The sequence below is a fragment of the Boleophthalmus pectinirostris genome, unplaced genomic scaffold (assembly GCF_026225935.1).
Source record: "Boleophthalmus pectinirostris isolate CB_2022bp ecotype Guang Dong unplaced genomic scaffold, ASM2622593v1 HiC_scaffold_2, whole genome shotgun sequence".
NCBI classification, from domain to species: domain Eukaryota; kingdom Metazoa; phylum Chordata; class Actinopteri; order Gobiiformes; family Gobiidae; genus Boleophthalmus; species Boleophthalmus pectinirostris.
Window position 1 is genome coordinate 31,794,339 of NW_026571152.1, and position 72,089 is coordinate 31,866,427.

Consider the following 72,089-nt stretch of genomic DNA (forward strand, 5'->3'; position numbering starts at 1 on the left):
CTTCCGTACTTTCCGTAGTTTACCTCCACTGAGTGTTGAGTGAATGAATAATGAACTGTAAAGCTCTTTGGGTGTCTTGAAAGGTGAGATATAAATGCAATGATTAATTAACTAATTAATTAAGTAAAATTATCTACCAATGGAATAAGTGTGTTTTTCTTAATTCAAGCAACATTCAATTTTATTTATTTATTTTTTAAGTGAAAAACGTTGTTGTTTTTCTTATCTTAAGTGCCGCAAGATGTATTTTCATATTTGAAGTACAAAAAGTCTTGTTCCGTTGGCAGATAATTTGACTTGTTGAGTGAAATGAACTCAAATCAGGGTCAAACTGTGTTAATTCAAGTCATCTTAACTTGGCTTGATCTTCGTTTTTGCAATGTGCTCAAAGTGAAAATGCATGTTTTTGTGGTAGCTTTGAGAAATAAAAACACCTTGAATTGAATAAACACAATGTATATTTGTTTACTGCCATACTGTGGAACATCCAAAGCAATAATATAACCATGGAGACAAGCAGATGAAGGACCTTCTGCTAGAAAAGTCACACAGTGCACCTTTAAGTTATAAATGAAGTGAAATGTAAATGTTAAGCTAATTTAATAAATCCCTATGTAAACAAAACAAACAATACATGGGAACAAGAGCTAAAATAAAACAGTAAAATGCCATGGATACTCACACCGTAGATATAGACATAGAGAGCTCTGTCTTGACTATAGACATGTCTTCTTTTGTGCCGTGCTCGTGTAATGGTCTTGAGCTGCGTGCCCTACATACAAATCTCCATGTGCTCACGGAGACTACGAGCTACTGCACCGTGATGGAAAGACAAAATGGAGCCAGGGCATTTCAGCCAAGACAAAACAAACGCGGGAGTGAAATCATCTTATCAGAGCCCGGCCAGTCAAATACCCACAGACTGTCAGAAATGATGGCATCGGTATTCACACTGCGCAGCCCTGTTGTGTCACAGTAAATGCAAACGCAGCCACAGACAGGGAGAGCGTGCTGAGCTGTTTACACTGGATCACTCACGTCTCCCTCGTGTTATCAGGGCGCTTCTCCGGGCTCTTACAGGGACCAATATCAGATTATTTATTATGTAACAAACACAGAATAAACGTGGCATTTTTACGTTATTTAATATGTAGCTGACTCGATTTACTGCTAACAGCTACTGTGTTTAACCTCATTTATACTACTTCACTTCTTAATGTACCAGCAGGAGGAGTCTCGCTTGGAGACAAACATGTGATGCTGTCAAAGCAAGTTACAGGTCAGTTCTGGTTTAGTCCTGGTTTGGTCCTGGTTTAGTGCTGATTTAGACTTTGTTTAGTCCCAGTTTAGTCCTGGTTTAGTCCTGATTTAGACCTTGTTTAGTCCTGTTTCAGTCCTGGTTCAGTCTGTATGCAAAAGTCCGACATCGCAGTTTAAGTCATGGAAACGGGAAACCATTTCCTTTTTTTTCCATTATTCATTTAAACACAAAATCGAAAACTGAAAAATTGAATCATTATCCATTTTTTTTCATTTTGGTTTTGGAGATAAATAATGAGATAAGAAAATAGTTGTTTTTTCATTTCCTTAGTTTTGGTTTTATTTTGAAAAACAAATGAATGAATAATACACTGATTCTAATGCCATAATGCAGATCTTTCCCAGCAAAGCAGTAATATGAGACAAACAAGTAGTGTATCTTGATTACGGATACAAGTAGTCAAAATGAGTTTCCTCTGCAGGGTAGATGGATGCTCCCTTAGAGATAGGGCGAAGAGCTCAGACACACGGGAAGAGTTCGGAGTAGAGCCACTGCTCCTTCACATGGAAAGGAGCAGCTGAGGGTCGGGTGTCTGTTCTGGATTCCTTCTGGACAGGCATCCCACTGGGTAGAGGCCCCGGGAAGACCCAGGACACACTGGAGGGGCCGTGTCTCTCGGCTGGCCTGGGAACGCCTTGGGGTCCTCTTGGAGGAAGTGTCTGGGGTGAGGGAAGTCAGGGAGTCCTAGCTTAGACTGCTGTCCCTGAGACCTGGTCATAGATAAGTGGAAGAAAATGGGTCAGCCCTATGTTCCCACAGCTCTATGTCCTCAAAACCACCAAGTCATTTTTATTTTTATACCACATTTAAAGGGATGATTCAGAGTCATTTCAACATAGGGTCCTTTGCTCCATGACGTCTGCATTACATCTGTAAACTGCTGCTGGAGAATAGGTCGGGTGTAATTGACGACCAAATTGGGAGAAATAGAGATAAAATCTGATGCAAATTGATGATTAAGATAATGTGGGAACATAGGGCCTAATTTTGGAAAACAAACACACAAACAAAAAACTTAGAAATGAGGGAACATAAGGCTGAGGGAACATAAGCACACTTCCGAAGAAAATGGATGACGGTACCGTATCTGGATTGCCTACACCTTTACCATTATAATGTATGATACTACATGCAGAACAAATAATGAACTATGCTTCTACTGTATACTCTTTTTCTGTAGTACCAAAAGCAGAGCTGCCCTGCACTTGGCCTGGTACGCCTGTCAGACGCAGAGACCAGCGTTTCCAGATGACTTGTGATTGCCTACATACACAGCTACACTCCTAACATTAATCACTGACAACGCTCGCTCCCCTTCCCCAAAAACACGCAAAAAAACATCCAAGAGAACAGGTGCGGAGCTGTCCAGAGCAGTCAACACGCAGGCGAGACACAGGGCACTGGAGTAGAGCCGCGAGCAGCCAGCACTTTAAAGAACACTTGATTTGGCCTTGTAGATTTAGTGCACTAGATAGAGGCAGAAGACGGGAGTGTAGTGCTGCAATTTTAATGCAAAGCACAGACTCGGTGCAACCTGTGTGAGGGAGACAGCAGGGACTCTCTCAAGTGGCACAGATCAGGCAGTGCAGAGAAGCCTGTGGATCTGCTGCTCAAATGTGCATCTCTACAGCTACACACTACACGCCACGCTATCTGTACATTAGCATACAACATGTGTTACGTTTACAGCACAGTTATAGGACGTCGTTTATCATGCATGCGAGGTATTCCAGGCTATTGATTGTCTGCTAACTGATAAGACAGTGGAACATGCTTACTGAATATGGATAAAACTGGCATTCAGCAGCAACATGTTTAATTAGTCAAATCATCAGGCAGGTTCTGGAGGAGAGGGAGCAGATGCAGGGAACATATGTAGAAAAAAGACTGGCATTCAATACTTCATGAATGGTGCATGATATTGTACATAACAATACAAAATCAGGAAGAGTGGCATTCAAGTAGATACTGTAAATGATGTTTTCTTCCTCCTGGAACTACACCTGCTATTATTATTATTACCGCACAAAATGTATTCAACTCAAGATCTGCAATTTACATTTTATTTTCAGCTGTACAATCTGCTATATCTATACTGCCTCGTCTATTTTTGTACTTTTACTACTACCACTCCCACTATATAGATGCAAAATACCTATATATTGATATTGACAAATTTAATCAAGTTTTTTTTAAAGGGCCCATATTATGCTATTTTTTGCTATGATGTTGTTTTCTCAGCAAACAAAACAAAAAAACTAAAAAATGTGTTTGTTTTACTCATACATGTTTAATAATGAATATTTAGGCTCTTCTCTTCTTTAGAGTTCTTCTCGATCAGAAAGTACGCCTGCCATGCGATGTCATGTGCTACAGCTTCACTAGAATCATTTGGATAATTTCAATCCTGGAATTGCCAGTCTCTACTAAACTAAAGGTAAAAGGAGCTGTCAACGTGAAAACTACCACTACATGACATCACAAGGTGGCAGAGGTGGAACCAAGTCATTATTTTGCAAGTTTCAAGTAAGTCTCAAGTTTTTGACCTCAAGTCCAAGTCAAGTTCAAGTAAAGTCCAAGTTGTCTGCTTTGAGCTTCAAATAATTTCAAGTCTTTAAACCAAAGTACCAAATATAGCTTATTTTTGCAGTTTATATGAATTTTTAACTAAACTGTACTTTAAAAAAAAAAAAAAATCATGGTATATTTATATATTAGTATTTATATAAGACTTGTAGAAATGCTTTTTTTTTCCTTATTAAATGTCTTGACAAGACCTCACTCTGAATCATTGCGGTCAGAATAGAAAGAATTAAGATTTAAAAGTGCTAAATAATAATAATAATTAATATTTGTCATGAAGGATCATGTTTTCTGTAGTTTCCTCTGTATTATACTATATACTCCTGTAGTACATTTGAGGATGCCATCTCACAGTACGATATTTATTGCTATATTTTGAAGAGGCTAATATCATTGTAGATGGGACACGTTTTGGTTTTAAAATACCTTGACAAGATTTGGTTGTGAATTATTACCATCATAATCCCAAGAATTCAAGTAAAAACATATTTCCTCATGTTGTCTGCACTGAAATGAATCATGGGATATGGAGTTCCCTAAGTTTATAATATGTTGCTTCTATAAAACAATGCATTTAAGCAATAATTCGATATATTGTGACAGCCTACAATAATATTGTGAGACTTTTGACGATACGATATCACAATATGTCGGTTCCTGTTACATCCCTACTAATCATACATGCATTAATCTAAAGTTAGCTGTGAGTAGTAGTACCTTGTTACTTACATCCCAAGTGTAAAAAGACATTGGGAACATTGAAGTGCACGTTCAGTCACTTTCCTTGGTCCGACGCCAACTTTCTCCACCTTTTTGTTCTAATCGACTCCCGTGGCAGCACTGATTTGTAATTAATGGTGGTTTTGTAACTCATCTGTATCCTTGACCCTTGACGAGAGCAATCGATATAGCTCCGCCTGTGGCCCATTCAAAGTCTGTGTGTGTGTGTCTTTGCGTATATGCGTGTGTGTGTGTGTGTGTGTGTGTGTGTGTGCCATCTGAACTACCACAACTCCCATCGCATACCCACACATGTGCTTTTAAACCCAAGTGGCAACCTCAAGGACAGACAACCACACACTCAAATACTCACTCATGCTTTCAAATATCTGCAGAAAATTATGTAAAAATGGAGTGAAAAAGCATTCCTGCATCTATTCTCCGCACAGGAAACATTAGTCATTGTGAATAAGACAAAGGGCTGATCATTGCCAAAACATCTGGTAATGGTTATGAAGCATTACTCATGTAGATGTAAATATACTGCATTGTCTGGAGATAGTGGGCATTAATCATTGGCCTGTGTGAAATAATGACAACAATGTAAACAGGTTGCACACACATGTTGATTATATTTTTAAAAAAAAAAATACCTTAAAGAGCCTGTATTAAACTATTTTCTGGTCTATGTCTTAATGTTGTTTCCTCATCACAAACATACCTGAAGTTGTGTGGTCTTTTTTTTTTCATTCACACACAAATCCTACATTATTAATTAAATGATGTTCTTCTCTCAAACTGAAAACACTGTTCCACCTTGTGATGTCATGTGGTAATACAGGAAGTGCTCCACTGTGTTTGTAAACTCCATACACCTTCACGAGAATCACCAGGAGAAAATCTCTACCGATCTTTACTGAACAAAAGGTAAAAGGTAACTTGAAAATTACTGCTCCATGACATCACAATGTGGAACAGAGTATTTTGAGTTTAGGAGATGTAGATAGATCAGTGTTTACCAAACTTTTTTTCTATTTTAAAAGTCACAAACCTTCACAACCTAAGTCAATAGGCATTATTTGTAAATCACAAAATAAAGTTAGATTTGACCTTTATTGAACATTAAAGAGGATATTTTATTGTTGACTGAGTGATCGTGTCTCTCTGAACAATTAGTATTACTTAAGTTTTAAACAATAAAAAACAGTAATTGAACCAGCAATAAAAGGATACATAAGTCACCTATTTAAACATTAAATGTGGCCCATTTCTTTTTCTTTACAATGTTCAATTGAACCAGCAATATTGGAACAAAATAGTCAATAAAATAATGACTAAAATTATACAAAACATGTCTCAACACTTTAATTTCTAATGAGATAGGTGGACCTGTCTGTGTTCCAATCTGGGGTGCAGGAGAGTGCAGCGACAGAACTGTATATTGCAGACCTACATGCAGATTGTGACAAGACGACCACAAACAATTTTCTTGCGACCCACCTGAGGGTCGTAATCCAGTCTTTGGGAGACAAAGAGATAGATTAATAATAAAGAGTTTCTCAGGTGTGTGAATGTGACAAAACACAACTCCAGGTCTGTTTTTGATGAGGTAACAACATTATATCATGGCTTACAGCTCACAAGAGTCAATTTTGCGTAATATAAAACCTTTAAAATGTTGTATTCTGATTAGCTGAACATTTAGGTTGCACTCACTTTGTCAGACAAGCAAAATGTCAGAAAAGCAGTGAGGAAATGTTGATAGAGTCATCAAGATCTTGAATATTTAGTATTACACAAGTTAAGGATTCTGTTTAAAGATCTAAGACACATTTATTTAGTTAGTCCCCTCATTAAACATAACTGGAGTTGTTCTTTGCTTCATTAATCCTCTTTATGAGAGCCCAGAATCCCTTCTTAATTGTTACGTCACAGATCAGAAACCCAAGCATTCTCAGCGATGATTTTAAGTCCATAGACCATCACTGGATATATTCTGAGCATTTCTGCTGTCAAATTGTGTTCACAACAAATGCATGGCTCAATTAAGATAGCAGTCATTTTCCCGAAAGGCTTCATTTATTTATTTTTCATAGTTCATTCTCACTGCAACAAACATGATGCATGATATCTCCACTAAGTCTGTTCTAATGCTGTGTCCTTCAAAAAACATACCTGGAGTTGCATATACTTTCATCTGTGCATGTTTCTGGAATATTTGGTATTTAGTCACTCTCTCCCAAACTGAAAATGCTCCTCACCAAACAACTTCACCGGACTTCTGATTATCTCAAGACTCAAATAGCCTCTGTAATTGCAGTTTAGTTAATGTATTTTGAGCACTAGTCACACATAGATCTGAATGATTTGGGAAAATATATCAGTATTCTGTTCAAAGTATTAATTTATTTTAAACCCGGCCAGAAAAAATGCTAAAAAGACTCACATTTCAGAACCTTTGTACAGATCTAAACTACAGGATTAGCAGGTTTTAGGCAGATTAAATCAGAATATTTGTTGTTTGTGGAGGAAATTATGGTATTTGCAGCCATTGCAACTGGTTCCAATTCCAGTCCCTTCACATTGTATTAGGATTTGACTGCTAATAATCTCGTATCCGTACTATAGCTGCCATCAGCTTGATACAAACTGCTTCACTTATGAGCTGATACAGATCACCATCTTTCAGATAACATCAAAACTAATAAAATAAAGTAGTTCAAAAAGAATATTGCTTAGTAACCTACGCGATCTATCTACTCGTATGACTGTACGAAACATATATTTCATAGAGGAAGAACGCTACAACATAGATGCTGCTGCCTCAGTTTATTGCATCCAAGCTTCTCTCTCCAGCTTCCTCAATCTTCCAGCTGACTTCCTGCACATCTCCAGCTCAAGTCTTCATTTGATTTTATGTCTCTTTCAGACAAGTGTCTTTCAATCATCCCTTCAGGTCATACCACTGAGTTGTTCACATAAAGCCACGCAGCACAACAAAATTTACGCTTCAATAAAAAAGGCGAGCAGAAAGGTACAAGACAAAATCCAGGGAAAAGATGAGCCAAGATGAAGTTAGTGACAGACAATATTTCTGTGGGAGGTCAATGAGAGATCTGCCCCAACATGAGGCGCTCTGCAGGTGAAGATACTTTTATTATATTATTATTGATGGTTTCAGAAGGAAAAATACTGTATGTAATTGCAACTTTTCTTTGCAACTTTGAGATTGTGATTAGATTTGCAATTTAAGTATTAATGATAGATAGATAGACAGACAGACAGACAGATAGATAGATAGATAGATAGATAGATAGATGGATGGATGGATGGATGGATGGATGGGTGGTTTATCTTGTGGGTTGGGTGGGTTGGTAACCGGGTGGTTTATATTGTTTTCCTACCATAGTGCGTCCGCGAATGCGTCCGCCTCCACGTCGCTGTGCGTGTCTCCCGGTGTCACTGATTAGGGATTAGATCTCTTGAAATTGTCTTGAAATTCTCTTAAATTCTCTCGTAAAGTCTGATTCCATAGTTCCTTCTGTAGTGTAGTTGCTATAGTGTGTAATGATTGACTAGGGTGGTTTGTGCAATAGGGGATAGTGCAATCTAGCAGCACCTTGCACTTTAAAACATCTAAATGCATAATAATGCTAATACATAGGTTTCAGTTCGAATATCATCAAATCAAAATACAAAAGTACATTTCATTAAAAAAAAAAAAAACAAAAAAAACAGTAACACAATGCAATAATCCCACATTTCCAGGGACGTTGCTATATGTTTGTATGTTTGGGTGTCCTAAGCACAAATGGTCTGTGAATCCCGCCACAAGTTTTCACCCTACAACCACTCATGCCCTACGTGCTATACGTAATGTGCTAAGCGACGGATCTGAACCAGACAACCCAGACCATCACATGCACAGTCTCACCCACATGCACGCACTATCGAGCAAACACACATACACTCACATTTTTAAGCGCAAAAATACATAAAACCAAATACAGTAAAACATGAGGCTGAATACAGGCGAACCAGTTTAAACATGCTTAGAAGAATTGGAAAAAAACAAAACTTGAATTGACAAACAACAGCAATCAAATTTCAGAACATGTTTGTACAGATCTACACTACAGGCTTAGCCGTTTTTATGCAGAAGAAGAAGAGGAGAAGAAGAGAGGATATTTTGATATTTGTGGAAGAAATCATGGTGCTTCAAAAATTGCAGCATTTGCGATTTGCTGATTGCGTTCATTCAAATTGTAATTTCGATTTGACCGTGACGAGTCTCGCAGCCCTAATTCAGAAGAAATTATGTTTTATTTTAAATTGTTTATCACTTTGGCATTGATCCTAAATTGTCAAAATTCTGAAACTCATGGAAGCTGTATGTGGTGTATATGAGTTAGCAATTGAGGATTTTTGTAAGAATTTGAGGACTGAATATTGTCATAATATAAACATAATGTAAGGACCACAAAATGACCAAATAACCACCAATCAAAGTCGGCACATGCAAACTAGTCTTAGGATCCAAAGAAGATGAAGGATTTTCTATTTAGTATTGGTTTGTCGGCAGTGTTGGGAAGGTTACTTTTAAAATATATTCCCCTACAGATTACAGATTACATACCCCAAAATGTAGTTTGTAATGTAATCCATTAAATTACTTAAAGTGAGTAACATAATCTGAATACTTTGGATTACTTGATTTGCTGTAGAGAAGCAAAGATGAGGAAATCTTCTGCTAAAAGAAAATAAAAAGCCCAGACTTTACTTAACCGTATTAAAAATATTATTGATAGAAGAGGAGGAGACACGGTCCACACAGCATGGTTTAGTCCTGTTTTAATCCGGTTTTATACCTGGTTTAGTCCTGATTTAGACCTGGTTTAGACATGGTTTAGTCCTGGTTTAGTCCTGGTTTAGACCTGGTTTAGTCCTGGTTTAAGTCCTGGTTTAAGTCCTGGTTTAGACCTGGTTTAGACCTGGTTTAGTCCTGTTTAGACCTGGTTTAGTCCTGGTTTAGTCCTGGTTTAGACCTGGTTTAGACCTGTTTATTCCTGGTTTAGACCTGGTTTGTCCCTGTTTAGACCTGGTTTAGACCTGGTTTAGTTTAGACCTGGTTTAGTCCTGGTTTAGTCCTGGTTTAGACCTGGTTTAGTCCTGGTTTAGTCCTGGTTTAGACCTGGTTTAGTCCCTGGTTTAGACCTGGTTTAGACCTGGTTTAGTCCTGTTTTAGACCTGGTTTAGCACTGATTTAGACCTGGTTTAGTCCTGGTTTAGACCTGGTTTAGTCCTGATTTAGTCCTGGTTTAGACCTGGTTTAGTCCCTGTTTAGACCTGGTTTAGACCTGGTTTAGACCTGGTTTAGTCCTGGTTTAGTCCTGGTTTAGACCTGGTTTAGTCCTGGTTTAGACCTGGTTTAGTCCTGGTTTAAGTCCTGGTTTAGCCCAAAATGTGAAAACAGGAAAATACTGCCCTGTAATCCATTTATTCCAACAAAGTGACTGTATTCTAATTACCACTCACTGAAACAGTAACTGTAATTGAATACAGTTACTCATAATTTGTACTCTGATTACATAACTCCGGTACATGTAATCTGTTACTCCCCAACACTGTTTCTTCTTGGTGTATAAGTCTCTCCCTTCGCAGCAAGGTACTTCTGGATTTGCATGTTTTCCTCACAATTTCGCGATACAACTTATGCATCTTGTATATCTTGTATGTTGTGTAAGATCAAGTAAAGCACTTTGCCCATGACATTGCACTTTGACAATCCACTATAGAAAAGCTCTCATAAAATTTTGCTTGATCATTGTATGCTACTGTTCCCCAACATAATAGCTTCTCATTTAATCTTTCATTTCCTCTATTCTGGCCACTCGTCCCTTTGGCAACGGGAAGAGGCTGACAACAGATCCGTCACGAGCAGAGCCGAACAAAGCTATCTGCAGCAGTATTAATAACAGTCTTATCAGCATCGATGACAAATGAAGCAGGTGCCTGTTCAGCCTCCATCTCCAGCGCGCCACCACATAAACAAGTCCGAGCAGATGACACCCACAAACAGGAACAGACGGGGGTGTGAGCGGAGGGGACATCACTCCACGTTAGGCCCGGAGACGGCGGAGACGTACCCAGTGGTGTCAGCGTTACTGTAATACGCACTGTCCGGGGGAAGCGTCGAGGGAGAGTGAAGACATAGGTGAGGTTTTCTCTCAAAGCGATTTTCTTAAGATGGAAGAAGACGCCGAGCTGAGACAATAGGTGTCACGAGTGGTTTTGTTACCGCCGACAACTGCAGAAAAAATTTCTATCAGGCTCAGAATGTCAAAAAGCAAGGATACTTAAAGGTGCACTATGTAACTTTTCTGGAGGAGGGTTCGCAACTTGCTTGTCTGCATGGAGATGTTTAGATTTTGTATGGATTTTTTCAAGTACGCCATTAAATGTATCCATATTGCATTTATTAATTTACACTTTTATATTTATACACCTGGAAAAACATGGATTCTTACTTTGAGCTGGGTCGCCTCTCCACAGATATGACCTTTAATTTAGCCTGGAGCCTGTCTCCATAGTGATACAGACTTTTAATGACATTGTAGGCCAAGTAATGACATCTCCATGGATACAAGCAGGTGTGAAGTTACATAGTGCGCCTTTAAACATGACCTCAGTTTTATGAGAAAATACTTGGGTCAGATTGGTTTGTATCTTTTTAGATTGATCCAAACTCTAATCTGTATCGACCATAAACTGTATATATAAATGTTAAGGGTGTAACGGTACATGTATTTGTGTCGTTTCAGGTATGGGCTGTTTGGTTTCGGTGCAGGGCTGTGTAGGAGTGAGTTCGCGCAATGTGTGTGTGTTTACATTCCACTCCTACGTGTGCAGCTACACGGAAGGCTCGGCTCTTTAATATTCACAAGGGAACTCGTCCGTGATTGGGGTGGTAGTGTTTCCCACGGCGCTTTATAGTTAGGATGGCAGACAATAGTTGCCCTCCGCCTTGACTACATCCCTTTGAAACACGTGAATCTTCGCAAAACTATGTCCGTTGTGCCCCAGTCCTTACTTTTCGCCCTTTGATCACCCACTTAATCTCTGCAGTTCAAAGTTTTGTTTACTGTTTACAAGGAGTTTTTTTTATTTATTTATTTATTTTTTTATAACATTTCATACATTTGTTGCTTATTTGAGGATATTTTATTTAACTTGTTAGTATTACCAAGCAGTCCATGCCGTAAACGTACTGTAGTGATGGTGTCTTTCCACTGGCTTTAGTCACAAGGTTGTCCCGAGGCAAAGTGTGTGTGTGTGTGTGTGTGTGTTGTAGACATGTCATGTTACAGCCATCTCTCCACGTCTATTAAAGATGCATTGTGTAACTTTTCTGGTGGAGGGTCCGTCAAAGGTTTTTCTCCATGTAGATGTTATTGCTTTGGAACGTTTCACAGTCTGGTATGAAACCTTTATATCATCATGGAGACCAAACCAGACCGAGTTACAGGTCAGATCTGTAAGGAGTAGGGCTGCTTGTTTATGGAAAAAAATAATTATCATGATTACTTTGGCCCATATTGAAATCACGATTGTTCAGATGATTATTTTTTAGTTACACGATGCATTTATTCAGCATTTCTCTCTCAAAAGTGCCCACTTTTTTTATTGATAATTTATGCAAAACTTTCAACTTAAAAATAAATATAGGCTACAAATATGCACGTTAGAGCAGTTTTGCAATGTATAAAACATAAAATGAATAAAATTTACTTTGAACATGAAATAAGGCATAGAAATACATAAATGTAACCAAAAGAAACTATATATCCAGGTGTTCTACAATCTCTATATTTGAAAAAATTAAATATCGATATCCCCCAGTACATTGCAATTTATTTTATTTTCCCGTTTAACGTTAAAAAGTGTTGATGTTAATGTTAAAACAAAGGTTTAATAAACACAGATAAACAACAAGTAAATGGTTTTGCATTTTGTTCCCATACTGTACCGAAAATGAACCAAACCATGACCTCAAAACCGAGGTACATACCAAACTGTGATTTTTATGTTCTGTTACACCCTCAATTTTGTGCATAAATAAAGTCCTATCCCTTTTATGGATCAGCTCAAAATTTGCTCCTATAACCACTATCCTTGTCAGCTCCATTTGACCAAACGCTGTGGGCGACATCACACTTTCTTAGAACACTTCTTTATACAGCTACTACACACAACTATAACAAAAAAGGACAGAGCAGTAGTTGAAGAGTATGAGAATTAGATGGTCACCAGTTCTAAGAAGCCTGACAACATGTACTGTAGCTGCTATCTTCTGGGTTTAGACACTCAAAACAGCATTTGCCCCTTCGAGTCTCACGTAAAAGGAACTGAAAGAGCATCCAAGAAAAAAAATATGAAAATGGGAGCAGCCATATGATGAAAAATAGGACTGCTACTCGAAGACAGTCAGGGATCCATTCAAACTCATTCAACTTGTGTCAGCATTACTGTAATAGGTACAGTTTGGGAAGTGTCTGGGGAGAGTAAGGAGCCGTGTGAGGTTTCTCTAAAAGCAATTTCCTCACGAGGGAAAGCTCTCATCATTCTTGGGAGACAAAGCATCTGGAAAGATTCGACGACAGATGGGTAAAAAATCGTAGATGAAATTCTGCCATGTCCTCATTCACGGCAATAGTGTTTTCAGTAACCTTTTCCGTCTAACTTTCTCCCCCGTCTTTGAGGGACTTTACATTAATCACGCCTGACAAGCAGCAAGGTTCTTGTGTTGGTGCCCATAGCCGTAAAGCTTTGTGCTGGCAATAATGCATGTATCTACTCATCTTCTCCACACGCAGCCTTCCTGATCACTTATCACTGACGAACATATGTTCAAATGCACTACTTTCTCTACAGGATGAGAAGCAAATTCATCTTGTACCATGTTTATGACTCCCACCCTTCGCACTTAATAATCCTGACAAAAGTGGAGCTTATTCTGCGCTACAAAGAAGAAAATATCCAGCCAAGCAAAGGAGCTGCCCAGTCCTATTATGTCCAGACACAGGAACGCTTGACCTGTTCGGGCCGGTTGCGCTGACTGGGAAAAAAGAGTTGTAGCAGGTGCAAAGCTGGAATAAAGCAGGACTAACCTCAGGGCAGCAGTATTTATAATGCCGTTTTGCCTGCTCCTTTCATCGAGACTTTCTTTTCACCGCTAATCTTAACCCTTTGATACATTTTCTTCCCTCTGCTCAAACACAGTGTTTACAACTAACTGTTCCCACTTTGTAGTTGTTAGTATAGCAGACGTACTCAGAACTTCATGAAGTGGGTTTTATTTCACGCTTACCTGTGTAATCTTCTTTCATTTGACTTGAATGTAGCATAACAACATAAATCATACCATTTAAATGCTTATACGTGGCTATGAATATGAACTGATAGATAAAATAAATTAAAACACTCACAATGTGTATTAACGTATAAATTCTATGGACAGATTTACACTGTACACATGAAGATGCCCAAACAACACACCTTAGTGACCTGTAGTGATAGACACATCTGTAACTCTTACAGACATACACAATGCAAATGTTACTGCTGTTCCCATGAGCTCAAAATGTAAAAAAATAAATAAATTTAAAAAAAGTAAATGCCAGTGTAATGTCAATAGCAGCAGTTATTAATCATATGTATTATTATCATGGTACTCAATAAACCTGCTATTATAAAGAGCAGAGCAAAAATGTAAAACTCCCAACACAAAATATTACTTAGTTTTTAAACATTCCAATGTGATACAGATCAAGTCCATTCTGAAACTTTTTTTTTTTAAATGGAAAAGTACAGAAGCATACTAGAGCGTTGTTTCTCAAAGACTGAGTTGTGACCCTCAGGTGGGTCGCAAGAGATTTTTGGGGGGTCTGCTTGGAGATCACAATCTGCATGTAGGTCTGCAATATACTGTTCTGACGCTGCTCTCTCCTCCTGCACGCTGGACTGGAACGCACTACAAAAACGCAGACAGGCCCACCTATCTCATTACAAATGTTTGAAATGTTACAACATGTTAATTATGTATAATTTCTAATCTTTTTGTAATTATTTTATTGACTATTTTTTTTCCAATATTGCTGGTTCAATTGAATGTTGAAAAGAAAAATAAATGGGCCACATTTAATGTCCAAATAGGTGACTTATGAATCCCTTTTATTGCTGGTTCAATTACTGTTTTTTTTTTTTCATTGTTTAAAGGTTGTATGGAGGATTTTTTTTTTTTGTTTCAGATTGTCATTGCAGGTTTAAAATACCATTACAGAGATGCAGCAGACTTGTAATTACGATGACCAAAAAAAAAAAAAAAAGAATGAAAATCTATCTATCTGTGGACGTAGTGAGGCCAGATAAACCTCAGCCAATAGATAACGAGGCTCCCTCTTTATCTATTGGCTGTTAGGTTGTCAATCAACCTCCCTACGTTTCTAGTGTAACTGACTCGCTGGCACGCGGGGTTTACGTGGTTTATGCAGAGGTTCTTGGAGGCTTTTTCAAACTGTCGCTTCTTCGCAATTCGCACAAAGTTTGTTGCGATGGCAGACGAGAATCCATGACCGTAAAAGAAAAAAGTTCGCCCGCAAAAGAAAGTCAGTTTTTGAGGTCGCTGAAAGAAGAAGAGAAGGGGAAAAGGAGAAACAAGGACAAACTGAGGCGATTCTTGGAGATTCCTTCCAGCGATGGCGCGACTGAAGCAGGGTCTAAAAACTGAGGCGTCGGTCGCTAAAATATTTCTAGACAGGTCACTTCAACAGTAATTCTGAACGTGCACTGGATGTAAACAGCGGGAGGAGGTGTTTCTACTGAGGAGCTGTGGAGGAGGAAGGTGGTGTCACACATGCACAACATTTGAAAAAGGACTGTCGCTGTATTTCACTTCTCTTAAAAAAAATCCTCTTTACAACCTTTAAAACTTTAGTAATACTAATTGTTCAGAGAGACACAATCACTCAGTCAACAATAAAACATCCTCATTTATGTTCAGTAATGCTCAAATAATCCTTTATTTTGTGATTAACAAATAATGTCTATTGACTTGGGTTGTGAAGGTTTGTGACTTTTAAAATATGAGTCCCCAGAAAAAAAAAAAAAAAGCACTGCTGTAGAGTATCTAGTTTTGATTCTAGTTTAGTTTAGGGGTTGCAGTAGCCTATAGAGCTGAAGGTTGGTGGTTTGAATCCCGCTCTCAACATAAAAAACATTATTGGTTCAGCTGTCACATCCACTGACCTACAGGATGGCGGTGCAATTCTAGCTTTCACAGATGAATGCTGTTGTTGTGTCCTTAAAACACTTAAAACACCGTGTCCCCAGTGTCTGTGTACACTGGGGTATGAATGTATTTATTTTGGTTTTCATCAAATAAGTAAGCACAAAAAAGTAATGCCCTTGCCCACAACATCCTTTACACACACAGCACAACAAATAAATACACAAAAAATCTAAATAATAATGCACATAGTTATAAATTAAAGAAAATAATAATAATGAAAGAGCAAAAAGGAAAAGTAAAACAAAGTAATAATAACAACTTAAGCTCAAGTAATGCTCATATTATCACATTAATAACATTACCCACAATCCTCAACCTGCCACTGTGACCTGGAGAGTGGTTTCTTGATGTACAGCTTTGAGTGCCCTGAAGGTAGAAAAGCACGAAATAAAAATCTAACAATTTACCATTTACCATTTTTAGTATTGATTAGTACCTGTGTATCGATTTTTTACAACCCTGATAAAAAGTATTTCAAAATGTCCAACTCTCTACTAAAAAGGTAAAAAGTACAGCCACTATCCAACATTTCTCCGTTGGACACAGCGTTTACAGCAGTGTTTATGTGCGGCACTACATCCCGGTGGAGTTTCTGGCGCAGTAACTCCTTGTGTGATAAAAGTGGCAGGTCTGTCCACTGTCTCCTCTTTACACCTCTCCCAGGGGTAATCTGCTCCACCTGTTCCCCTCTCCTCCCATCACTCAAGCCGCTCTGGTCACATTGTTTAGTGCGCCCGTGTAGGATTCTCTGGCCTTCTTATCTTCTGGACAGACTTTTCATTACAATCTAGGCCTGAACTTTGAACTCTGTCTTTTGGCTGCCTTGTTAAAAAGTTCAAGGTGCAGTCTGTGGTGCAGCCTCTGTCACTTCTTCTGCTCTCTTCTCTGACCTGCTCCTGTCCTCGTGCATCTGCAGAAACACAGCTGTATTCAGAAAAGGAAGACACCTGCTTTCTCAGCTTAGACTTGGGCTACGTTCAGACTGCAGCCTGAAGTGACCCAAATCCGATTTTTTGGCCCCTATGTGACCTGTATCAGATCTTTTAATGACAGTATGAACGACACAGATCCGATTTTTTCAAATACGACCCAGGCCACTTGGATATGTGCTCCTGAAACTGATACATATCTGATCTTTTGACATGCGACTTCAGTCCGAACGGCCAAAGCACATTCATGCGACCTGCACGTTATCAACAAGCCACAAACGTCACTATTGCGTGAAGTAGGCGAAAATTGTTAATGAACTCCTTGTCACTGAAGCGAAGCACATCACCACTCCTCACTCTTGGCTACGTCTCCACATCCACACGTTCCTTTCAACGGACGTCGCTACCGCTGTCCCACAAAATGCCATGGCCAAAAACCTCGTCCTTCTCCTTCTCAATCTCCTCCATAAAACAAGTAAGTTGTTCATGTTCTGGCTCCGGTACGAGAGAAACTTTAAAATCTCCAGGTGCTCAATGCTCGCGTCCATGTCTGGACAACTTCCGTAAACACAGAGCACGCTTGCTGCAGTTGATGTTATCGTGTCCTCCAGTGCACATGTGGGACACTTTCGGGCCGTTTAACGTTCACACTGGAGATCACATACAAGTCGCATTTAATTGGAAATGTGAACGACCTCGCAAAAACATCAGATTTCACAAAAAAATCTGAATTTAGCGTTAAGCCCTGCAGTCTGAACGTATAGCCTTGGTTTGGACACAGATTTAGTTCTCATTTTGGAATTACTGAGTCCATATAATATACACTTATTTGCATTATGTTATTAAGTTCTTTTTTCAGACCAAGAGTTTGTTTTCATACCTGACACTTTCGACTGCTCACTAGTGATCTTCCTCAGAGTGGTCACGTGATGTTGCTGTGACCTGTCTCATCAGCTGATTTAAACAGGTTTTGGTGTTGTCTTTCTACCGGTGGAGGCAGGACGGCAGCACCATCTGCAGTCCGACTTCCTCAGGACAGTATCCCAGGTGTGTGAGAGTAAAAAAGTCCCCTCATCCCGGTTTATAGTCCGTATCCCAATGATGTTTGCTTCGTTCCAGTCCATAATGTGGTTCTCTCTTTTACAGAGATCAGAGGTTTGAGTTGTAACTGTTCTTCTTTGTGTTTTGTTGCTCGTGTGCATGCCTTCGCAAAACGAGAACATTTATCCTCCAAACCAAATGGATTCAAATTTGAGTCCACTGGGAAAGAGGAAAACAAACACCGTCACTGGATTAAAGAGGCAATCGAAATACGGAAACGTGCCCATGGGATGATAAACTGGGACGATGGTGCGTTTTTTCTCTCACACACCTGGGATACTGTCCTGGGGAAGTCGGACGGTATGAAGACAGCACCGAAACCTGTTCAAATCAGCTGACCGGACACGTCACAGCAAGATCAGAAAGTGTCAGGTATGAAAACAAACTCTTGGTCTGAAAAAATAACCTAACATCAAATATCGTAAGACCTTGGACTACTACACTGGTTTGGTCTCAATAGAGATGTTATTGCTTTGCCTGAAATGTTCCACGTTTAACTTCTCTATCTCCATGAAGACAAGTAAGTAACAGGTCAGACATGTGGAAAGGCGAGATGGCTCATAGAAAGAAAGTACATAGCAATAAAAACCCTTGTGATTGAATGTACGCAAAATAGACCTAAAATACATTTAATACAAGAAGTAAGAAGGGGTCACAGACAAGTCACTTTTTGTCACACCCACAAATCTGGATCAATGTCCAATATATAAACAAGAAAATACCAATGAATGCGCGATGAAAGTACGAGTCGTCATTGTAAAGTGTAACAAAATGACCAATTTAGTTTCAATCAGGAATGTGTGTGGATTTAAATCACCTTTACAGAGCTCATTTTGCTGCTGCCTTTTTCAATCATGATAGAATAATGAACAATAACTCTAAACAAACGAAAAAAATACTGTCATTGATATTGTCATTATTTAAAGTTGTACTGTGTAACTTTTGTGGTGGAGGGTCCGCTGTCAGCTTGTCTCCATGGGGATGTTATTGCTTTGCCTGGTATGGTCCACAGTATGACATTAAAGGTTGTATAGAGGATTTTCCAAGGAACGAGAAATCCAGCGACTGTTTGTCCTTTTTCAAATGTTGCGCATGCGTGAAACCACCCCCCCTCCCCCACAGCTCCCTACGTAGAAACACCTCCTCCCGCCTCCTCTTTACGCCAGAAACAGGTTTCTTTACAGCCGGTGCGCTGCACATGACTTGTAAACAACTAACTACAGTGTTGGTTAGGCAAGGACGGAGAAGTGAGGAGCGGGGGAGCGGGGTGTGCGGACATTTCGTTCGCGGACGAGAAGTGAGGAGCAGGGAGCAGGGAGCAGGGAGCAGGAGAGAGGAGAGGGGAGCGGTGCGCGGAGATTCCGTGCCCGGAGAAGTGAGGAGCAGGGGGAAGAGCGGAACGGGCAGCGGGGACAGGAGCAGGAAAGGGGTGCAGAGAAGGTTGCGCGGAGATTCAGTGCGAATGAACTAGCTACAACACGCAGCAGCAAGCGGACTCTTTCTTTGCCTTGAAAATTACGTTTTCAGACATAGGATATCGCTTTCGTGTCCTGAAAAACGTTTGTCTAGCTCTTGGAAATAAAGTACGTTTTCATAATAAGCAGAAGTGACCTGTCCAGGAGTAATTTGGCGACCAGTGCGTCAGTCTTTAGACCCTGCGCATCTGCTTCAGTCGCGCCATCGCTGGAATGAATCTTCAAGAATCACCTTAGTTTGGCTTCGCTGCTGCTTTTCCCCTTGTCTTCTTCTTTCAGCGACCTCAAAAACGGACTTTCTTTTGCGGCAAACTGCTCCTGGATTCTTGTCTGCCATTGCAACAAACTTTGTGCTAACTGCGAGGAAGATATAGGTCAAAAAAAGCCGCTAAGAACTGTTGCGTTGGTGGAGTAAACAGCGTCTGTGCGTCTTGCGTCTGTGGACTGCGTGACAGGCGTACGTAAACCACGTACCGGCGGCGCGCAGGCAAGTCAGTTACGCTAGAAACGTAGGGAGTTTGATTGACAGCCTGTCAGCTAACAGATAACGAGGCAGTGTCGTTATCTATTGGCAAATGTTTAGCCCCACCACGTCCAGAGTTGATGAATTTTTATTCTCTTTTTTTTTGGTCATCATAATTACAAGGCTACTGCACCTCTATAATGCTATCATTGACAACTTGAAACAAAAATAAATCCTCCATACAACCTTTAAGTGTCTATTTTCAGGAAAACAGACAAGTAATTCCAGGCCAGGTTACAGGTCAGATCTGTGGAGATGCAGTATTGAATGTATGTTTTATGTTAAAAACACCTGTAATGGTATTTAATGTCAGATTTAATGTCATGTTGTAGAACTTTCTAAGCAGGTTGCAATCTCTCCACCACAAAAGTTACACGGTGCATGTTTAAAAAATGATATCAAGCATTTTTCTCTTTTGTTTTCAGAGTTTTCTGTCACTATTCTATTATCATGAAAAGGGCAGCAGCAAAATGAGCTGGGTAAAAGTGTTAAACCCACATGTATTCCTGATTGAAACTAAATTGGTCATTTTGTCACACTTTAAAATGATGACTGGTACTTTCATAGCGCATTCATTAAATGTGATACAGATAATTGCAGCAGGGCTTCTTTTTTCCCAGTGTCTGTCTGTGGTCTCTATTGTGTATCCTCGTTGGTGTTTTTCAGAGTCTAAAATGCGATGATGCTGCATTTTCAGATGGAGGGCAAGGGTCAGATTTCCCTATAGATTGCATTATACTTTGCCATGAAATATCTAAAAGGTAAATTCACAAATGGGGTACCTGATCATATATACTGACCAGACCCAAGAGCAAAGCTGTAAGAATGAAATCTTTCTATTCCCATGATTCAGATGTGCGTTAGATTTACAACAATGCAAAAATACAATAATGATCATACGAGCGAGTTTCCAGTGGCCATAAGAGTGAGCTTTTATTAAATGATACTGTATATACCTGACATTTCCATACTCCCTGTTCTATTTGAGCACGTGCAGCTGCCTCCTGTTTTTGTCTATGTATTCTACCCATATATGGAGTCAAATCCTATCTACTAAAATATATAATGCATGTACATCTATTTTAGGGGTGTGCAAAAATATTGAAATATCTATATCAATATGGCTGCTGTATCGATAGTATTTTTTGGTATATTTCACCAGATTATACATTTTTTACAGCAACACATTTGACATTTCACTGTTTTGATGATTTAAATGGCTGTGTTTCATATTCACTTTGCACAAAAAGTGGTTTAAGAAAGTCTTTTAGTATCATAGCCATGATTTAGCCTTTATTTTTGATTGAACCGCATCGAATTGATTTGAAATATATCGAATCAAACTGAAAGTGCACTGTATCCAAATATGTGTTGTATCTTGGCCTATGTATCGAGGTATGTATTATATCAGCAATTAATTAATGACACCCAGCCCTAATCTACATTGTAATCTGATTTGCATAATGGTATAAGTGAAGTTCTTTGTCTGGCAAGTCGATCCTGCCGCATCTGAGGTGACAACTTTAGCATTTTCTATTAAAACTCATCACTTGATATCGCATGCTGTATTACAACTAAATCTGTACTAAAAGATACTGGCCTACACATACATTTATATAATTTATGTCTTATTTGACACTAGGCTCTTGCTATTTTTTTTATTGCTACTTATTTAGAAGTTCATAACCATTTTTATATTTTTTATTTTATTTTTTTTATTTTAAAAGTGCCCCGCTGTAGGTTTGAGGGACTTCCGGTTAATTGTTTTCCATGGCGAAATGTCTGTGGAAATATCTCACATACTTTCCACCAGCTTCATAAGTCTGCCCCATCACCAAATTTTCATCCAACAAGGTCGACAAAGGACATGTTCTGTCCATGAAAAATTTATCCACAATTATCAAGGTAAGAAAGATGAAAATGTGAAGGCGAACAATGACAAGCATTAGTGAACTACTCCTGAGCAAAACTAACATAATGGTCATGAATAAAACATAAGTAATAACTAATTTGTTAATACATAATTTGTGAAATCAGACTGATTCTAGAATTAAAATTAAAAATCGATTTCATGATGTAGATATTGGCATAGACAGAGAGATTTCTGCAGCTGAACGCTACAGATGTTTACAGATTACATGTCTAGCAAAACTCTGTCTATGCCAATATCGACATCATGACATTGATTTTTCATTTTAATTGAAGAATCAGTGTGAGTTCACAAGTTACTTATGTTTTAATCATGATAATGTTAGTTTTGCTCAGGAGTAGTTCACTTCGTCTTTACGTTTTCATCTTTCTTACCTTGATAGTTGTGGATAAATTCTTCATGTCCTTTTGTCGACCTTGTTGGATGAAGGTTTGGTGACGGGTAGACAGATTTATGAAGCAGGTGGAAAATGCACGAGACATTTCCACAGATATTTTGCTGTAGAAAAGCATTAACGTAAGTGCCGTTTACCCTACATCACAGCAATTCCGGCCGGTGTGAAAAAGGTCCATTGTAATATAATGTGATGTGTGAGCTACTGTGTCCAAGTCATTTCCCTTGTGGATCAATAAAGTCTGTCTAAGTCTAAGTCTAAGTTCAAGTGACTGGACCCAAGAACTCACTGTATTACAATGGAATGACGATATAACTGTAGTAATTTAAGCTGTCATAGAATGTTGTCATCCAAAGCCGAGCAAGATAGATAGACAGATACTTAAATGATCCCAGAGGAAATTCACAGTAAGTACTAAGTGATTTTTCATTTTAGCAAGTATATAGAAAAGCATCCCAAATCTGACCACACCTCTCCTCATATCCTGTACTTGTGAGTTACGTATTGATTGGAGAAGTTCAGTATTGGCCCTTTCTTGTTCCCAAACTGCTTGTGGTAAACAATAATAAATGTAGGTCAGAGCTACATCGGCCACGCCTCTGCAGACAGTCCAACCTCTTTCCCATCAGCGAACCTGCTTTTCATCACCTCACCAGACATCTTTGATCTTTTTATTATCTGAAGCTGACACATCTACACGATGCCAAAAAGTAAAATGATTCAGCAAAACTTTGCTCTCAGTACATTGGGCCATTAAGGATTGTGTAGAAAATGTTCCTACACCAGTATGTACTGTACGTTATGCACTATGGGTCATACAAAAGAGTGCAAAGTATTCAGCTACAGCAGCATGAAAGAACATGGTTTCTATAGATGTAAAGGGGAAAAAAACAACTTAGCCTCATGGACAGGTATATGTGAAGTAAAAATCTACATTTTTCTCCTGTATAGTGTAACAGAGACATGCATTAGTGATATAGGCTAATTGGCATTTTTACATAATATAATTAATATGGAGTTCACAAAGGCTAGTAACTTTGAAAACACTTCTGATGTTGTATTGAGACTTAGAGGAGGAACGTGAACTGTTAAAGCTGCACTTTTTAACCTACTTTTACTGCCGTGTGATTGCTGTGCCCTGAATCTTCCACAGTATGGCTTTTTTGGAGACTGAAAAGTGATCTGAATTAACTTTAAAGGTCTTGTATTACGGAAAATTGACTCTGTGCTCTTTAACCTGTGTTAGAATATTCAAAAACAGACCTGGAGTTGTGTTTTGTTTCATTTACTCATGTTTGATAATCCTGATTTATTAGTCTGTCTTTATGTCCAAAACTCAAAAAGTTGAGTTTCACCTTGTGATGTCATGAAGCTGTTAACAGTCACTGTTTACCTTTTGTTCAGTAGAGTTTGGAATTTCCAGGGCTTAAATTATCCAAATGATTCTACTGAGTTCAAAAACTCAATGGAGCACTTACATTGTAATCAAATAGCATCATGTATTTTAGAGAATAACTCAGCCTGAATATGCAGGATATGTGTGTTAAACATGTGCGAATGAAACATAGATCAGAAAATAGAAAAATAAAGGCCTTTTAAAGTCTGTGTTTTGTCCATTGGCACTGATATTGAGATGATCTGTTATACGTTAAGTCTGAATTAAAACTGTCTTCAGTTTGTATCCTCCAGACAGTTTGAGCACGCTTATTGGGTTGATTAAAGCAGTGGTCCCCAACCTTTTTTGCGCCACCGACTGGTTTGATATTTGACAATATTTCACGGACTGGAGGGGGTTGGGGAGGGCGGCGGTGTATGAAAGGAGGCGTGGTGCGCAGTCCTGGTCTAGACCTGGTTTAGACCTGGTTTAGTTCTGGTTTGGTCCTGGTTTTAGTTCTGGTTTAGAGGCACGGTCTGTGTGGCGTACAGGAGGATGGCGGCGTATGGGAAGGGGGTTTGCTTTTTCGTGGTCTGAGTGTTGGGGATCCCTGGATTAAAATACTCAGAGTTTCTTTCATCTTCAAATTTGAATAGATTACACGTGTGACATTATGTAATTATCTTAAAAATCACAAAATTGCTACTCACAATAATCAAGAGGGAAGTTCAAAAGCCATCACAAGACAAAAAAAGTATTCATTTGAAAATATATGTAAAGGTGCATTGTATAACTTTTCTGATGGAGGGTCCAGCAAATGCTTTTCTTTGTGAATTTATTTAATTGTCTGGAATGTTTCACAGTACGGCATTAAACCTTTCTATCTTCATGGAGACTAAATCAGACAGCTACAGGTCAGATCTGTGGAGCAATAACGCCTTCTCAGAGTCAGAACACCTGCTTTTCTAGGTATTTTTGAGCCATAAAACCACCTGTTAATCTATAAACATAAGGCAGAGCTTTTTAATGTCATACAGTGGAACATGCCAAGTTACATAGGCACAGAAACAAGCAGGTGACGGACCCCCAACCAAAAAGTTACACAGTGCACCTTTAAAACACAAATAATAACTTACGAGTAAAGATGGAGCTAAGGTGGTAACAGACTGCTCTGCCAGATCAAACTGACTCCCCAGCATCAAAGACACCTGAAGAAGTACTGTCACCGCTGATAAACACGCCACTCTCCTCTCTCTCTCCCCTGGCCCATTTTAATTACAAATATGTATAAGCAGCTTAGCACCACGGACAGCTCTCTTCCCCCTTTTAACACGCAAAAGCGGTGAAGATTGCTGCATGCCTCCACAGCTGCTGCACACGATAACATATACTCATTGTGTTTGTGTTTTTTGCGTACATTAAATTATTCAAACTCCCGTATCATTATTCACTCGAGTCCCCCCTTCTTGTCGTATTAAATAGTCGGAAACAGATATTAATTACTGGGCTATATGTTCCCAGTGAAGTAGTACTGAAAGAAAAAAAGGTAATACAGTTCAAAATTTGATTGATTTTGCAGAAAGCGTGAATTAATTAGGATATTTGTGCGTGTTTGAAAATCTGTCTCATTCACTGATATCCAATTATGCTGGTATCATTTTATGTTTCAGGCAATTTCCTTTTGACAATAGAATCAACAGTTGTTCAAATCTACAAATCTCGCACAATGAAAAAATTAGAATTAATTTGGGTAGTTTTCTTAGAATATTTGTAAATTGTGTTCAAATTTCAGGACTAACATCAGCTAATTTCTCAAATTATAACTGTGTATTTTGTACCTTCTTTTTGTCATGATGTGAAAATACTGGTTTAATGAAATAACTTTGTAAGAGCTTTCCAAGAAAAACACACACACAAAACAACAAAAACTCCAGGTTTGTTTTTGAGGAGGTAACAACATTATAACAAGGCTTAACGCTCAAAACAGTCCATTTTGTATAATATAAGACCTTTAACTAAAACAAAAAAATGAATCATTAATTAATACTGTTCTGAAATCACACTGATTTTCAGACTTTATTTGGCCCTACAGGAAGGAGTTTACTAGCCATACTGGCCCCACCGAGTGCCCCCGCTCAATTTCATTTCTCTCCAGCAACTAGGTCAGGAATCAGAATACACTAGACAGTTCGCAAAAACCCTGGAACTGCAAGTTCGGGCACCAGCCAATCAGCGAAGAGCCATACATTCTGTGTTGTCAATGATTCCTGAGATCGAGGATTTAAAGTCAGAACAAAGAGAATGTTTGGTGAATTTCATCAAGGGGAAAGACATTATTCCCCTTATTCCTACAGGATTTGGGAAAAGCTTAATATACCAGTTTTACCCGTTAGAGACGCATTACATATGTCATGACCAAATAGCAGCGATTGGTTAAATGATAAAAAGTACCCACCTACTGTCGAGCGAACAAATTCTAAAACTGCGAGGTCAGATGGATTCTACGAAGTGAAACCAGCTGATGAATCAGGCTAGGAGTTTACTCAGAAAATTACATCTTTACTTCATTTAAAGAGGGGGGATTTTACTTCTATTGGGTATCAACTGTTAGCACACATATTTAAATCACCATGTTACCTTTTATTAGCCATATTCATCAGCCGGTTTCACTTTGTGGAAACCGTCTGACCTCGCAGCATTAGGATTTGTTCGCTCGACTGTAGTCGGGTACTTTTTTATTCAACTAATCGCTGCTATTTGCTCATGACATATACTGTATAATGCGCCAAATCCCATAGGAAGAATAATAACATCTTTCATCTTGATAAAATTCACCAAACATTCTCTTTGTTCCGGCTTTAAATCCTCAACCTCGGGAATCGTTGCCAACACAGCGTTGCCAAATCCTCAATCTCGGGAATCGTTGTGTTGGCATTGAGATGTAGACAAATGTATGGCTTCGTCTACATCCATCTCGACCGCTTTGTTTACTGTTGTGCTGCACCACAAAAGGGACCCAGACAGGCACTTGAGTTTGACGTCATGGCTTCACAGCTCTTCGCTGATTGGCCGGTGCGCGGTCTACAACTTCTGGGGTTCTTGCAAACCGTCTAATGTATTCTGATTCCTGACCTAGTCACTGGAGAGAAATGAAATTGAGCAGAGGCACTAGGTATTGTTTTGAAAATCCATCCATCTATTGTCTTCCGCAGCAGTCTAAGCAGGGACTCCCAGTTTTGAAAATCCTATATTTATTTACTCAAAACAACTTATTAACATGCCTTGCTCTCATTTTTGATACTCTGAGTTTCCTCTTTGCTCTCCGCACTAAGTAACTCCCCCTTCAGGGCACTATCACCACACAATCAGAGTGAATTTTCATATCAGGTTTGTCACTCTGCTGTGTACAGTTTTGTACATTTATGGACATTTTTCATGTAGAGGCATGGATGACACTGACTTGTGAGCTGAGCATTGGACAGAATCTTAAAACTAGATACCAGGAGAGATCACTAATTGCATGGATAACATCTAAACTTCATAAAACCCCAGACATAGTTTTGATAAGGGAACATTATTATACAGAAAGCATACATTTTGCATAATACCCTGTTTTGGGTCATCTATAGGTCATCTTGCTGGTCTCACTGCTGTCAAGAGCCTGATCTAGTGATGAAAATCCATTATTGCCGACACCGAGTAGTTATATTAATGACCAAAGGCTGTATTTTTGTTAAAAAATGTTCAAAATAATCCTTCATCCTCTATTTATTACACACTGCCAAATTTTCAAACCCAGGTCATCACTGGACTGTTAAAATTCTACCACTTCAACTCTTTTTAAAATCTCCATTTGAGTTGAACTTTCCTCTACACAGCCCTGTTAGCGTGGACATCTCAGGATCTGCTCTAGGCTATACCCATCTGACCGAAAAGTTTAAAGCTTCTAATGAGACCTGCAGAAAAAAGCCTCACTCGTCTCCCCGCTAACCTCTGTGACACATTGTAATCCAAGACTGAAGTCTGGAAGTCACCTTGTATGAGGGGAATGCTGCCTCTTTATTCTTTCCCTTTTTTCTGTTTTTGGTGCACTTTAGAACAATCTTCAGAAAGCAAAAATGTGTTGTTTTGCGCTGGGGTTGAAGAGAGGAGGCATCCAACATTCGTGTTCCTCACTTCCCTGCGACCTCCTATCAGCACTTTGTCTAACTACGCTGGAAAACTTTGGGGAGACTCTCATAGAATATCAATAGATTCCGAGTCTCTAATTCCCACTTCGGAAAGGTGCTCACTATCAGTTTAAAAAGGTCCTATATTACACAAAATTGGCTCTAGGTACCTCATCAAAAACATACCTGAAGTTGTATTTTGTTTAATTCACACGTTTGAATAATCCTTTACTATTCTGTTTACATTTCCAAAGCTCAAAATGCTCTGTTTCAACTTACAGTGTCATGATAATTAATAATTTTCAAGTGAAGATTGCTGAAATGATCTAAATGATTCTATTGCGGGTGTATGGAGTTTTAAAACACAGTGGGACATTTCCTGTATTACCACATAGAGTTCTGTACGGATTCATTTTTAGAGACCCGCACCCGCCCGCACCTGCGCAGTACAGCGCCGCACTCGCCCGTTAACCTGTGATTATATCAAAGTTAAACCTGCACCCGCCCGGACCCGTCACCTGCCCATGCTCGTGATAAATCAAACACAAATTAAAAACTTTCTAACTGAAGCATTCATCAGAATACAAATTGAAACGTTACGACTTCAAGAATTACAGTCACGAAATGAAATGGTTTCACTTTCTTCATTACGAATACGAATTCACAGATGCGACTCGTCTGTCAAAAATACATCATCACTTCGCAAACCTTATTTACTGAACAGAAGAAACATTGATCGAGATGCCGGACTTTTGCACCACACACGCCACCGACTGAACCAGGCCTAAACCAGAAATAACCTAGGGCTGATTCCAGGCCTGATTCCAGGACTGAACTAGGACTAAAACAGGACTTAACCAGGACTTAACCAGGACTCACTGTTGGGACGGGTTCGGAGGTGCACTCGTGTAGACCGGCACAGAGCTCCTCGCCGCACGTAGGAAAGTGCAGCCATCACCTGATTGCACTTTGTGGACACCCTGCTCCACGAGCTCGGGGTTCTCCCTCTCTCTCTTAAAGGTTGTATGGAGGATTTTTTTTTTGTTTCAAATTGTCAATGAAAGTTTAAAATACCATTACAGAGACGCAGCAGCCTTGTAATTATGATGACCAAAAAAAAAAAGAAAGAAATTGATCAACTGTGGACGTGTTGAGGCCAGATAAACATCAGCCAATAGAAAACGAGGCTGCCTCATTTTCTATTGGCTGTCAGGTTGTCAATCAAACTCCCTACGTTTCTAAGGTAACTATGCAGCGGGTCTTAGAGGCTTTTTCTAATTGTGGCTTTCTCGCAGTTCGCATAAAGTTTGTTGCGATGTCGGACGAGAATCCACGACCAGTTCGCCGCAAAAGAAAGTCCGTTTTTGATGTCGCTGAAAGAAGAAGAGAAGGAGAAAAGGAGCGAAGACAAACTGAGGTGATTCTTGGAGATTCCTTTCAGTGACAGCGCGACTGAAGCAGACAAAGGGTCTAAAAACTGAGGTGTCGGTCTCTAAATTATTTCTAGAGGGAGCTGTGGAGGAGGAAGGTGGTGTCACGCATGCACTACACTTGAAAAAGGACTGTTGCTGGATTTCTCTTTTCTTAAAAAAATCCTCCATACAACCTTTAAGTCCAAGATTCGTCCTGGTGTAGTCCTGGTTTAGTCCTGACTCGCCCGTGTGTCATCACTACCCGCCCGCATACCCACCTGTAAAATTCCAGAAAGTTAAAACCTGCCCATTTCAGCAACTATCCGTTCGTACCCATGCAGGACTCTGTTACCATATGACATCATAAGGTGGAACAGGGTGATTTCAGTTTGAGAACTCAGTCTAAATATGCAGGTTTGTGTGTTAAACATGTGTGAATGAAACAAAACACAACTCCAGGTATGTTTGTGATCCAAAAATTGTGTAGTACAAAAACTAAATCTAGCTAAAAGTAAATTGAAAGTAAAATTTTTATTATGATTTGAGTAAATTTCACTTGATAATTAAAAATATCTACCAAAGGAACAACACTTTTTTGTACTTAAAATATGAAAATATATCTTGCTACAACAACTTTTTGCATTTAAAATTAGAAAAAAAATCTAATGTTGCTTGAATGAAGAAAAACACACTTATTCCATTGATAGATCATTTTATTGTCAAGTTGAATCTACTCAAATAACGTAAAATGTTCTTAATTTAAGTCATTTTATTGTACTTAGCTATTGCTTTTTGCGGTGCATGGGCCCTTTAAGGCAGATCCACCGCAGACGAGCATTGACAGGAAAGCCCACGGAGGCGTTTGTGGCCAGGGACAGACTGTTTTTGGTGGTAGGCTTTTGTTTTGTTTTGGAGGTGGACAGTAATCACATTTGGTCTCGTTAGTAGCTCCCCCTTGACACAGCGCGGTCGTCAAGGTAATGTATGTGGGCTCCTCTCGTTTGGGCGAAAATGGATTTGTGCTGCATTAGCTGATGAGGCAGGTAAATTACATTATGTGCCTCCAATGTGAGCTTAATGTCAGTGATTTGAGGATGTGTTAGCCGCGTGGACAGTGCCGGACCTGTTAGCATAAGACGCTTCAGCGCTTTGTCCCACGGATCAGAGAAAACAGACGCCAAAATGTTTGTTTTAAAAGTGCACTGTTTAACTTTCCTGGTAGAATGTCCTCCATCTGCTTGTCTCTATGGAAATATTTCTGTTTTGCCCTGATTATTCCACAGCATCGAAATAAACTAAACAAAATGAACACTATGGCGACAGATTAATGGTCAGATCTATGGAGAAGCGAGCCTGCATGATTTGTAAGTTATTTTTGAGCTATAAAACACTTATAATTGAACAAATCCAAGGGAGGGACATAAGATTAATGCCCTATTGTGGAACATATTTCCACACAGAACACAGAAATAAAACATCTCCAGGGAGACAAGCACGTCGAGGACCCTCCACCACACAGCTAATAATAATAAATAATAATAATGCATCAGTTTTATATAGCGCTTTTCTGGACACTCAAAGACGCTTTACAGATCATTAATCAGTCACTTCATACCCGGTGGGGGTAAAATACTATTGTAGCCACAGCTGCCCTGGGACAAACTAACAGAAGTGAGGCTGTCAATCTGCGCTATCGGCCCCTCCACTTTCATAGTAGGCGGTGTGGGTGAAGTGTCTTGCCTAAGGACACGATGACAGGGGCGACAGTAGCTCATTTGGTAAGAGCGTTTGTCCACTATATATATATTTGTTTAAAAGTAAGTGGGTAAATTAAACTATGTAACTAACTATCCATGAATAAATATTGGTTAAAATCATGCATCAAAGTCCCACCATTTTGCCTTAGTAAGTACTAAAAGGTATTGGTTAGGATTTACATGGTCAAGGTATTAATTTCATAGACACAAAATGTTCTTTTTTGAGCTTTTAACCATGTTCTACTGTTGTCCCCTCTTCAAATATATGCCTGAAGTTCTATTTTACTTCATTCATTTATGTTTAATTAATCCAAAGTCATCTTATGCTCAGTTCACATTTTGCCTGGATTGTTGCATCACAGGTAAAATCCAGATTCCTCCTTCTCATTTTTAAGCTCATAAGCCAACTCCAGACTCATTTTACACTCAAATTAAGTTCACAACAAACATAAGGCTAAATAGTTTCTCACTGTTCATTCCCATATTATAAAGTCTTATCTTTTATGCAAAACCAATAACTGAACTATTTCGTGCCATTTTCCAGCATTTATTAACATGCAGAGACCTACGAAAGACTAAGAGTTTATGACTGTTCTCTGTAACCTTTGTGAAGTAATGCATACATGCCCACAGAGTGTAGCTGAGATCTGAAAGTCTTTTGTTATGTCCATATTTGACTGTCTAATGAAGTGTGTAATACAAACCACACTTGTGTATTGTTTCATTATGGTACAATTACATCTTACCTTCTGACAAAGCCTCTCACTCATCCTCTGCTGCTGTGTGCTTATCAAACAAAATGTCCTTGTGACAGAGAGCAGAGCCAGGCCCGAAGATAAAGAAGGAAAATGTCTGCAAATATTTAGAATCTGGTAGCAGTAGTATAGCAGCTAATGGACTCTATTACTGCTGCTGCTGCATTTATCAAGACACTGATTGGTGGTCCATCTGTCCCAGTCGTGTCCCTGATTGTGAGTTAAGCAAACTATTTCAGTGATAAAATGTGATGTGAAAAAAATACTTTGAGAACAGTTCATACAAAGGAGAATAAGTAGGAATAGAGTGTTAGTGGGTCATATAGGCCCTACTTAAAAGTCTACTAACATGCACTTGTTTTGACAAATTTTGGACATTATAGCTATGGTCAATATTTTATAATGTAAAAATAATATAAATGTATGTAGGTGTTTGTTTTTGTGCATATATAACACCAGTAAAGGCACTATGTAGTGGAGCAATTCAATGAATGTGACTGTTTACGTCAAAGTGCGTTAGAAAAATCGGGTTTCAAAAATGAGTAAAACAGCAGGGCATTAAAAATAGATGAAGAAAAATTTAAAGTTATAACAAGTTGGCATGAGAATCGGAATAGCATATGGCAAAGACAGAAGGTATATATTTCTAGAATAAAACAGTAAAAAAGATTATTTTTAAACATTATAGCAAGTCAAATGTGCATTATGTTACTTTTCTGGTGGAGGGGCCATCAAATGCTTTTCTTCATGGAGATACCACAACATACAAACTTTATTTATAAAGCACTTCAAAACTTTACAGCTGACAGTACTGTACACAAACACAGAAAAGACAAGGACAATCACAGTACAATACAATACACAATGCAAAACAAACAATACAATACACAATATAACATAGAAACAATAAGATACTCAACAACAAGAAATGTACATCTCACTTGTTAAAAGCCAGTGACAAAAAGTTTTTAGGAGTGATTTAAAAACAGGTACAGATGATTGGTTCCAGAAAACACATGGTCCCCACAAAGCTCATGTTTAGTCTTTGGGAGGGTGAGCTGGAGCTGGTCTGCTGACCTGAGCGTGCGAGAGGGGGCATAAGGGTGGATCAGGTCAGTGAGGAAGGAGTGCGCTAGGCCGTGCAAACACTTAAAAGTAAATAAAATAACTTAAAAAACAATTCTAAAAGACACTGGAAGCCCATGGAGAGAGCATAGAGGGTATAAAAGAAGTGGACTAAGGCTACGTTCAGACTGCAGCCCGAAGAGACCCAAATCTGATTTTTTGGCCCCTATGTGACCTGTATCTGATCTTTTAATGACAGTCTGAATGACACAGATCCAATTTTTTCAAATGCGACCCAGACCACTTTGATATGTGGTCCTGAAACCGATACATATCTGATCTTTTGACATGCAACTTCAATCTGAACGGCCAAAGCGCATTCATCCGACCTACACGTTATCAACAAGCCACAAATGTCACTATTCTGCGCTGAAATAGGCAAAAATTGTTAATGAGCTCCGTGTCACTGAAGCGAAGCACATCACCACTCACCACTCTTGGCTACGTCTGCGCATCCACATGTTCCTTTCAGCGGACATCGCTGCCACTGCCCCACAAAACACCACGGCAAAAAACCTCGTCCTTCTCAATCTCCTCCTTAAAACAAGTAAGTTGTTCATGTTCTGGCTCCGGTACAAGAGAAACCTTAAAATCTCCAGGTGCTCAATGCTCGCGTCCATGTTTGGACAACTTCCGTAAACACAGAGCACGCTCGCTGCGGTTGACGTCATCGTGTCCTCAGGGGGCATGCGGGACACTTTCGGGGAGTTTAACGTTCACACTGGAGATCACATACAAGTCGCATTTAATTGGAAATGTGAACGACCTCGCAAAAACATCGGATTTCACAAAAAATCTGAATTGAGCATTAAGCACTGCATTCTGAACGTATAGCCTAAGTGAGTGTGACGCCACCCAGAGCGTTCAGCGCCGCTCAAATGAGGCTCGCGATGTTGACGGTTACAGGAACGAATCTGGAGCCAGGCTCTTTGTTATGAATAGGATTTTTTTGACGGACAAAATAACGGAACAAAATTCATCATCACGTAGAGCGGGTTAATATGAATATTTTAAGACCAAAATGACGAGGCTCACAGTAGCAGTTACAGAAAGAGGGACGACAAGATTCTGATGTAAGTTAATTGAAGCCAGGGTTAGAAGTCGGAAGAACCTCCTGGCGAACTTCCTATTTGGCAGTATGTCAGCCATGTCCACTCATATATATGGTCTATGGGAGAGAGGCTAAAATAGGTGAGATGCTCTTGTGTTTCCAGGTTCCAGTTAAAAGTCGAGCCGCTGAGTTTTGGATCCATTGCAAACAGCAAAGTGCATTTTGGCTCACACCAACATAAAGTGCATTACAATAATCCAATTTAGCCGTCACAAATGCATGTATGACAGTTTCAAAGTGTTCCGCTGACAAAATAGACTTAACTTTGGCCAGTTGTTTTAGCTGGAAAAAACTAGACTTTACAACAGCACTAATTTGATGAGATGTTATTGCTTTGTCTGGAATGTTTCACAGTATGGCATTAAACCTTTCTATCATCATGGACACCAAACTAGACCAAGTTACAGGTCAGATCTGTGGAGAAGCAACCCCGCTCACAGTTATAATGCCATTTTTTTTTTTGTGCATGTTTTTAAACCATATATTAACCTTGGATTTAATAAATGTAAGGTAGAGCTATTTAATGTCATACTGTGGAACATTCTAGGCAGAGCAATGACATCGCTATAGAAACAAGGAGGTGACAGACCCTCAACCGACAAGCTATAGTGCACCTCTAAGAAAAAAAAAAATATATAATATTACATAATAATAACCCATAATATAATCATATACCTGGATCTTTTCTAACACCTTCCACTATCTAAACACATGCTACTTTGAAAAAATATTGCTTTAAAGTATTTGTAAGTAGGCCTGACGCTCTCCCAGGAGGGCAGAGTTCCTGTGTACTATATTGAGTCTGCAGCCGTGCAAACAGCTGTGAGGGGCAAAGGTAATTCCAGCTGAAAATGATACATGTTGCCTTGGGTTCTGGCACATTTTTCCATCGGCACATGGGATGAAAAACACATTGTTATTCACTGGTGGAGTTGTGGTAAACAGGAGTGTGGAGTCCAAACACCAGATGTTACAGCTTGAACACAATGTCCTCACAGCGCAGCGCACGTGAAGGAAAGGTGCATGTGACTTACTCCGTGCACAGCCCCGTATACAACCATTGACGTCATTATGTGTGAAGGTCGAAGGGGAGAGATGCATTTTTCTTTTCTTTTGTTATAACCCAATTCTTTTGTCAGCTATCAAAGCATTATTATTTGATAGTGCAGCGTTTGTGCAAAGTGTTGGTCAAACAAGTTTAAAACCTGGTGCCACGCTGAGACGACAAGAATAGAACACAAGAAAGAGTTTGAAAAATGACCACAAGTCTACGTGCTGCCAGTATTTGGACCAAGTTCTGAGAAAAATATTTTAACCATTGGCAAGAGACAGATGTAGATGTATTAGTTTTTTTTTTATACTTTTAGATATATTTTTACTTTTACTTCGTTATATTTGAGAGTATGTATCTGTACTTTCTATTTCAGTACATTTTAGATCTGGACTGAGGTTACTTTACACTGAAATTAATCACTGTATCACCGTATTGGAAACGATTTGCATCCAGACATCTCTGTGTCCGTAAGCCTTCCCTATCCACACAGCTTTGCGCATATTTGTTTACGTTTTACAGAAAAAAAAATTTTAAATCACATGGCTCATTTGCATAAACTAAGTCTCAAAAAAACAGCTTGGGCCTTGTGCGCTGATGCGGTTCAGCTTCTGTCGGACTAAAGGACACGACTCCGTGGAATATGAGTGTTCTTTCTGTGACAGAGAGGTGTTCTGCTAACTGTGTCTGAAGTTGCAGCAGCCGATTTCGAGCCGAGGAAAAGCGTTAAAACAATATTTTCTACTACTAACTACTGTCTCTCGTTTGTCTGTGGTTGGTTTAAACTGTTTTCCACAATAGCGTCACATGGGCCGATGTCACAAACCCAGTGAATCAGGAAGGCGCAAGTCACAGTGACGTGGTCCAGTAAGGACGGCAACTACAGCTTGGTGTTTGACTGTCCGTTCAGTTCTTACCTTTGTACCATTTCAAGCTCTTGCATGACTTGAATTGCAATAAATAACAGGAAAAATTATGGTGTTCTAAAACTTTCAAACTTCAACATGTTTGCAGAGTGTTTTAAAATTGTTAGCAATAGTAGATTACAGAAAATGTATGTTTAAGGGCCAACTAAATGTTCATTTGTAATATCAGGAAATGTTAAGTGCCAGGTGCTAAGAGCCAGCAAATGGCCCTCTATTATCATGGAGCTATTACCGCTTGCTTCTTACATTTTGTTTGTACTTATAGAGTATATTAAAAATGTATACTTTTTTCCCTCTGTTCAACATTTTCAATAAAAGTCATAAAACTTCATCATCTGTCATCGTGCTTTCTTTCCGATGCCCCCTGGTGGTCACAGCAGTTATAACCCATACAACTAGCTCTCCCCACAACAACAAACTCCTTGGAAATAGATAAGTTTAATGCCATACTGTGTAACATTCCAGACAAAGTGACAACATCTCCATGGAAACAAGCAGATGACCAACCTTGGACCTGAAAAGCTCACCTTTTGCTTATAATATAGTCCAAAATGACACGATTTAGTTAGATTTAAAGAGCCAAACAAATGAAAAGCGCTGAGAAAACCTATATATTTTAAAATTTAATAATGTGTGAGCGTGTTTTTATATTCTGCCAGTATTCAACAGTGTTCAATTAGATTATGCAACAGCACTTTGTCAACAGAAATAAGTCATAGGCCTGTGAAACGCATTCAGACTGTACAAAGAGACGATTTGTGTGGTTTCAGGAGCAACACACAATACACAACAAAAGACAAACTTCAGTCAATAATTTAGTTGTCATTTATTTCACATATTTTCATTGTTTCATAAGAGAGCACATCATATCCTCACCCGTCCTCTTTTGCATTATATTACAGTGTGGAAAACATGACAAAGGATGAAAACAGCTTTATGTAATTTGCATCATTTGTTTAGCATTTGTCTATCACTAATTTGAGAAGAAAAAGTCACATTACACAACTGAATGCCGATAAGCTCCATGTATTGTGTTTTTATGTGTGATGCCTACGGTTGTGTGTGTTGTGTATGTTTTCCTGATGCTTCTTGGCCTCTAACATTTTACCTGGATTTCAGTGATGTGAAGTAACAAAATACAAAAGTAAAAGTACAATTTTAGGTATCTTTTTACTTTTACTTCAGTACATTTGAGAGCATATATCTGTAGTTTCTACTCCACTACATTTTAGATCTGGACTGAAAAGTAGTGTCATTGTACTCGAGACTAGTCTTGGTCTTGAGACTGGCCCCGAGACCATTTTTTTAATGATCTTGACCTCGTCTCAGACTCGAGCGCATTTGGACTTGGTCTTGTCTTGGTCTTGAAGGCACTTGCACTCGGTCTTGTCTCGGACTCGAGGTCTGACACTCGTCGATTGTGATCATATCTCATTACTGCCACTGCTGTTGGCAATAAACTTCTTACAGTGACATGTGAAGTTTGCCTGATAAAAGTGCACAAATGCATCTGAATTTGTCACGACATACATTTGGTAAATATGCAGAAGCTGGTAAATCCCTCTGTAAAACCAGTACGAGAATTTAACTCCACTTAGAAACTTGAAAAAACAGGTTAAAAAATCCTACTCTCTTTATTCACTTTCTTCACAGTTTTCTGTAAAGTGCCAGTGGAAGTTCTCTTAAAGAAGAGATTTTCAAACTGTGGTCCAAAAAAAGAGTTTCAGTACAGTGCAGTACAGTTTGTTTGACTTATTTTAGACGTAAGTTAACATTAATCAGCTAAAATGGAGACAGATTTATAAAAACATCTATATAAATGTGCCAAAATAACTGTAAAATACAAATAAATTTAGAAAATGACAAAGATTGTCTCGATTTGGTATCGAGGGGTCATGGTCTTGATTTTGTCTCGGTCTCAACCTTTAATAGTCTTGGTCTTGTCTCAGGACCCTGAGGTCTCGGACTAGTCTTGGTCTCAATTAGTGCCGTCTTGACTACAACACTACTGAAAAGTAAAACACATTTTTATTAATGCTTTGAGACCTTCTGGAATGGCTGAGACTTATATTTACCACATTAATTTGAGTTAATGTACCAACTTTGAGTAAACCAAATACACCAATACACAGCTAGAAAAAATAAAAAAATTAATCACTTAAGATCTTAATTAAATTTAAGACCTTTGAGGCTATAATTGTTCTAAAAATCTCAGCAGAATACTTTTACTTTTTACTCTTAAAGTTCATTTTAAACAGGTACTTTAATAGTTTTAATTAGCTGATTTTTTTAATATGTTACTTTTACTTGAGTAATTTTTTGCCCCTGTAACTTATTTTTACTTGAGTAACAAAAATGATTACTTCATCCAAAACAGATGAATTTTACACTGAATGAAGGTTAAATAACTAAAAACATATGCACACACCATAACTGCAGTATTTTCTTTTTTCTTACTAATGCCGTGCAGTTTGAAGCCATTGAGTGATCAAATACTGCAATACATTGATTTCATTTTAGCTGTGCCAGAATACAGTGGCCTTGTTGACTCACACCAAAATCTAATTATAATCTGATTTGTGGACCTTTAAGATTACCCAAATTACATGTAAACTGCAAAATCTGATATGAGTGATCAGTGGACTATGATCAGAAAGAAATTAGTTGATTTAGCTTTTTTTTTTTAAGTCATTGAAATAGTCTTATAGCTCCAAAAATATTTTATGAATCAGATTTTGAGAGAGTTCCTCAAACATGAATCTCTATTTTTGGTCCATGTAGCCTAGTTACTTCCAACAGTGGCTACAGCCGCCCTAATAATTCATGAGAAAATCTTCCGCTATTTTGAATTTGCACACACATAAATGCACTGGAATTAGAAAAGAAACAGGTAATCCATGTTTACCAAACACACTGACATCTTGTAAAAGTTGGTTGTAATATTTTTCTTCTCTGTGTTCTGTGTTTATCTGTCGTGTAGTTGTGTTTACAGTTTGTGTTGGTGCACGGTGCATGGGAGGCCTGTAATGTTGAGCTCCTGCGTGTGCCTCTGTGCAGTCCCCCCCCGGTGGAACAGCTCTCAGTCTGCAGCCACACCAACACTCCAATTACCAACAGCAGGAATGCCCTTTCATTTCGATTTCACTCGCCTCCGTCCCCCTGCACTCCGGTTCCATCGCCTCCCTACACTTACACACCACACATGCACAAGCCATGGATAAGTTTAGATCCAGCCTTACATCATGTCTATGGTTTATTTAAAAAAAAATAAATAAATAAAAAAATAATACTTCACACTATCTACCTTTAATAAAACAGCATCAAAGTTTATTAAGAATGTTTCAGGCTTTCTAACTCATTAACTGAGGATTAAAGTAAGGAGTTAGGACATTTCTAAGCCTGAACCTGAATTTTTAAAACCATATGTTCATTATTAATTAAGTCTTCATGCTTTATTAAAACAAATTAAAGTGTTGTTATTATAAGTGTTTCCTCGTTTGAAAAGATATGCTGATGTGTTGACCATAATAGACTTATCAACCTCATGCCAAGTTTAAAGAGAGAGAGAGATACTTATTATTGTTATTACTTGTTATTGATCTTGAGGGAAGTTTTGCTGCAGCAACATTTCCACTGCACTTCTCCGTGGCCTTTGTGTCTCAGTCAAATGTCTCAATGTATTTTAACAGGAGGACTGGTCAGGTAGGGTCAGGAGATCTGTGTCAGGGCAGTTTGAGGACAAAAATTGTTCATTCAAGTTTTGTTTTTTTTTTTCTCTGGAAGGTCTTCTGCTAGCCTGATTCATCAGCCGATTTCACTTTGTTTCACTTTGTAGAAATGTCTGACTTCGCACTGTTAGTATTCGTTCGCTCAACGGTAGGTGGGTACTTCTTCATTTAACCAATCGCTGCTATTTGTTCATGATGTATGTAATGCGCCACTAACAGGGCTAACTGATATATTAAGGTTTTCCAAAATCCTGTTAGAAGAAGGGCAATAACATCTTGCCCCTTGATGAAATTCACCAAACATTCTCTTTGTTCTGGCTTTAAATCCTTGATCTCAGGAATCGTTGACAACACAGAATATATGACTCTTCTCTGACTGGCTGTTGCGTGAACTTGCACTTCCGGGGTTTTTTGTGAACTGTCTAGTGTATTTTGATTTTTGACGTAGTTGCTGGAGAGAAATTAAATTGAGCGGAGGCACTAGGTGGCGCCAGCCTGGCTAGTCTTCTGCCACATTTGATGCCAAATAAGGTGTAATAAGTCTATAACATCTCAAATATCCACAGCTCGCTCCTTAGCTCGTCTCTTGCACAGTGTCCATGGATACAGGAAAAACAAACTAAATTTCATACAGTGTAACTTGTCCCTGACTTGTGTCCTTTGAACTGCACATGCTGCACTACTTAGTTGGCTAAAATCCCATATGATGTTAAAAAATGAGCTCAAAAACAAAAATGTTCAGTGTGTGAGCCCGGTAGCCACAAGGTTGACTCGTTTGTACATATGCAATTTACCAAAGATACATTTGTGGTCTCTTTCATTCTTACATTTTGCCCTTAACTAATATTTTCTGTCTACAGTCACATCTTCTCTTGCACTAAGCCCCATATTGAAAGATTGCAGCTCTATGAAGACTTACTTTTGCCTCGTCTCGGCTGTGGAGGAAAAATGTCTTTCTAAATAGGAGCATATACTGCAGTGCAGAGGAGATGATCAGGTCCAAGGATCTGATGATTCAACTCATCTGGGGCCAGCGAGGGCGAGGGCCACTACAGACCACAGAACAACCAGACTATTGCCTTTAAGTTCTAATCACACGGACACTGTATTGATTTCCTTTCCAAGTTTCACATCACAAGTCTTATCCTCTTCTGTTCTGTCTGATGGATTCTGCTTTGGTTCCTTATCTGCTTCGTCAGAGCTGGAGTTTCAGACCGTGTTATTCTCATGATGTGTCATCCTAAATGCATTTTCTAATACAATTGCATCTAGCTATAAATGTTTCAACAATTAGAATTAAAAAATAGATAGGCGTGTGCAGTACTCATCACTTCAGTTACTGCGTATCAGCAGCTCCATCTTCCAAGTGATTGATAAATACACACAATTACTCATGTGACGTTTGTGAATGAGTCGACTCTTGCAAATGGTTCCTTAAGATGAACGCTTGGATCCAGATCTCATTTTTGAAAACAGGAGACTATTTTTATTTCAAATTTGTATGTATTTTTATACTGATTACACTGAATCAACACAGAAGCAGAGCAGGAAACACGACTGAGAGCTTTGTGCACACAAAACATATTTGTTATTGTAATAACAGTTTTTAAATTATTATTTTTTTAGTGCAACTTTTATTTAGACTATACATAATTTCAGTGGGTAACGCACTTCAGCTCTCGGTTTGAGCCATTTTTAACAGGCTCATTTGGAAAATTTCTCTAATTTCTCTCATTAGTTTGTTGCTAAAATTAGTAAACACAACTTCTGTCATATACATAAATAGAAAAAAAGCCAGTCTTTTGAATAACTATTAGAAATGAACCAATCCAGAAGAGTCGAAGAGTAATATCACTACACATAAAGGTGTACTGTGTTGCCATAGTGCTTGAAATCTAAACAGTATGTATGTGATATTCAGAATAATGCAGAGAACCACAAATATGTAAAATGATCATGCAGTAAGTATTCCACATGATAAAATCAAGCGTGTTTGTTCTTATAACTTATAAAATATTCAAATAACATTTTAAGGTATCACACTGACTCAAAACTCACTTTTGCTGAGAATTTTGAATAACAAAAGTAAAATAATATTGCAATTCATTTAAGAAAACGATCTAGCATTTTGACTGTACATCATAATAATATAGTATTTGTTTTCCTTCTACTCTAAACATGCAATTGAACCCCTCCTCGTATGATCAATAATATAGAAGATTTGCCCTGTTGCTGCTTGTGTTGTATATTTCATACCCGGGTGAGCCTCGTATTGCACAGATGGGCAGAATGTCACACTGCTTCTGATGGCACACACATAGAGCAGTAATGCAACGTTTGGCAGGGCACAAATCATGTATCTCCATCACATTTTCTGCTTCACCAAATCACACAGAATCATCAGCACCGAGATTTGTGGGAGACAGGCCATACCACCACGAACGGCCAACTATTCCATCAATAACATATAAACGTATGTGACACTTCTATTACACATTCTGGTGACAATTACGGGACGTTCTTTGTCTGTATAGTTCATTTACTCAGTGCAAAACATTTTCCTTTGACGAACAGATTAAGTAGTTTGAACATACATAGATTTGCTGTGATGTATTTGATTCTGTGGATCATTATTCATTCAGTTTTCATACTCAGTGGCTGCCAAGTCGCACCACGGTCTCTCCAACCACGAAACATTACATTACTTGTGAGTGTGTTGCCAAAGGACACTACAGCAGAGATGTGACCTTCATGTCATAAGAGCCACTGTTGCCTCGTGTTATTTTTCTAAGCGTTTCGCACACTAAACCGCCTCCTGATGTGATCTGGTCGTCTAATTCAAAATCTTATGAATGTTTTATTACTGAGACTGGGTGAACTGATTTTATATTACTGAAAATATGTATTCATTTTATTTTTTTAATAGTTTATTTGAACGAGGACAATGCACAATAATAAACTTAAACTTTTATATTTTTCATTTTACATTTTTTACTTAATATTTGCATATTTTTACCAACTAAGAAGTGCAACATGTGTGGTTCAATGGGCAGAATGTGAGGAATGTGTGATTTGAGCAGTTATTTTTTCCTGTATTCATGGTGACCCTGTGTGAAGCTATGCTGCCCAGCTAGCTCTGAAATTCTATAGATTTGCAATATACTTTCTACATCAAATATGGCAGGAAAGTGCAGAAACAGTTCGAGGGAATGTCCAGTCTCATCACTGACTGAAACAACAGAGTGACGTGAGAGGCTGAGGAGACGCTTTTCCTGATGTGTTTCCAGAGTTCACCTGGATCCCCCTGGAGGCTGAATGATACAGAGTACACAGAGGATGGACACTTTTGTTCTGAGGGCTGTTACTCTCCTCAAACTGCCCTGACACTGGATCTGATTATCCTACCTGTTAAACTGTACTGAGACTTTTGCTTCTTATTATTATTATTTCATTTTACAATTCAGTGTGCTTAAATTGCCTCTCGGGGGACAAATAAATTGATATTAATTGACTCATTAATTAATAGGGATGTAACAGTAACCGAAATATTGTGATATCGTATCGTCAAAAGTCTCACAATAATATCGTGGACTGTCACATTATATTGAATTACAAGTTCCTTTTCTTAAATGCATTGTTTTATAGTAGCTTATAAACATCTGAAACTACATATCCCACGATTCATTTCAGTGCAGACAACATGAAGAAATATGTTTTTTACTTGAATTCTTGGGATTATGACAGAAATAATTCACACAAAAATCTTGTCAAGGCATTTTAAAAGCAAATATTAGCCTCTCCAAAATATCGCAATAAATATCGTACCGTGAGATGCATATCGTGATAATATCGTATCGAGAGAGTTGGATATGTTACATCCTTATTAATTGAATAAACATTTCTGTAAGTGAGCCAGTATCAGCTACACAGCTAATCTCACACCTCACATCTGGCTGCTTTCTTATCAAGGCTTGACGCGCACTACTTGTTTATCTTTACTTTGTATCTAATGGAAATGTTGTCTATAGCTCTAACACTTTGCCTTGGCCTAATACCAAAAAATAAGTGATTGTAAAAAAATACAAGGGTTTTACTGTTCATCATAATATCGAGCTTTCCAATAACAACGAGGCATAAATAAAATCCAGTCTGAAGCACTGTCTTTAACTAAATGTTTTTCCATTAACCAGGGAAACAATGGCACCATCAAACACAATCCGCTTCATTCTCTGGCTCAGTAAACTTCTCCGGCTGGCTATTGTTAAGCAAACACAATTCATCATTGTGGCTCCGAATGGCTGCATGCTGAGAGCAGTGAGTGATAAAATAATGGACTCCTCGGTGCTGCACCAGTCAAAGACGCGATTCATCATTTTGCGTGATCCTGCAATATTTCTCTTACCCGCCCGCTGGGGAGAGTTTGTCCTCACATTATAATTAGCATCTAGACTCCCTCTGTCTGCGTGCCAGTGAGCAAGGGCACTGCAGGATGCTTGTATCGATATATCTCCTGTGCAGTGGTAGTACAGAGGCGCACACTGACTGACAAGTCATTTCAACAGGCCCCCGTCTCTCGCTCCCATATGGTGCCTCTTATGGAGCTCAGAGCATCAGCCTCTCCTCGCAATATTCTCAAGGACTGACTAAATTTACCAAAAGTACATCATGTTTTTTAAGGTGCTCTACCCGATCTTGCCCTACATCATAAAAAAGTAAATCTAGTTAATTTTAAATAGTTTGCATCCACAGTTATTCCTCATTTGTAGCATCATAATTGAACATAAAAGCACTTTTTGTTTTGCCATGATGGTAATACTAACACCATCTAGCATGATAACAGCACACTTCCTGGTTCACAGAGGATAAAAATTATTAATTAGATGCACAGAGCACACAGAGGTCTCATTTTGACGCTAAGAGCTGATTTTACAATACTGGCTTCTTTAATAGCCATATTTTTCAGACTATAAGGTGCACCAGGTTATAAGGTCCATTGAGCGAAACAAATGGACGACATTTGATGACGAATGATCCCTTAGCCCAGGCATTCACGATCCATTGGCTGATCGTGACGTAATTCGCCCAGCGTTGCCTCTCTGTCTTGAATGTGTATTGTTAATGTGAATGTGTGTGGATAGTTAAAGTTTTTTTATTTTTTACTTCCTACAAGGAGGACTCAAATACACATTGTGTTTAAAGCAGCTTTCCGCATATTTACACTTTTACAATAACCAAACTTAAAAGCACATGGCTAATTTGCATAAACTATAAGTGCTGAAAAAACAGCTTTCTCTTTGTGCCCTGATGCGTCAGCTCAGGTCAGACTTACTCTGCGAGGCTCCTGACATCGGTAGCTGTGCTCTGACAATCCATCAAGAAGTGCAGCTTCGTAGCTTACCAAAGTTGTACTAAAACATTTTGACAGATTTTTGAACGCCGTGTACCACCTAAAATCAGTTCGAGGTCAGTAAGCACAACCAGAATTAATACATAAGGTCGATTTTTGTGAAAATTAAAGGATTTTAAGTGCGCCTTATAGTCCTAACAGTATACAGTATACTAGTAATGGATTGGCGATAATGCAGCCTTAATGCAGACAGTTTAAACTTTGCAGTAATTATAAAGCCAAGAATAGTGGTAAATAAAAAGGATTAGTAGATTAATAATGTATTGCATATGTTTTGAGAATCATCACAAATTAAACAATGGCTTATGAGAATATTATAACTACAGAAATGTATTCTTGCATAACACATTCAACAAAATTCCAGATATTATGCTATTTTCTGTCTATAATGTTTGAGTTTTGTTCCATTCACACATGTTTAACACACAAAACCTACACATTTAAACTGAGCTCTTCTCTCAAACTGAAAATGCTGTTTTCCACCTTGTGATGTCATGGGGGGGTAATACAGGAAGGGCTATATTATGTTTTTAAACTCTTCACTTGAATCATTTATTAAGTAGTTTATTTGAACAGGGGCAATACACATTGATAAACTTAAACTTTTATACTTTTTATCTTACATTTTTTACTTCATATTTGCAGATTCTGACCATCTAAGAAGTTCAACATGTGCAGTTCAATAGACAGAATGTGTGGAATGTGTGATTTGAGCAACTGCTGCAGACTTTTTACCAATGCAACAGATTTTCTACACCAAATGTGGCAGGAAAGTGGAGAAATACTTTGAGAGAATGTCCTGTCTCATCATCGACTGAAACAACAGACTGAAGTGGCAAACGGAGAAATTCAATTTGTCAACTATACAAAAGTCAAATACATTTTGCAGCTCATCCAAGGTGCCTCTGCAGTTCTGGTCAGACACTCGCGGACACTTCCTTATATCTGCCTGAAGAGAGGAGCTAAGTACAATGAAAATACTCTGAAACTAACACACCTATAGTAGTTTCATTGTAGTTAGCTCCTTCCTTCAGGCAGATATAAGGAAGTGTGCACTAGTATTTGGACCAGAACTGTAGGAGCAACTTGGATGAGCTGCGAAATGTATTCGACCAAATAAACTTTTGACAAATTGAATTTCTCCTTCTGCCATGGATTCTACCTGGACGACTGAAGGATTTTACACAAAACAGACTGAAGTGTTTCAGTTGATGATGACCTGAAATTCCAGGATGATTTCAGCCCTGAAATTAACTGTCTGTACTGAAGAAAAAGTTACAACACAAGACGGAACAGAGCATTTTAAGCTTTGGAGTTGAGGACGGACTAATAATAAATGATTACTAGTGGGTGAATGAAACAAAACACAACTCCAGGTCTATTTTTGATGAGGTAACAACATGGCTTAAAGTTGACATGAGTCCATTTTGCATAATATTGGACCTTTAAATAATATGTATAAACCTTATGCAATGAGGTGAGTTATGAAAGCGTGGTATTCATATGCATGGTCAAAGACTGATATTACCTTATAGAAAAATATGCAAATACGTCAGTTATAATATTCTGGACCGTGGCAGATCTGTATAAGCTCCGGTCTGGTACAGTCTGATGCTTTTTTCTGCTTATGTCTCACCTCCTCCCAGGTGTGGAGCTCACATTAAGAGTGTGAAGTGCTCCAGTCTCACTGCTGCAAGTCAGGCAGTCACAGGCATAACAGTGGGTCTCAGACATTTCTGCCAATGCCCTAAAAAGGAATGTAAAGGTGTACTGTGTAACTTTACATTTCTGCCAATGCCCTAAAAAGGAATGTAAAGGTGCACTGTGTAACTTTTTTGGTTGGGGGTCCTTCACCTGCTTGTTTCTATGGATATGTCATTGCTGTGCCTTCAATGTTTGTTTGTTTTTTAATCTAGAAAAACAAGCACTCTGACTATGAGTGGGGTCACCTCTCCACAGATCTGACCTGTAACTTTGTCTGGTTTGGTCTCCGTGAAGATAGACAGGTTTAACACCATACTGTGGAACATTACAGACAAAGCAATAACATCTCCCTAGAGAAAAGCTTTTTACAGACCCTCCACCAGAAAAATTACACAGTGCACCTTTGATTAGAGTTTCATGGGCCTTGTTAAATTCTTTTAACACCTAAAATAGTAAAAAAGGAGAAGTAGGTTATCCCAAAACTGGCATCTTTAAAAAATGAAGATAAGAAAAAATAAATAAATTATGTTACAAGAGTTAGTATATAGAACAACCTGAGCGATTTTTTTAAAAAGTCTAACGTCTAAGTGTAGAATCCTTTAAAAATAGTATAAAGCATTATGTTTTGAAAGCTATAGAGCTCTGGAATGAATGAATTATGCATAAAATTTAGTTTGTTTTAATTTATATTTTGTCTCTTATATGTAGAGTAAGTCGTAAGTGAAATTGTAAATGCAAACTTGCTGTTCATAGGATGGTTTTCTTTTTTGGAATTCCGTCATTGTTTAAAAGGGTTTGGCTTTATAAGTACTTTTTACTTCAGCCTAAACCCTTTTAGTCATGATCCATGAGGTTGTAGTCTATGTTTTGTTTTGTTTTGTAGTGCTGCAAAATGACAAAAAATACTAGGCTGAATGTGGTGAGACACAGAGGGAAAGACTCTGGAACTTTGAGCTTATATGTAGGTAAAAACTGCTTAGGTAACAGCGTATAATTTATGACACACACAGACAGATTGACATAGCAGGAGGCAGCATATCACAAATCATGGCTTTGCAGTGACATCATGCTGGGGCTGTTCTACACCTTTGCCTGTTACCATAGTAACACAATGCACCTGTGGCAGACAGCAGGGGGCGCACTTACTTTTTAAATCACCTGACGCCAACTTCCTGTGCCAGAGGAAGTTGGGCTTAAATAGGCCACATGGCAAAGCTTCAGTCCCGACTTCTACTTTTAATTATTTTAGCTCTTTTAAACCTCTTTTAAAGCTCTTTTTTACTATTTTTAGAGCTGAAGCAAACTGGTGGCAGATCTTTTCCCCTCGTGTATTGGAGAGTTTAAGGTAGGACAGGTAGTTTTTAAACTACGGTTTTAATCCTTTTAATACCTGTCTGTCCTTTTACCTCATGATTGGTCTTCTGCTGTTTTGTTTTTGGTTGTGTTTTGTTTTGTTTCGTGTTGTTTTAGTTTTGTATGGTTTAGTTTTAAAGTTACCTTATATATTTTGTTAACTTTAGCTACTGCACCTTAAATAAACATGGTATTTTATAGTTGCCGTCTCTGGGCTTTTAGCTTTAGTTTGGTTTAAGTTCTGCCAAAATAAGTTTCCTCTCCAAGGTGGCTGGGTGCTCCCTTAGAGAGAGGATGAGGAGCTCAGTCACACGGGAGGAGCTCGGAGTAGAGCCGCTGCTCCTTCATGTCGAGAGGATCAAGTTGAGGTGGCTCAGGCGTATGTTCTGGATGCCTCCTGGGCGCCTTCTTTGGGATGTTTTGGGCATATCCCACTGGGAGGAGGCTCCAGGGATGACCAAGGACACAGTGGAGGGAGTATGTCTCTGTGCTGTTCTGGGAACGCCTTGGGATCCCCCCAGAGGAGCTGGAGGAAGTGTCCAGGGTGAAGGAAGTCTGGGAGTCCCTATTTAGACTGCCTCCATGACCCGGCCCCGGATAAGTGGAAGAAAATGGATGGATGGTTTAAGTTCCTGGGTTGTACTAAGGAGGGGTTTAGCTTGTACCTTTTAGTTTGCACTTTGAATTTTAAGTTATTTAGTTGTGATTGTGTAGCACTTTCCGTTTTGTTCTGGGTGGGGCTACTCCCTCTCAAGTCGTCCTTGTATGGTTGTTTTTTAACATTTATTTCTGTTGCAGGACTTGTTCTTTCACCCTGGGGCTGCAAGGTTTTATTCTGATTTTAGTAGAGTTTATTAATAACTATTGTCCATTTTATTGTTTTAACCACCTCCTGCTTTTTTTATAGAATAAATCCTTTTAAATTTGTATTTGCTCCTTTTAGACTTGTAATACATTTTAATTACATCTTTTAAAGTCACGGCTCTGTCCTTTTATTTACAAACTTACCTGTGGCCTTAAGCATTTTGTGTATTTTAGTTTTTAAACATTATTTATTTATTGAAAAGGTACCTTAGGTCACACACACAAAGATTTAAAATAATCTGAAACTAAAGAAAACATTTGTAAATGGATATAAATAATACATTTTCAGGAACTCATGGTCATGTTTAGGAGTTTGATTTTCAACAAAAAGGGAGCGTGACTAGAGTGAAAAACCGTAGGTTAATGCTTTCTATCTTGTGAATGTAATTTTATATAAGAGAATTACTTGCTTAAGAGGGCAAATCTCATCTGTTGTAGTTCCAAAGGCTAACTTGGGTTACAGAGCTTCAGAGAGAGCAGTGTTTCCAGTTAGAATACTAATAAAAAGGGACTCTAAATACATACGATGGGGAGTATAACCTGTTGGCTAAAAGGCTATACCTACTGTAACTACCACTCAAGTCGTAATCACACTTGAAGATTCACCCCAAATATTATGTATTCCAAATGGCACCGTCTCATCCAGCATCGTCAAACAAAAGCTGTGTCCTATCCACTGCCATTTGGGAAGATGGAGCGCTCAGATAATCACTCACAAATTTAGAAATGAAAATGTTAGCGGTGATTGAAATGGAACACTTTGCCCTTTCCATGACGAATGAGTTGGATCATCCGCCCAAAAGTAGCCCCGCTTCCAATTCTCTGTCAGATTTGCAGATGTGTAACTATTAATACAAGCACACCTTTGCTGGCTGGCTCGCAAGCAACCTTTTTCCACAGCTAGCTCCCTTTTCTGCAATCCTGAAGCTTCTAATGAAAACAAATATGCCACTGAGGTAATGAGAAAGCACTGGATGTAAGTGATGGATCGGCCTGAATGTGCAAATGTAGACCAACGCGTTCCTTTTGTGTGTGAAGGGTATAAAGAACAACAAGATTAAGAAAGTGTGAAGCTCCATTCGCACACGCAGCCTGACCCGGGAATTTACCTGCATTTTACCAGGACGGGGTCATGTGTGAAATAAGCCAGGATGGATTTTCTTGCATTAGTGATTATTTATTTCCCAATTAAATGACCAGGAATATTCAGGGAAAGATTATGTGTGAATAAAGACAGGAATTTATCAAGACATTCACTGGGTTTTCTTGGTTATGAGTTCAGTTTTCTGGTTACACTACGTGGTTACTTTCAGACATCTTTCAGTTTAAATGTGTAGCTGCTTGTTGCTATGTGAGCGAAATAGAAATCATAAAAGGGTACCAGTGTTGTGAGCTTATAGAGTGTGTTGTGAAGAAGCGGCCGCCATCTTGGGACTGGACATTCTACCATTAAAATCAGTGCAATTACAGGTTTACCAAAAGTCATGTTTAAGAGAAGCCTGATTCATCAAGAAAATGCCAATAGGTTCCCCTCCTTGAACCGTCACCTTATCGTGGTGGAGGGGTTTGAGTGCCCGAATGATCCCGGGAGCTATGTTGTCGGGGGCTTCATGCCCCTGGTAGGGTCACCCAAGGCAAACAGGTCCGGGGGGACGGGTCAGACGAAGAACGGTTCAGAAGCCCCTATGATGAGTGTACGAGCAAGGCCAGTTACGTCGCCCGGATTGGCGTCACCGGGGCCTCACCCTGGAGCCAGGCCTGGGGTGGGTGCTCGCCAGCGAGCGCCTGGTGGCCGAGCCTCCCCCCACGGGGCTCGGCCGGGCTCAGCCCGAAGGAGCGACGTGGGGCCGTCCTCACGTGGGCCCACCACCCGCAGGAGGATCCATATGGGGCCGGTGCAGAGAGATCTGGGCAGCAGTCGACGGCGGGGGCCTCGGCGACCGGATCTCCGGACATGGAGACTAGCTCTGGGGACATGGAATGTCACCTCGCTGGGGGGGAAGGAGCCTGAGCTTGTGCGGGAGGTTGAGCGTTACCGACTAGATATAGTCGGCCTCACCTCCACGCACAGTTTGGGCTCTGGAACCCAACTCCTTGAGAGGGCTGGACTCTCCATTTCTCTGGCGTTGGCCGCGGGGAGCGGCGGCGGGCTGGTGTGGGCCTGCTCATTGCCCCACAGCTCAGCCGCTGTGTGTTGGAGTTCACCCCGGTGAACGAGAGGGTCGCGTCCCTGCGCCTTCGGGTCGGGGACAGGTCTCTCACTGTGGTGTCGGCCTACGGGCCGAACAGCAGTGCTGAGTACCCGGCCTTCTTGGAGTCCTTGGGAGGGGTACTAGACAGTGCACCGACCGGGGACTCCGTTGTTCTCCTGGGGGACTTCAACGCCCACGTGGGCAACGACAGTGACACTTGGAGAGGGGTGATTGGGAGGAACGGCCTCCCCGATCTGAACCCGAGTGGTGTTTTGTTATTGGACTTCTGTGCTAGTCACAGTTTGTCCATAACGAACACCATGTTCGAGCACAAGGGTGTCCATAAGTGCACGTGGCACCAGGACACCCTAGGCCGGAGGTCGATGATCGACTTTGTCGTCGTGTCATCTGATCTCCGGCCGCGTGTCTTGGACACTCGGGTGAAGAGAGGGGCTGAGCTGTCAACTGATCACCACCTGGTTGTGAGTTGGGTTCGCTGGCGGAGGAGGAAGCCGGAAAGACCTGGCAGGCCCAAGCGTGTAGTGAGGGTCTGTTGGGAACGTCTGGCGGAGCCCTCTGTCAGAGGGACCTTCAACTCGCACCTCCGGGAGGACTTCTCCCGGATTCCGGGGGAGGCTGGAGATATGGAGTCCGAGTGGGCTTCATTCTCGGCCTCTATTGTCAATGCAGCTGCTCGGAGCTGTGGGCGTAAGGTCTGTGGTGCCTGTCGCGGCGGCAACCCCAGAACCCGGTGGTGGACACCGGAAGTAAGGGATGCTGTCAAGCTGAAGAAGGAGTCCTATCGGGCCTTGCTGGCTCGGGGGACTCCTGAGGCAGCTGACAGGTACCGGCGGGCCAAGCGTGCTGCAGCCCGTGTGGTCGCGGAGGCAAAAACTCGGAGCTGGGAGGAGTTCGGGGAGGCCATGGAGAAGGACTATCGGACGGCCTCAAAGAGATTCTGGCAAACCGTCCGGCGCCTCAGGAGGGGGAAAGCAGTTCTTCACCAACACTGTTTACAGTGCGGGGGGAGAGCTGCTGACCTCGACTGGGGACGTTGTCCGGCGGTGGAAGGAATACTTTGAGGATCTCCTCAATCCCACCGTCACGTCCTCCGAGGAGGAGGCCGAGGCTGGGGACTCGGAGGCGGACTCATCCATCACCCTGGCCGAAGTCACTGAGGTGGTTGGCAAGCTCCTTGGTGGCAAGGCTCCGGGGTTGGATGAGATCCGTCCTGAGTACCTGAAGTCTCTGGATGTTGTGGGGCTGTCTTGGCTGACACGCCTCTTCAACATCGCGTGGCGGTCGGGGACAGTACCTCTGGACTGGCAAACCGGGGTGGTGGTCCCTCTGTATAAGAAGGGGGACCGGAGGGTGTGTTCCAACTATAGGGGGATCACACTTCTCAGCCTTCCCGGTAAGGTCTATGCCAGGGTACTGGAGAGGAGAATCCGGCCGATAGTCGAACCTCGGATTCAGGAGGAGCAGTGTGGTTTTCGTCCTGGCCGTGGAACACTGGACCAGCTCTACACTCTCCATAGGGTGCTCGAGGGTTCATGGGAGTTTGCCCAACCAGTCCACATGTGTTTTGTGGATCTGGAGAAGGCATTCGACCGTGTCCCTCGTGGTGTCCTGTGGGGGGTGCTCTGGGAGTATGGGGTCCGGGGCCCTTTGCTAAGGGCTGTCCGGTCCCTGTATGACCGGAGCAGGAGCTGTGTTCGCATTGCCGGCAGTAAGTCAGACCTGTTCCCGGTGCATGTTGGACTCCGCCAGGGCTGCCCTTTGTCACCGGTTCTGTTCATTGTATTTATGGACAGAATTTCTAGGCGCAGTCAGGGGCCGGAGGGGGTCCGGTTTGGGGACCACAGGATTTCATCTCTGCTGTTTGCGGACGATGTTGTCCTGTTGGCTTCATCGAACCAGGACCTGCAATGTGCACTGGGGCGGTTTGCAGCCGAGTGTGAAGCGGCTGGGATGAAGATCAGCTCTTCCAAGTCCGAGGCCATGGTTCTCGACCGGAAAAAGGTGGCTTGCCCTCTCCGGGTGGGTGGGGAGTCTTTGCCTCAAGTGGAGGAGTTCAAGTATCTCGGGGTCTTGTTCACGAGTGAGGGAAGGACGGAACGTGAGATTGACAGGCGGATCGGTGCAGCTTCGGCAGTGATGCGGTCGCTGTATCGGACCGTTGTGGTGAAGAGGGAGCTGAGTCGAAAGGCGAAGCTCTCGATTTACCGGTCAGTCTTCGTTCCTACTCTCACCTATGGTCATGAGCTCTGGGTAGTGACCGAAAGGACGAGATCGCGGATACAAGCGCTCGAAATGAGTTTCCTCCGCAGGGTGGCTGGGCGCTCCCTTAGAGATAGGGTGAGGAGCTCAGTCACACGGGAGGAGCTCGGAGTAGAGCCGCTGCTCCTCCACGTCGAGAGGAGCCAGTTGAGGTGGCTCGGGCATCTGTTCCGGATGCCTCCTGGGCGCCTCCCTCGGGAGGTGTTCCGGGCATGTCCCGCCGGGAGGAGGCCCCGGGGAAGACCCAGGACACGCTGGAGGGACTATGTCTCTCGGCTGGCCTGGGAACGCCTCGGGGTCCCCCCGGAGGAGCTGGAGGACGTGTCTGGGGTGAAGGAAGTCTGGGAGTCCCTGCTTAGGCTGCTCCCCCCGCGACCCGGCCCCGGATAAGCGGACGAAAATGGATGGATGGATTCTCTTTGTTCCGGCTTTAAATCCTCGATCTCGAGAATCGTTGCCAACACAGAATGTATGGCTTCGTCTACATCCATCTCGCCCGCTTTGTTTACTGTTTTGTGTTCCACAAAAGGGACCCAGACAGACGTTTGAGTTGGACGTCATGGCTCCACAGCTCTTTGCTGATTCTGAGTCTACAACTTCGAGGGTTCTTACAAACTGTCTAGTGTATTACTGACCTAGTCGCTGGAGAGAAATGTCTTTGTGTCAGTGTTGTATGTTTATGTTAAAATATAAGTCATTTATAGCAACAGTTTTCACCATATGGAATACATAGAGCAGCTGTAGTGAAACTTCAAGTGTCTGCTAACATACACTACAATGAACAGTTAGTAAGTTTGCTGTCAAAACTGATTCTATCAAATAATTTAGAAATGATGAGGACTGAAAATGGTAACAAAAGTTTTCTGTCACTTTTGTTTTGTTTTATTTTAGATACTTTATCACCAATATCGCCTAAACCAGAGCTGGGAATTGTCCAGCTCCCGGGCCACATATGGCCCTTTGGTTAACCCTGACCTGCCTCTAAATAAACATATTTTATAATTGTATCTCATGCATGGACTAAAGCTGTATTGCTTTAGTCTTACCAGCTTGTAAAAACAAGCTATTTAAAGTAATACAATTAATACAATGCAGAATTGAGTTAAACATTTTGGCCCAGCCCTCCACAGTATTTTCTGTTTCTCATAAGGCCCAATGGAAAAAATAATTACCCAGCCCTGGCCTAAACATTTACGTTGTTGTTTTAAGTGTGTTTTAACAGCCACGTTTACATTTACTGGCTGCAAGTTAAAATTACACACTTGGAGTAGTTCCTTAATCTACTGAACCTTACTTGTGAAGGGATTTTTTTGTTTGTTTGTTTGTTTGTTTGTTTGTTTTTTTTTCCTGGCCTAGTTGTTTATAGCGTTAAAATGACCAAATGAAGAAAGTTATATCTGTGGCTTTGCGTCTGTCTGGAGTGTCGACATTCTTGGGAAGACGTCCTTTGCTGTTGCTCAAGTCTCACCTGACAAACCTTCAAGCTGCTTCTATGATTTCTATGTGAGAAGGCGAGCACAGCAAACCAAATGCCAGGTTAAAGCAGAGCAGACCCGGCAATCTTCTGGGACAGGTCCATGTGTGAACGGGGGGTCACTGCTGAGTGTTCTGGCATTTTGTACCCTGCAATTTCCTGAGATCTATGAGGTTTAAGATGCTAACTTTAAATGAACACTAATAAAGCAGAGTGGGCATGGACGGTAGCGAGGGGGAGCGGTGACAATGGAGAGAGAGAAAGGCCAGACAGATATTGGTGGGACGTTTAGGGGCCAGACGACACAGCGATGATGGATGAGAGAGAGAGAGGAGAGGAGGGAGAGGCTGCAATTGTACTGTTCTTGACACCTCTGCACAAAAACACCTTGGCATGCTGTCAATCACGACCAGGTTGGCCTTGATGGATTCTCTCCTCTTTTCAATCAGCATCTCAACTTGGCGTGCCTCGATTTCGTCTCAATCGTGCCCCCAATGCCAGGCGATTGGGCGGTGTCCCTCTTACCAGTCTGTTTTAGAGCCAGGGTCGAATCATGACTGCACACTAAATGAATTGGCGTCTTGTTGAGTCCATGCAGAACATTTTATCAGTGTTAAAAGTTGTTATGGAACAGCAAAGATGCAAAAGTGAGAAGTTGAGGAGATTGCAAACGCTTTGAGTGATGGGATGTTTTGAGATAAGAAACTTTGGAGAGGTAAAGTCTAAATTATTTGATAAAAGTGAGTGAAATTTTACATTAAGTTTTGAAATGGAAGAACATCTTAACTGTCATTTTCAACCATAATAATGCTCCCAGCTATTTTAGAATTTAGTCTATCATTTAACCAAACTTTTCCAGACTAAAATAAAGAAATGTTAATGCTTCTTGGGTAAGGCTGGAGATCATTAAGAAGTTGCCAATACGATACATACCTTGATACATGGGCCACAACACGATACATATCTCAACACAGTGAGCTTACAATTTGATATGATTCAGTACGATATATTTCAAATCGATTTGATGTGGTTCAGTAAAAAATAAAGGCTAAATCATGGTCGTAATACTAAAAGTCTTTGTTAAACCACTTCTTGTGCAAAATGAATATGAAACACACACATTTTTTATAATCAAAACAGTGAATCTGTGAAATGTGTTGCATAAACATGTTTCCTTCCTCTGAGCAAGCAACAAAACTGTAGCTCTGTAACAAAATAATTTAGTAATATTTAGTAATATTAATAAGTATATACCAAAAATACTCTTGGAGATATATCAATACAGCAGCCCACAATATTGATACTGTATCATCACATTAAATGATACGATATATCGATATTTCAATATTTTTGCACACCTGTATTCTTGGGCGAGTTTGCACAGCCACCTTGGATAACTTTCTTTTTTTCTCTATTGTCATCTATTGTCATGTGTAGTTATTAAATGATCTATAATTACTAGGGATGTTACAATATCCAAATCTCACAGTACGATATTATCACAATATGCATCTCACAGTACGATATAAGAGGCTAGTATAATTGTAGCTAGAGCTCTTTTTTGCTTTTAAAATACCTTGACAAGATTTTGATGTGAATTTTACCGTCATAATCCCAAGAATTCAAGTAAAAACATATCTCTTCCTGTTGTCTGCACTGAAATGAATTATGGGATATGTAGTTTCCGACGTTTCTAAGATGCTTCTACTATAAAACCATGCATTTAAGCAAAAGAACTTGTGATTCGATATATTGTGACAGCCCATGATATTATTATGAGACTTTTGACGATACAGTCATCAAAAATCTTGTGAGCTTTAAGTCATGTTATAATGTTACCTCATCAAAACAAACCTGGAGTTGTGTTTTGTTTCATTCACACATTTGAGTATCCCTTTATTATTAGTCTGTCTACAGCTCCAAAGCTCAAAATGCTCTATCCACCTTGTGATGTCATGAAGCGGTAGTTTTCAGTTTAATAGCTACCTTTTACCTTTTTGTTTAGCTGAGATAGGTAATTCCAGAGCTAAAATTATCCAAATGACTCTAGTGAAGGTCTATGGAGCGTATTATTACATGACATCACAAGGTAGAAAAGAATGTTTTATGTTTGATAGAAAAACACAGCAAGATTTGTGTGTTGTGCTGTGTGAAATAAAACACAACTCCATATATGTTGCGAGTGCAGTGTCCTCATTTTCAACAATACCATGATATAATTGGACCCTTACATCTGTGCATCTTTGGATTCGCTTTATCCCTTTTCTATACCGTCGCTATTTTTGAAAATCTGGTCATAAAAGAAGCAGATGTTTGTGAACACCTGCATTGATGCCACGAGCGCACACACAGTAGTATACATTTATAAATCAGTGAAGCAAATGAGTGCATAACCTTTGCATAGCTTTCTAAAAAGGTTAACAAGCTGCAAAGAAAGCCCAGGGCGAACCTCCTCAACCCATTTACAAAGAAGCAGAGATGTGTGCCACGCCGTATAGCCTGTTGCATATGCAGATAAACCCACACTTCTGCCGTCAATCTCTCGCTCGAACCATTTAATCTTGTCTCCCAGTGGTGTTTCTATATTTTCGAATGAATAACAGTCTTTTGTCTCGGCTCTGTTATCGTATCATTGGGAGTTATGCAGATGACACTTTTTACTGTCTCTGTGGGACTGCCTCTGCTCTTCACATTCACCGCTGACTCAGAATATGGGCACAGGTCTGGCGGTAAAGAAGATTGGACAGAGTGGGCGTGGTCAAAAGACAGAGCTCATTGATTTTACATGTAGATGGATGAATACATTAAATGCTTTAGTTTTTTTCCCAGCGCCAAACCTCAATTCCCCGAGCATCTGCAAAGGCCAAGGCCAATCAAATAGCCATCAACTGTTTGAGATTAAGTGATGAAAAAGCTCCTATAATGCTGTTTCTTTATCACAAACATACCTGGAGTTGTGTTTTGTTTCATTCACGTTTAACGCACAAATCTTGCATATAAAGGCTGAGTTCCTCTCTCAAACACAAAACACTGTTCTACCTTGTGACATCATGTGGTAATACAGTGCCACACTGTTAAGCCAATGATGTTTATTTTGTCTTCGTTTATACTTAACTTCTTAGGTTCTTTTTAAAGACAATGCAGTAAAGTGTATTTACCTTGTTGACATGTTTGGGCTGCTAGCTGCAAGCCATCTTCAGAACTGTCACCGGTGTTGGTGGTGACGTGTCGTATATCAGCTGTTGTTACTTCCTGTAGGCGTGGTCAGCCTGATGGACCTGGCAGGTCGCTCAGACCGACCACTCGTCCAGTCGCCCGGTGTTCTCTGGAGGAGGGTGTCCCAGGTGTGTGAAAGGAGGAACGCTCCGTCATCACGGTTAATGCTGTTCGTGCCTTGTTTGTTAAAGTGCCACACTGTGTTTTTTAACTGCATACAGCTTCAAATTATTTCGGATGATGAGGGTGGTGCCACCTAGTGCCTCCGCTCAATTTCATTTTTTTCCAGCGACTAGGTCAGGAATGGGAATACACTAGACCAGGGTCTCCAACCAAGCTCAGGAACTACCAGTAGCGTTCCACCTCTTTCCAAGTAGTTCGCCAAAGGATTTCCGAATTATATGTGTTGCACTTAAATTATTAAAATCTGAATAATTACCATTGTAAAAGTCTCATTTTGATGTCTGAATTGTGCACTGACAAATGGATAATGGCATCTAACTGTACCCTGTCTAAGGCTTGCCATGGCTTTTCTACTTTCTCAATTTCTTGCGGCCACTAAAATGAGTAGCTCTCTGGCATTTACATTTTATAAAGGTTCACCAGAGGAAAAAGGTTGGAGACCCCTGCACTAGACAGTTTTCAAGAATCATGGAAGTTGTAGACCGCGCACCGCCCAATCAGGGAAGAGCTGTGAAGCCATGACGTCAAACTCAAGCGCCTGTCTGGGTCCGTTTTGTGGTGCAGCACAACAGTAAACAAAGCGGTCGAGATGGATGTAGACAAAGCCATACATTCTGCAATGGCAACAATTCCTGAGATCGAGGATTTAAATCCGGAACAAAGAGAAAGTTTGGTGAATTTTATCAAGGGGAAAGACGTTATTGTCCTTTTTCCTATGGGGTTTGGCGCATTACATATGTCACACCCGAATAGCAGCGACTAGTTCAATAAAAAAGTACCTGCCTACAGTCGAGCAAACAAATCCTAATACTGCGAGGTCAGACGATTTCCATGAAGTGAAACCAGCTGATGAATCAGGCTAGGAATTTCCCATCTCTTGTGAACTAAAGGTAAAAGATAATTGTTACTTGAAAACGACCACTACATGACATCAGCTGCCCTACAAAGGAAAAACAGTTAAGCTGAGAATAATGGCTTTAAAGTTCTTGATGTTGTTCCTCTTGTGTACGTCAGAGGTTCACAAATAATGGTGTGTTTATGTCTTTCCATATGATAAGTTAATATTTGTCAGTCATCACTGATTACTCACAGTTAAAATACAGAAAACAAGGTGGTCTGAAAAAACATATTTGGGGAGATCTTTTACTTTCAAAAAACATTCAGTATTTTAGTTTGTGTTGAATAAGAAATTGTGAAAGTTTCAAGTGTGTATTTTCAGAATTAGACCTAAAAACATGTTGCAGTATTTGCGAGGGGTGTGAAACTCTCCAGTAAGACATCGGAAAAGTGCAGCGTCTGTGTTTGGATTTCCTTTCTATCACTGAAGAAACTGTAGTTACTGCAAATTTAATATCAAGATTTCTCAAAAACAAGACAGAGTGAAGCCATAAAACACCAAATAAAACAAGTGTCATGATTTTTTTTTTTGTCTTAACTCAATTTTGACAAAATACAGTTACTGAATTTGTCCTTTGTCGTCCAAACGGGGGAACTGAGCATTCTGAGCTTTTTTTGAGCTTGAACTTCAGATATGTTTTTGAAGAGGTAACAATATTCTAACATGTCTTAAAGCTCACAGGAGTCAGTTTTGTGAAATATAGGACCTTTAATTGTGCTTTGAGTGTGTATTTATGTATGTATTTATTGTGGTGTCGCTATATTTTCAAAGGAATAAAAGTCTTTTGTCACGGCTCTGGTCTTCGCTGACTCAGAATATGGGCACAGGTCCGGTGGTAAAAAAGACTGGACAGAGTGGGCGTGGCCAAAAGACAGAGCTCATTGATTTTACATGCAGATGGATGAATACATCAAATGCTCTAGTTTTTTTCCCACCACCAAACCTCAATTCCCTGAGCATCTGCGAAGGCCAAGGCCAATCAAATAGCCACCAATTGTTTGGGCTTTTGCTGTGAAATAGTGGGCCAAGAGGGAAAGGGTTTTATATTAATCAGAGAGACAAATGGGAGAGGGCAGTGGGGAAGCGTCTGGGGAGAAGAATTCTGCAGTTATAAAGAAGAAAGGGAAGGAAAAGCCAGCGGAAAATAAGGAACAAAGAGGAGTAAATATGAAATAAGTGTGCTACGCGTGACAGGCTCAGGTTTAAAGTAAAGAACGACCCCCCAAGAGAAGCTGCCGGCACCGCTTGAAACCGTGATGAATAGAAGAAGAGCTATGGAAATACATGCATGCATTTGTATAGAGAGAAGAGACAGGTTTGCATAAAGGATGAGAGGAGCACAGACCGTGAGTTAATCATGATTTTATTAAAGATCCTAGTACATTATGCAAAAGTGAGTCCTGTGAGCTTTAAGCCATGTTAGAATGTTGTTACCTCCTAAAAAACATACCTAGAGTTGTGTTTTGTTTCATTCACATGTTTGCGTAATCATTTTTTATTAGTCTGTCTACCTTTCCAAAGCTCAAAATGCTCTGTTCCACCTTGTGATGTCATGAAGTGGTAGTTTTCAAGTTAACAGCTACCTTTTACCTTTTGTTCAGTAGACATTAACAGTTCCGGGGTATAAATGATTCTAATGTAGTGTGTATGTAGAGCATGGAATTTAAAAACACAGTGGAGCACTTCCTGTATTACCACATGACATGACAAGCTGGTGTTTTCTGTTTGAGAGAAGAATGAAGAGAAGAATTAAAGGGACAGTCTGGAATTTTGCACATAGGGCCTCATTTCCTAGTGAGCCAGAGTGTTGGAGACGTGTGGAGACACTTTTTAAAATATTCCATCCAGTCCTTGTATTTGCAGAGGTCACTGGTGCTAGGCTAGTGCATGTCAATGGCCATAGTTATCCTGCTACTAAAAACAGATTTATCCACTCCTCAAAACACCTGAAGCTAAACAATTATTACACCAGACTGTTGATGTGAATGTCTGTGTTGATAGAATAATGTTTGAAATAAAACTAACCTTGCATCGCATGAATCGTAGCATTTTGAGGGACTATTTTCTCATATATCAGTCCACCACTGCCAAGCTTTCTATCAGGAAGTACAACTCGCTGCAGCTGCTCAGATATAAATCCTTCAAATGCAAGGTTGGCTTTACTTCTAAAATTATTCTATCAACACAGTCTGGCGTAATAATAGTATAATAATTTGCTTTGGGTGTTTTGTGGAGTGGGTAAGACTGTTTTTAGTGTCAGGCTAACTATGGCCATTGACATGCACTAGCCTAGCACCAGCGACATCTGCAAATACAAGGACAGGATGGAATATTTTTAAAAATCTGAATTAAAAAATATCTCCACACGTCTCCAACACTCTGGCTCACTAGGAAATGAAGCCCTATGTCCAAAACTCCAGACTGTCCCTTTAAACAAAACACAACTCCAGGTATGTTTTTGAAAAGGTAACAGCATTATAATATAGATCAGAAAATAGCCTAAGTATAATGGTAAGAACATTGGAATCTCAGTCCAGAAAATTGCTTAAGATGAGCCCTTTAAATTATTTGACATCATTCATTTTAGTCTTTCATTTAGGGTTTTAAAGTGAATCACTGCTTGTAATGGTTTAATGTTTCCAAAGTTATTAGATTGTGTTTTGCACAGTGATGGATTGATGCTTAGATAGTAATTCACACCAGTTCCAAAATGTTGATATCTGTGCTTGTTTGATACAGCCAAAAGCAATTTCCAAATTTCACTTTCTTCCAACTCATAATTAAAATGAAGCAATAAAAAACATGCTCAAAAATTATATAATGTACAGGATACTCCATCCATCCTAACTAAATACGTCACACTCTGAAGTCAAAGGCGACCTACATATCCTAGATCTGAACAAGAATCTAGGTCAAAATTACAGCTACGGCTCATACTTGTGTGCCTGACAAGTCAATTAATCTCTAACCCATTATTTTCAGTGAATGGTTAATTGTAAATAATACTTAAGTCACCATCTAAAAAAACATGTTGTGTTTATTTAATACAACCAGATGATCACCATAAAGGTAGTTTTGCTTTAATTAATCATTGTCCAGAGAATCTTCAGAAAATTTGACATATTTAAGGTTTTTTAAAGGCCAGATATCATATCATTTTCTGACCTGTGTTATAATCAAATCATACCTGGAGTTTGTTTCATTCACACATATTTATCACACAAACCTTTATGTTTAGGCTGAGTTCTTCTCTCAAACAGAAAACACTTCCAAAACACTTTTATTTTGACTCATTTTGTACATTAACTTCTTGGGTTCTTGGGACAATACAGTAGGAGATGTGTAAAATCCCTCTCCCAGGTTGAACCCACGGCAAAAGGAGAAATTCAATTTGTCAGCTGGACAAAACTTTATTTGGTCGAATACGTTTCTCAGCTCATCCAAGCTGCTTCTTCAGTTCTGGTCAGACGCTGGTGGACACTTCCTTATATCTGCCTGGAGGGAACTACAATGAAACTACTCTGAAAACTAACACACCAACTTGTTTACAGTTTCTGTTTGTTAGTTAGGCCTATTGAACTTGTACGGAGTGTGGGGTCATATCGGCATAATCCTTCAGTCCCATAATGATTGCTTTCACACCTCTGGACCTGACCTGATGTGGCTCTCTCTATTGTTTTCCTTTTTTTTTGCTTTAGGTTTGAGGGTGGTGTTGTAAATAGGAAACAGATGGTGTCTGAGTCCTCCATTTCTGTTCAAAGATGGATTGTCTTTCCTAACAAAAATAGCTTATTTAACTCCCCTCTCAGACTAATTCTTTTCAGAAATTTTCTCTGGCTAAGATCTGTACCTCACTATCCTCAAAGGAGTGGCCTGTGGCTTTTAGGTGGAGATGTACAGCAGACTGAGGTCCACTGTTGCTCTCTCGTCTGTGTTGGTACATCCTCTTGTGAAGTGACTGTTTCGTTTCTCCAATGTAACGCTCACTGCAGTCTTCACCACAGTAGGAGATGTATTTACTAGCAGCCGAAACATGTCAACAAGGTAAATACATCTCCACCTTGTGATGTCATGTGGTAACACAGGAAGTGCTCCACTGTGTTTTTAAAGTTCATGCAGCTTCACTACAATCATTTAGGATGATTTCAGACCTGGGATTGCCAATCTCTACCAAACTAAAGGTAAAAGGTAGCTGTTAACTTGAAAACTACCACTAACAGAAGCATTTTGATCTTTGGAGATTTTAGTGGACCAAACAAAAAGGCAAAGACAAGGTATAAAAATAAGTTTAAATTTAATAAAGTCAAAAGATTTAATTTAACAAAAGCTCAAATTAGACAAATCAAAAAGCCAGGCCCAACTGGGGTAACTCAAATCAAACTGAACAGAACAAAACAAACCCAACCAGACAAAGAACAGGGGTGTTTAAAGATGAAAAATGAGGACCAACCAAAACTGAACAAAAGAGGGGAGAATTACACTAAATAATTAACTAAAACTACATATTCAAAGTAACAAGAAGGCATATAAGTATAATACAGAAAGTAGTAAGTGTTAATAAAGTCATCTTAAACAAACTAGACAAACTAACTACAGTAAATAGTGCTCCCTTCCTTTGTTCGGCATGGATGGTCTTTGCCAAAGCTCCTCCGTCTGGCCACTCAAACAAACAAAAAAAGAACAAGTGTAAGTAAATAATTCAGACTTATATTAACTAAAATGTGTGCACCCAAATTCGAATACAAGTCTAAATAAAAGAATTAAATTATAATATATGTGTTGTAATTAACTTAATGTAAATGAAATGAAATTAAAACTAACTAAACTAATAAACCAGGGTTACTCAAACATGTGTAAATGAAACAAAACACAACTACAAGTATGTTTTGGATGAGGAAGCAGCATTATAACATGGCTTAAAGCTCACAAGAGTCAATGTTGTCTAAGATAGGACCGTCATTTATTCTTTAAGTGTTTATTTATGTATGTATTTATTTATGTATTATTATTTTGATTCAGGAGTAATAAGGCATCAACTGTGTGAACGATTCACAGACACCATTTACTCCCTCCTCAGCCACTGCCACAGAAGCTGGTGATAAAATCAGATGTCTTTTCATGTTACTCCACAGCAGACATGTATCCATCACTCTCTACCCTCCTCCTCCCTCCTCCTCCTCTCCCCTCAATCCCCACCTGCACCAGCCCACCTCCCACTGAACCAATTATCTTTCCCAGTGTGCTCCCCCCTCCGGTTCTTGACCCTGTTGCTTTTTAGCATTTACCATGAATATGAAATTCATGATGTAGATTACATTGCTGATTACAGAAATGCCTTCTTCCTTTGGCGACGGGCGCGCTAGGTAAGATGTAATCGGCCTGAGAGTGGCAAAGGGGGTTCTTATTTAGTTTGTGCGACGAGATAGCGACAGCAAAATGAAAAAAGCCGTGCTCATTTCCTGTCGGCTACAGCCACTATGAGGTTTCAAAGCACAAAATGTTGCCCGGGTGATATGTATCACTCAAACTCGTGCTCACAACTCAACACAAAATTGCTTTTTTTTTCACTTTTGCGCCTGGCCACCGAGAAGGAGAAAGCTTTGAATGAGATTTGAGGACGTCATTATGCAAGAAGCTATGAATTATACAATTTCCTTTTGTTGGGGAGTCTATCTCTGAAGCAGGGTCATTCTGATAGCCAATACCTGCAATTATATTTGAGAAATATTGGGTTTCATTTCTTGTATGTGGTAGATACAAGCTTAAAGGACCCTTTATTATTAGTCTGTCTAGATCTCCAGAGATCAAAATGCTCTATTCCACCTTGTGATGTCATGAAGCAGTAGTTTTCAAGTTAATAGCGTCCTTTTACCTTTTGTTCAGAAGAGATTGGCAATTCCAGAGACGTAATCATCCAAATGATTCTACTAAAGGTGCATAGAGTGTTTGTTTGAGTGAAGAACTCAGTCTAAATATGCAGAGATTGTGTGTTAAATGTGTGAATGAAACAAAACACAACTTTGGGTATACATGCAGCCCGAATATTTTGTATGTGGAGTGCCAACAAAGCAAAATCTCAATCCCTCACTCAATGTTGGTTACAAAATTAAAAAGACAACACCAACATGAAAGGCCAAGAAACACCTTCCACTGCAAAGCGACCAATACGTGATGTTGCTGTAAAGCCACAAGAACAAGAAAGTGCGAGCTCAGCCTGTTTGTCTTCTGTACTTCTCGCTTAACAAATGGGATTTTGCTTTGATTTCTTAGGCAGCCAAAGGTTACCTTTTTCGTCCTTCCTGTGAATCAATACTGCCCATCGCCTTCGCCTTTCACTATTTTTTTATTCCGTTGGGAAGAGAAACAATTTGAACGGAGCTTTGCAGTCACAGATCTGATTCTCTTTTGCAGTTATGGAGTTCACAAACTTCCGAAGCCCCGTTTCTCGAGCCGTCTTCTGCTGTTAGGACATCCAACAACCGCACAATTATGATGTCCGAATCCCATGACTAAAATATGACAATATCAGAACCAGAAACAAAAGTCTGATGCTCACTTTTTCGGAGGATCCTTCCCAGTATGCATTGCACAATCACCGGAAGTGTTCCTTTGATTAAATGCATGGTTTATAGTAGCAACAACTTCTAAACATAGGGCACTACATATCCCATGATTCATTTCAGTGCAAACAACATGAAGAGATATGTTTTTACAAAAAAGCAAAAAAAAGTGTCCTATTTACAATTATATTAGCCTCTTCAAAATATCGCAACAAATATCGTACCATGAGATGCACATCGTGATAATATCGTATCAAGAGATTTGGATATTGTTACATCCCTACTGGGTATGTTTGTGATGAGGACATAACATTATAAACAAATCAGAAAGAAGAGCAATATGGGCTATTTAATGAAGGCGTTTGTTCGAATCAAAATGTAAAGGCAATTTTTTGTGTCTGTAGGTTATTTCATCCCCTTTTTTTAAATATCTATACACCGTTTCTAAACTTTTATCTTTTATTTATACAAGCAAAAACTAATTTCTTAAATGTACTATGCTGTACGTTAAACCTCCATATCTCAGGAACTACCCTGAACACAGATAGAACCATATAATTCTAATGGGACTATTTCTCTGCATTGAAGTTGGGTCAAATAGGCTGTGGGACTCTGGAGGAGACTGTATTATAGAAGTCCCCTGTCGCCCATTCGGTAGTGCCTGAAACAAGTGTAGATTGTCCCGGGCCAGTGCAGGACCATAGAGGGGGGTGATGGGTGGCGGGTGGTGGGGACAGGTGGGGGCAGGGTGGAGGTTTCGGCTGGAGACCCCATCCTGAAAACACAAACATACACCAGTGTTAAATTAAACTAGCGTCCCAGGAGGATCGGCCATCTCAAGGCTATTTTATGAACTGTTATGGTGTTATTGCAGTAAATCAAGCCACAAGGACTCACCCAACATGTACTAGTATTCTTTGTGTGTTACTCTTAAGACCAGTGAACTGAAGAGGGCTGTGGCACTGTCAGGAAGAAGTGATAGAGTAAAAATAAAAGCGAAACAAAGCAATTACTGAAGTCGCTGACCTCTTGACCTCTATAATTTCAATCATTTTTGTTTGATCAATGTATAACGTATTTCAGTCGACATATATTATATTCTGTCTGATCTGATGCCCACAAAATAAAACATTTTCAGTGTATTTTCAGTGTCAAGTAAGTCAATGAGCAGGTGTAGGCAGCAGTTAAAGCTTACTGCTTTCCACTCTTATCTCCAATGACAGCACGTTAATGGATATTTGTCTACAAAATTAATACACCATGGACATTTTACTACAACATAATGAAAAAAGCAGCTCTAATGATCACACAGTTTTCTTTACTGTGGTTATTCTTTCAAATATTTCCCATGACTACTTTCTTAAAAATTATTTTGAATTGTAAAACAGAAGTTGCTTGTTTTAACTCATTGTAGGAACTTTTCCGTAATAGGCTCTATTCACGCTTACAAACCAGGAAGATGTTTGGAAAGATGCGATTACAACTTCCCGGGTCCAGTTTTATTCATCTATATGTCATTGTAGCGTTCCATTATGTTCGGCTAATCAACAATTACAACCAAACCTCAGTTTTCATCATTTTGCCACTGACACACAACTCCAAGTGCACTGGGTACATGTGATTAGGAGAGATGAGGGCCGCATATTCAAGATTATTCCAAACAGCACATAAGTGCTGGACAGTTCAAGCACCTGAAGATGGCAGCTTGAGCAGACATGAGTGAAGACGCTGCACACCAAACTTTGAAAAACTTTTCAAAAGGAACTTACTTGGCTTCATCTTCAATTAAACTTGCCTTATAATGAGTTGCAGGGGAAAAAGAGCGACTATCCCTACAAGTGCACCTCCCAAATGGAGCCCTACTCGTGCACTGTTAGCAGCTGGACTCTACTGACAATATTCCAAGGTGTTACTGCCACAGGCCTCCAGATCCTCCTCTGGCCATATCTGCTTAGATCCCTGTGTGTGTGCAAGCCTCCATATACAGACCCCTGCTGTGATGCTGTGATTGGAGGAATCAATTTAAGATGGCATCTGGAGCCCGAAACACCTGGCCAATCCCGGGCCTACACCTGGAGCTCTGGCCCTATAAAAGGACCCACCCCCTGCTACTCATGGCTGCTGTTCTGCTGTGGACTGCATGCCACTTTTGCTGTGTCTCTTTGTCTGTGCTGTGGCGCTCTAATTAGTTTTGTGAACCTAGAGACACTAGTAGCCCTTTTGGCTTTGTGACTTGTTTTGAGACTGGCTTGTTTTTCTGTTATTGTCATTTACTGTATATACTCTGTTTTTGTTACCCTACTTTTAGTTATACATTTAGCCATTCTGTTTAGAGCCTCTTTTTGTAAATTTTTGTAAATATCCTCCTTTTGTTAGCTTCACCTTAACAGTTCTTTTAAATAAAACACAACTTTAGTTTTACCATTTTACAATCTTGGTTATTTTGTTACTTCCCCCTGTCCCTAGCAGAGCAGGGTCGTAACACAAAGATAAATGTACGAACATTACCTCACAAATACCTCATCACCAACAAGCAAAGGGAAATCTGCTACAAACTTCTACATCGCTGTTATCCACTAAAGAATCATCTTAGAAGGGCAATGGACACAAACTGTACATTTTGTGAACTGAAAAATTAAACCACATCTCACTTATTTTGGACCTGCCCAGATTCTGTGTGATTTTGGAAAGAATTCATAAAACATATACACAACTTCTTATCCCATATTAGCCCTTCTTATAAAGATGTGCTGTTTTTGCAGAAAACACTTGCGACGTCATTTACATACAGGAAGTGCTCGACTGTTTAATTTTAAGTCCTGGAATTGCCAATCTCTACTGAACAAAAGATCACTGTTAACCTGTAAATGATTGCTTAATGACATCACAAGGTGGAACAGAGATGTACAGATTAATGATGCAGGATTACTCAAACGTGTGAATGAAACAAAACACAACTCTAGGTATATTTTTGATGAGGTAACAACATTTAACATGACTTAAACTCACAAAAGTCAATTTTGCATAATACAGGACCTCGCAAATATGTGTGTATGAAAAAACAATGCATATTTATACACAGAGTTCCATAAAAATAAGGCTTTCACTTTCATTTTTGAATTCATTTCGTTCAATTTGATTTCTTTTTGATACCCAAATATACCACTAGTCACCTCCATGTGATCAAACAGGTTAAAGCATCCAACCAAACACGGAAAAAAGATCATGTACTTGTATACCTCTACTCCACTACTACTCCTTTAATGTTACTACTGTATGTGATTGAGTACCAGCAGTACAAGTCTTGCATCAGCAGAGTACGGTCCAGCTTACAGTTTCTCTTGGCCGAGTATAGGAAGTGGTTTTGGAGCTGTGTTGTGAGTCTAATTCAATCCAGAGATGGGCCATGTCTTCTTCATTACCACAGTGAATTACCTGTTCTCAGCCTTTTTCTCTGACATTCAATCTGCCCTGGTCTATAGGTGTTATCTCACAGAGGCACAATAGAGCTACACACTCTCCCGGATGTGTGGCCATGTACCACTCTCCGGCACGCTCCCAAAAGCACACAAATTTACACTTTTATTCAAGAAAATGTAATTCTCAGTCTAGATTTTAGGTGATGCTGTTTGCTAAAGGTGCAGTGACAAAACCTGTACATAGATACTAGAAGATATTCAGCCTCATCTTTTACAATATGTAGCTTCATGTATTTTTATGTGCATGTGTGTGTAAATTATTTTGTAAGAAAAGCACTTTATGAAAAAAATGTGATTGATAAAGTTTGAGACAGAAAGATAGATAGATTCTGTGGCTTTTTTTTTTTCAAATGTAAAGTACAATACAAATAAAATATATCATTATTATTATCATTATTATTATTATTAGTAGTAGTAGTAGTAGTAGTAGTAGTAGTAGTAGTATTGGCATAACACTCAAACCAGTCAAATCACTTTTTAAATAAAAACTGGACAAGAAAACACTCTTATTTCACCACTGCACTATTTTAGATAAGTACACTTTGCTTAATTTTAATAATTTTGTTGATTTTAAATATGGATGTTTTATATATAAAGTTTTTCAAGGACCTGCCCCCCTCTGTTACAGGATTTTATTAAAGTTAAGACTGTCAGTGGGATGGGAACTAGGGCCACGGCCCAGGGGAACTGTGAGCTCCCACACAGACGCACACATCGGACAAAGTGTGTCTCAGTAAGAGGCACCAACGTCTGGAACAGTCTCCCATTATCAATAAGAGAGACTTGAAACAGTGGCTAAAGGAGAACCAGACTTGTGGACACTTTTAGTTTAGACCTGTCACTTGTTTTTGTTGTTTTTAACTAAATAAATAAAAATAAAAAAATAAATAGTCGTAGTAGTAGTAGATGTAGTAGATGAGTGGCATAACAGGTTGGGTAAGGTCAGCAGATCCTGTGTCAGGGGAGTTTGAGGAGAGTAACAGCCCTCAGGACAATGGTGCCCCTCCTCAGTGTCCTGCAGGGGGCACCAGGAGAACACAACAGGAAACCCTCTTCTAAGTCTCACTCTCTCTCAAATGTAGGATGTAAATTGAATTCCTGGACAAGACAAAACTGTTTTCTGCGCATTGCAGCATAAAATAAGGCTTTCAGTGTAGTATAATTCTCTTTAAATAAATAAAACATGACTAAATACAGTAAAAATCATCTCTAAATTAGTGTTTTTCTTGCAACCTTTCTGCTTCCACCCACACATTTTATTAACATCTCAAATGGAGTTTTTTAATCTTACCGCTAAAAGTAGCTGAGTAATTCATATTCCACTCTAAGTTTGCTTAAGCCATTCTTTCATCTGTGAAACTTTGCCGTAATTACACAAACCATGAGTCATGTTCCACGTAGCATTTGAACAAAGTTGGTTTTGGAAAAGTGAAGGCTCTGTTTGATCTTCGGACTTGTGCAGAGCAGAGAGAGAGCTCCCCATCTGCTTTGCAGTGACTCATGCAGTACATTGAAATTCTCTTCACTACAGTGGTTCTGTAATACAACTGATGAACTGCAGAGCCTCTAAATGATGCTTTGACATGTTTTAACCATAACTCAGAGAAAAGGTTCAAAGAGAGCTCTTCAGAGAGACCACGGCCAAGGATGCACCTACTTCACAAAGATTATAGTTTTTTAGACTCTGGTGGTCAAACTTTGAACTTCTCATCTCCATCAAAGGTAATTTAGCATGACTGCTTTAAAATACTGGTCCACAATCTTCAAAGCCACTATTCCAGTTGAAGGCTGAAGGACGTCTATTAAAAAAGGTATAATATGGTTAATAATTACATAATCTATGACACTTATTTTACATTTCGTTAATTTTAAAATGTGATATTGACCTTGAAATGAGTTTGTTGACTTACGGTTCAAAACTGCAGAGCTTATTTCCACCTGCCTCTTTATGCTCTGCCTCCATAAACGTGATCACAAACCCTGCTGCGACCCATGAATACGTGTAATACCATTTTCAAATACAAATTCAAGGAACACACAGGGAGGTAAAATTTTCAGAGCAATTTTCAGAGCAATGGCGCCTCGAACACAGAGCAATAAAGATTACTCAATCATGCATGAATCATTCGAAACACAGAGTGGGATAATATTGAGGGGAAGACATTATTACATAGTTAAAAGCTCTAAAAAGTAGATTTACCATAAAGCTTCTCCTTTTAACAAACCACCCTTACAAAAGGATATCTAAACTATAGCTGCTTCCTCTTGCTTTGATTAGCTCTGCGTATCTTAAAGGCCATTTGAGCGCTATTTCATTTAATTAAATGGGTGATTGGATTAACACAAGAGGTCGTGTATTTTGAGAGCTCAAGCAGAGAATTTACTTACCCAGAATCACCCAAATGTTCTTCAGTGAAACAAACTCGAGGTATATATTTTGAGTGAACATTAAAACATTGTTAAAGGTTCTAAATTATGCAAAAAGAACTTTTGTGAGCTTTAAGGCATCAAAAAAAACAGACCTGGAGTTGTGTTTTGTTTCATCCACACATGTTTAAGTAGTCCTCTGTCTAAATTTCCTAAGCTCAATTGTGTGGCATTTAAAAACACAGTGGAGCACGTCCTGCAGAGGTCGGACCAAGTCGTTGTTTTGCAAGTCTCAAGTAAGTCTCAAGACTTTGACATCAAGTCCGAGTCAAGTCAAGACAGGCAAGTCCAAGTCGAGTCTCGGGTCACCGGCCCATAAG